A 68,181-nucleotide genomic window follows, 5' to 3' on the forward strand; every position below is an offset into this window, starting at 1 on the left:
ATTATCTGTCTTGTTTCCTTTTCTATTTATTTATTTTTCTTGTTTCCTTTAGTGTCACCATCTTGTGACATCCAGTCTCCCTTTCTTCCCTTTAGTGACAGAGGCTCCCAAGTCATAGCCCGTGGCCCATGCTCTGAGGATCTCCCTGCCTTCCTGGGGGCCGGGCGTTCAGCACCCCAGGGAGGGTGGGCGGCAGAGCCAGCCTGACGGCCGGGGGTCCAGCTGCTGGAGCCTCGAGATGCAGTCAGCTGCTCTCTGCCAAAATGGCAAATGGGGGCCCTCCAGACACCGGCGGCAGGCCCCTCCTGCCTCTCCCGCCAAGGTGCTGGCAGGCGGGCTCTGAGGAGCAGGGTGGGGAGCGGTTTGTGGACGGTGGCAGTCTCCAGTGCTCGAGGGTTCTGTCTCTGCTAGCCCACCTGCTCGTGAGGCCCCGCTTGTCTGCGCCGTCGGCCCTGGGGAGCCCTCGAGGGCACCTGGGATGGACGTGCGCAGAGCCACGGGAGAGGTCGCCCCCGCCCCCCACCCCCAGAAGAGCCGTCTTCCCGCCCCCGCGGGGTGCGTCTCCGCTCTCCTGCTTCAGGGGTGACTTTGCGGCTCTTGTGGCCCCGGCCGAGAGCTCGTCACACCCAGTGATCTGTGCGCAGGAGGCCGACCGGCCCCATGGGGGACCCAGTGTGCCGGGTGGGCTCCGTCCTGGCCGCGCGATGGTGCTGCCTACAGGGTCAGTGCGGCGGAGCCAGTGACAGTGCCCTCGCGAAGCTGTCTTTAAACAGAAACTCACGTGAAGCAAGGTTTCGTGTCGACCCATCAGCGAGAACACAGGGCCAGAGGCCGCAAGAGCAGCCCTGCATTTCCTAGGGAGTGGTGGGTACAGTGAGTCCAAGCTCATGGGGCAATAACAGAGAAGGGACGCTTAGGCTTGGGTGTGGCCTCTGCGTGTGTCCCTCCCTCCACGAGGCCGTGTGGCTGCACCCCCCACCCATTCTGGAGCGTCTTCCACCCCCTCACCCTTCCCCTGGTGGCAGGCACTTGGCCACCCTGACCTGACTGCTCCCAGGATGAGACTGCCCTGGGGCAGAGCCCCCTCCCTGGCTGTGTGGGCCTGGGGTCTGCACGGGTTCCAAAACCTGCTGGCCAGTCTCTGCTGGCATCAGCTCTGAGCTGACCTTGGAGCCCACTGCTCTGCAGGGCACGAGGGTGTCCGAATCTGCATTTATCTGATTCCTGGTGGGTCGACCTCCTCTGAATGGGTTAGCCTATCGGCTCTCCCCTCCGTGATTTGCCTGCTCATTTCTTCTGTTGACTTCTCCAACTTTTTTACATCCATTCCCAAAACTTGCTGATATGGCCTCAACCGCTACATCTTTGCATTTGGCCTGAGCTGGGGAGACAGTTCGGTCTTTCTCTGTGTAATAATCCAATCCCCTTTCAAGGCTCGTTTTAAAGAGATTTAACAAAATACAGATAGATGTTAAACTCACCAAACACACTTCCTCATCTGAGACGGTCACGTCATTTTTCTCCCTTTGGCTCCTGATGGAGCTGAGCCATGTTGACCTAGGAAGTGCAAGCTGTCATTAGAACACACTGCTGGGTTCAGTTAGAAGCACTTTATTAAAAATGGAAATGTACTTGTGGTACACACATGTGTGCCTGTGTGTATACACACACCTGGACATAATACCCATATGCACACACACGTGCACACAAATCTGTATATGCACACACGTTTGTACACATGTGCATGCACAGACCTATATACACACATATACCTGTCCAGATGTGTACACACACCTGTATATGCACACACACCTGTACACAGGTGCACACACACACACACAACTGTATATGTACACGCACATGTCTCTACACACACACCTGTATATGTGCACACACCTGTGCACACATGTACACTCCTTTGTGCATATACACAGCACACACATCTGTGTGTGTACATGCCTCTGACCACACACACGTGTACACACACACAGCTGTGTGTATACATACACATGTGTCTCGGCCCTGTTTGATCTCCTCTCTGCCATCTGCGTGTGCTTGTTTTGTTGTCTGGGCAGCGAGGTGGGGCCTGCCCTCTTCCGTTTCTGGAACAGCCTGTGTTGAGCAATGAGAGAGGCCTGGGGGGCGTTCTGGGGCCTTTCGTGGGGGAAGTTGTACTTTTCAAAACCACCCATTTCGATGCATTTTCAGGATGGTGTTTTGAGCACTTTCTCTGGGTGCCGTGGCCATTGTGGGAGCCCAGCGGGGGCAGGTGGCCGTGGGGGTTAGTGGGGTGGGCAGGGGGACCTGGGAGGGCTAGCTTTACGAGAATCAGCCTGGGGGATGGCTAGGTGGGATGCTGGTGAGGGGTGGGGGGCCTGGGGTTGCTGGGTGTGTGCACCTGAGCTCCGCGGGGCTGCCAGCAAGGGCGGAAGGCTCTGAGAATGCGGGATGGGGCGTGGTGCCGGGGAGTGAGGGACCCCCCGTCCAGGCAGGCAGACAGGATGTGCTGCACCACCAGGATGCAGAGGGCAGTGGGAGCGGGCTCTGGAGCGAGCAGGGAGGCTGGGGGTGGCGCGTGTGACCTGGGGGTTGACCGGAGGGATTCCTGCGCTGGCCCCTCTCGGGGAGGTTCCAGCCTCTGGATGAGTGTCTGCAGCTCTTACCCCCCTCTCCCCAGCCTTAGTCTCCCCATCTGACACTCCAGACACTCACCTCACTGGCTGGGGAGGCTTTGGGGGCCCTTCCTTGGGATTCCCTGCTGCTGACGGGCAGCAGAGCCCCTTCCAGCCCAAGTAGTCAGCTGAGGGCTGGGAGTCCTTGAGGCTTGCCCGTGGGTGTGGCTGAAGGCCAGGCACAGATGGCCTGAGAGAGTTTCTGGAAGGGTCAGTCCACGCGAGATGTGCCTGCTGGCCTCAAACCCAGACCAGGGAGGAAGACCGCGTTCATCCTGGGCTCAGCACTGGTGTTGCCTCCCCCAGGAAGCTTTCCTGGATGCCCCGCTGGCGTCTTTAATGACTCAGAGGCTTCTGGTGCCCACCCTGGCTCTTCCTGGAGGACAGGTGGGTGTACAGAGGCCGGAGGCACCTGGGTGTAGGTGCCAGGCGTGGGCGGCAGCCGGGAGTTCAGGACGTGACAGGGAGGCTTCTCTCGGCTCCTGGAATCAGGCCAGTGCGGCAGAGCCCACGGTGCTGAGAAGGCCCCGCGGCACGAGAACAGCCCGGTGTGGCCTGAGGCCCTCGGGTCCTGGGCGAGCCTTGATGTGAGTGCGTGTGTGGTTTCTCGTGTTGGTGGATGTGTGCACGTGTGTTTCCGGCGTGTGTATCGTAGGACAGCATGCGTGCAGGTGGGTGCTCATGCTCACGTGTGTGTGTGTGCAGGAGCGTCGATGGTGACGTGTAGGGGGTGACGTGTGCGCGTGTGACTCTGCTGTGTGTACGAGTGCCACGTGCATGTGCCAGCGTGTGCGTGCTTGTTCGTGTGTGTGCACAAGTAGGCGTGCCTCCCCACCTGCTGTGTTCACCTGCACAAACGTGTGTGCGTGTGGGCCCCTCGAGCAAGCTCAGGTGCCCGAGCCCGTGTGCACTGTGTACACTTTCTCATGTGCCCGCGGGCACGTGTGAGGGGCCGCGCTGTGGGCACTGGCGGGCGGCCAGGCTGGACTTCGCCTCCCTCCCTCCCTGTGCAGGACCCAGCCCTGCAGCACGGAGACCTTCACCTTCACAGGCAGCGTTGTCAAGGGCCCTACACGACCCGGTGTAAATACAGCAATCCCCACTTCAGATAAATACAAGATGCATCAAAAGATTTAAGGTACCTGTTGTGTATTTAAAAGAATTATATCTTGTTTATGGTTCAGTATAAAACGCATAGCTGATTTATACAGCGGCTGGTCCCTCGCAGAGGAAATCTCATTTCAATCATAAATGGCAGGATTTGATTTAAGAATTCATTCTTTAATGGGTCTGCAATGTTCAAATTTAAACCCATTCAATTCATCAGCCAAATATTCAATATGGGGCACAGGGAACTCATTTAGGCAAACAGAGACTTTTAATATAAATTTTCCGGGAGATTTCTCCATCGATTCCGCAGTTTAGTGCAAAATGATTTGTGCGATACATTCTTGAGGATCAATGCTGCCGGTCAATGGCTCCTATAAAGCGCCTCCCCCGCCCCCGGGGGTCAAGGAACTTTGGTTCTCAGGGAGCTGCCCCGACACCGGGCAGCCAATCCGCCTCTGCACTCGCCCGCCGCATTTGCCCGCTGGACCGCCTTCCCGATGTGCCGATCCGGGCAGGCACGGCCCTCACGGCTCCACACCGGCCTGCTGTCTGCCGCGCTGATGAGACCCAGGGCCCCAGTGAGACCCAGGGCTCTGATGAGGCCCAGGGCTCCGTGCCCAGGCCTCCTCACTGGACCTGGTCCGTATGGCGTAGCCACTGCAGCTTGGGCCTCAGTGCCCGGCCGTCTCAGCAAGCGAGAGTGCGTTTGGCCAGGGAGCCATCTGCCCTCTCAGACCCAGGGCACCCCTGCTGGCGGGCCTGGGGGCCACCACCCCGGGAGCTGCCTCCCGTGGCCGGTGTCTGGGTCTGAGGGTCGGTCTCCAGGACAGACGGTGGCGGCAGACAGCCTGTGGGCTGCTAGGCCTCAGGCTGGGGTGCCCCGACTGGAGTCTTCCAGCAAGAGGGCCTCAGGGGCACAGGGCCGGACCCCGCGTTCCCCACACCCAGGCCCCATCTGAGCAAGTGAACAGGTTCCTCTTCTGCACACTGGAGTGGTCTGGGTACCGGACTGCTCGTGGGGCGACTCACCTGTGCCCCCACTTTCCAGGTGAGGTGCTCGGCCTCGAATACACCCAGGGTCACAGATAGGGGTCAAAGTCACGCTGCTGGCACCAGCGGGCAAGGCTGGGCCATGCTTGGCAGCATCAGGAGGGGCAACAGGGTCGGCCACAGAGATGGGGACCCGCAGCTTCCCTGGTGCCCTGGGGCGGGCCGGGGCTCTGAGAGCTGCCTGCTGGACACTGCAGCCGCTGTGGAGGGATTGGCTCCCAGGAGGCCAGGGGCAGCTCTCGGGCCAGGTGCTGGGCAAGACGGGCAGGGGCCGTGGGGCCGGCAGTTAGGAGGCTGGTCTGGGCAGGACTCTGGGGTGGCTGTGGGTGGGCGGGCCGGCGGAGCGGCCGGCTCACGGCACCAACTCTGAGCTGAGCGTGCGTTCTGAGCCCTGCGAGCAGCTCCTCAGGCCTGGCCCCCGTCCCCCGACCTGCGCGACCCCACAGCATGCTGCCTGTGGTCCTCCAGGCCTCTCCCCCGCCTGGTGCTGTAGGGTCCCTTGCTGCTCTGGCCCCCAGGCCGGGGCTCCCCTGGTTCCCCAGGTCACGGTCTCTGTGGACCCCTGGCGGCCCTCGTGCCCTTCCTGAGCAGGCCGTCAGTCCGTCTGTCTCTTCTCCACTTCGCTTGCTCACTCGCCCCTCACGCGTACCTGCTCTCCTCTGCCCTGGGGCTTCCCTCGGGCAGCTCTGGGTCTGGAGGCTGGAGCCGCAGGACTAGCCCATCCGTTCCCAGGCAGAGAGGACAGCTGGCAGGCTGAGGGCAGCCGGGGCTTCCGGGGCGCAGATGGGCGTGGCTGCCCCTGGGCTCGGTGTACTGGGGTGGGTAATGGGCCGGCCCTGAGGGTCCTGGGGAAGGATGAGCCCCTGCGCCCTGCAGCCAGAAAGGGTGCCAGGGGGCTGAGGGTGGACGGGCCGCCGGGGGCTGAGGGGGATGGGCTGCCGGGGCGCTGAGAATGGATGGGCCACCGGAGGGCTGAGGGTGGACGGGCTGCTGGGGGCTGAGGGGGACAGTCTGGGGGTCATGGGTGATCGAGAGCTCAGGGAAGCCACGGGGGGTGTGGCTGAGCCTCCACCAAAGCCCAGGCTTCGAGGGAGGTGGGGTAGGTGCAGACCTGGCCTCCCTGTGAGAGTGAGAGACGCAGGGAGAGGGGCCTGCGTCCTGGTTTGGGGGGTGCTGTCTCTGCAAGGACCCCAAGGTGAAGGAGCAACGGCTGTCCTCCACTGAGCCTAGGCGTTTGCAGCCTGACGGTGCTCCTGCTGCCCCAGAAAATTCCAGGAAAGTGAGTGTAAAAGTCCGGCCAGCAGATCGGCAGCACCCCCGCCCGAGCCCCGCCGCCCTCAGCCGCCTCGGTGGTGTCCTGGGCACAGGGCACTCCAGGAATGAAAAGCAGGGCCTGTATTGATTTCATTTCCAAATTATTAATCAACTTCACAGCTCAACAGAAATATTGTATTGTTCAGCTTGGGCAGATCCGAATGGCTCTCCCTCGGGCGAGGAGCAGGGGCCGGTGAAGGACGCGGTGATAAACGTTCCAACTGCTGCGGAGGCCTTGGCGCCCACCAGGAGGCAGGTGGGCAGTGGGAGGGGCTGGGGTTCAGAGGTGCGCACACGGCAGAGCCACACCCTGGCTTGGGCCCCGCCAGGGGCTTCTGCTGGCTCCGGGGAACTGGCGGTGGGCAAGGCCCTGCTCAGTGCCCACACCTGGAACCTGGCCGGCTGCCCTGGTGTGCCCGCCACCCCCCGTGTCCCGCCAGGCCCCTGTGCCCAGCTTGGGGTCCTCTGTCTGCGGTCTGACTGCACCTCTTGTCCCGGCCTGGGATTCTCGGAGGGTCATGGTGCCGCTGCTGCGTGTCATCTCAGACCCCTGCCCCTGGGCTGGGCTCACTGTCTGCCCATCAATCCCCCTCCCCAGGAACCAGGCCCCCCACCCCCTGCTTGGAGCAGACAGGGGCGGTGGGTGCAGCTGCACCAGCAATTCAGGGTGTGACGGGCTGGGGCGAGGGGTGGAGAGGGCAGTGGAATTCTGTCATGGGGGTGTGGGGGTGCAGGGGTGGCAGCGGGGGCTTGAGGTGACTTGATTTCCCCGCGACCTATGAATCAGAAGATGCGTCGACGGCGACGGAGGCCTCACCTAGGCTTGATGTGAACAAACCAGGTACCGGGAAAACACCAGTCTGCCTGTTGTGGGTTAGCGGTGGCCATTTTTAGGGATTTTGTTTTGTTGAAAGTCTCCTCATCCTTTAGAAATACACGCTGAAGCACATCCGGCTGAAAGGGTTTGTGAAGAACTTATTCTCAGATTACCTGGGGGTGGGGGTAGAGACGAAACCAGATTCCTGAACTGTTGAAGGGCAGTGGGTACTTGGGTCCTTTGTACGGATCATCTCACTACTTTTCTGTGTGTGTTAACATCTGCAAAATGATGTAAATAGACGCAAGTCAAAACCACTCTGAGATACCACCTCACACCCATGACGATGGCCATGAGCAAAGACAAAAACAGGAAATCCCCCTAAACAGGAAACAACCGTGCTGGTGAGGATGTGGAGAAACTGACAGCCTCGGGCACCGTTGGCGGCCGTGTAAAAAGGCGCAGCCACTGCGGAAAAGAGGATGGCGGGTCCTCAAAAAATTAAACACAGAGCCATCCTACGGTCCCGCAAGCCCACGCTTGAATTTATATGCCAAAGAATTGAAATTGAAGAGGTATTTGTGCACCCATTTCAAAGCAGCATTAGGCACAACAGCTAAGACAAGGAAGCCACCCAAGTGTCCGGGGAATATTATTTGGGCTTAAAAAGGAAGGAGATTCCGACACCTGCTACAACACAGATAAACCTGAGCACCTTCTGCTCTGGTATCCAGGGGAGTCAATTCACAGAGACGGAAAGTAGGTGGTTGGTGCCAGGAGCTGACAGAGGGGCTAGTTGAAGTTTATTAGGTAGAGTTTCTAACGAGATGGTGAAGAAGTTCCGTGGACGGAAGGTGGAGACGGCTGAACAACCACGTGAATGTATTTCGGGCCCCTGGATTGTGCGCCTAAAACTGGTTCCGACGGCAGGTGTTCCCTAAAGTAAATAATGTAATGTGCCAAGCCCCTGGATTACGCAGGTGGACTGCACGGTGTGAGTGACAACCACAAAGCTCTTTTAGAACAGCGCCTGCAGTGTGGGTATGTTAACTCAGGCCCCGACTTCCGGGTCAGGGCCTGAGCCCTGCGGAGCCACTGCTCCAGGGCCATCCTGGCCCAGGCGTGGCACAGGCCGCGCAAGAAATGCAGGTCTGGGTGCCCCCACCCCTGGTGGGCAAATAGATGCTCAATAAAGCTGCTCCACAGGGAGCACTTGGAGTCTGGACGAAAGAGGTGGGGAGGACCCGGGGGCTTCAGCGGCTGCATTTTAGAGAAACAGAGAAGACCAGAGGGCTGACCGGGCCTAGAACCCCGCGGACTCTCGGGTTTGGAGGGGCGTGTCCCGCCTGGGCCCAGTGAGTGGGCTGCTCCCCCACTTTGGGGGCATGTGGGGCGTGTCACCTCTGTCGTGCTGTGCGAGCAGGCCGAGGGCACAGGGAGGACGCAGGGGCTGCCCGAGAGGCCGCCCGAGGAGCCTCACCCCCGCCTGGACCCGGACTGGATGGACCGCAGGCCAGGCTGGCCCTGCTGCTGAAAGAGATGAGGCGCTGGGTCTGGGGCGGGGCATGTGTCTGGTGTGCGGGGCGTGTGTCCGGTGTGCGGGGCGTCTGCCTGGTGGGCGGGGCGTCTGCCTGGTGGGCGGGGCATCTGTCTTGAGGGGCGGGGTGTCTGGTGGGCGGGGTGTGTGTCTGGTGGGGCGGGGCTCTGGTGGGGGCGGAGCTCTGTCTGGTGGGCGGGGCTCTGTCTGGGGGTGGGGCGCCTGTCTAGTGGGCAGGGCGTTTGTTTGGTGGGGGTCGGGTGTCTGCCCAGTGGGGTGGGACGTCCGTCTGGGGGGCGGGGCGTCTGGTGGGGCGGGGCGTCACAGAAAACGAGTCAATCTAATCACACTAGGACCACAGCCTAGTCTAACTCAATGAAACTAAGCCATGCCCATGGGGCAACCCAAGACGGGCGGGGTCATGGTGGAGAGATTTGACAGAATGTGGTCCACTGGAGAAGGGAATGGCAAACCACTTCAGTGTTCTTGCCTTGAGAACCCCATGAACAGTACGAAAAGGCAAAATGATAGGATACTGAAAGAGGAACTCCCCAGGTCAGTAGGTGCCCAATATGCTACTGGAGATCAGTGGAGAAATAACTCCAGAAAGAATGAAGGGATGGAGCCAAAGCAAAAACAATACCCAGTTGTGGATGTGACTCGTGATAGAAGCAAGGTCCGATGCTGTAAACAGCAATATTGCATAGGAACCTGGAATGTCAGGTCCATGAATCAAGGCAAATTGGAAGTGGTCAAACAAGAAATGGCAAGAGTGAATGTCGACATTCTAGGAATCAGCGAACTGAAATGGACTGGAATGGGTGAATTTAACTCAGATGACCATTATATCTACTACTGCGGAAGGAATCCCTCAGAAGAAATGGAGTGGCCATCATGGTCAACAAAAGAGTCTGAAATGCAGTACTTGGATGCAATCTCAAAAACGACAGAATGATCTCTGTTCGTTTCCAAGGCAAACCATTCAATATCACAGTAATCCAAGCCTATGCCCCAACCAGTAATGCTGAAGATGCTGAAGTTGAACGGTCCTATGAAGACCTACAAGACCTTTTAGAACTAACACCCCAAAAAGCTGTCCTTTTCATTATAGGGGACTGGAATGCAAAAGTAGGAAGTCAAGAAACACCTGGAGTAACAGGCAAATTTGGCCTTGGAATACGGAATGAAGCAGGGCAAACACTAATAGAGTTTTGCCAAGAAAATGCACTGATCATAGCAAACACCCTCTTCCAACAACACAAGAGAAGACTCTACACGTGGACATCACCAGATGGTCAACACCGAAATCAGATTGATTATATCCTTTGCAGCCAAAGATGGAGAAGCTCTATACAGTCAGCAAAAACAAGACCGGGAGCTGACTGTGGCTCAGACCATGAACTCCTTATTGCCAAATTCAGACTTAAATTGAAGAAAGTAGGGAAAACCACTAGACCATTCAGGTATGACCTAAATCAAATCCCTTGATTATACAGTGGAAGTGAGAAATAGATTTAAGGGACTAGATCTGATAGATAGAGTGCCTGATGAACTAGGGAATGAGGTTCGTGACATTGTACAGGAGACAGGGATCAAGACCATCCCCATGGAAAAGAAATGCAAAAAAGCAAAATGGCTGTCTGGGGAGGCCTTAAAATAGCTGTGAAAAGAAGAGAAGCGAAAAGCAAAGGAGAAAAGGAAAGATATAAACATCTGAATGCAGAGTTCCAAAGAATAGCAAAAAGAGATAAGAAAGCCTTCCTCAGCAATCAATGCAAAGAAATAGAGGAAAACAACAGAATGGGAAAGACTAGGGATCTCTTCAAGAAAATCAGAGATACCAAAGGAATATTTCATACAAAGATGAGCTCGATAAAGGACAGAAATGGTATGGACCTAACAGAAGCAGAAGATATTAAGAAGAGATGGCAAGAATACACAGAAGAACTGTACAAAAAAGATCTTCACGAACCAGATAATCACGATGGTGTGATCACTGACCTAGAGCCAGACATCCTGGAATGTGAAGTCAAGTGGGCCTTAGAAAGCATCACTATGAACAAAGCTGAGCTATTCCAAATCCTGAAAGATGATGCTGTGAAAGTGCTGCACTCAATATGCCAGCAAATTTGGAAAACTCAGCAGTGGCCACAGGACTGGAAAAGGTCAGTTTTCACTCCAATCCCAAAGAAAGGCAATGCCAAAGAATGCTCAAACTACTGCACAATTGCACTCATCTCACACGCTAGTCAAGTAATGCTCAAAATTCTCCAAGCCAGGCTTCAGCAGTATGTGAACCGTGAACTTCCTGATGTTCAAGCTGGTTTTAGAAAAGGCAGAGGAACCAGAGATCAAATTGCCAACATCTCCTGGATCATGGAAAAAGCAAGAGAGTTCCAGAAAAACATCTATTTCTGCTTTATTGCCTATGCCAAAGCCTATGACTGTGTGGATCACAATAAACTGTGGAAAATTCTGAAAGAGATGGGAATATCAGACCACCTGATCTGCCTCTTGAGAAATTTGTATGCAGGTCAGGAAGCAACAGTTAGAACTGGACATGGAACAACAGACTGGTTCCAAATAGGAAAAGGTGTTCGTCAAGGTTGTATATTGTCACCCTGTTTATTTAACTTATATGCAGAGTACATCATGAGAAACGGTGGACTGGAAGAACCACAAGCTGGAATCAAGATTGCTGGGAGAAATATCAATAACCTCAGATATGCAGATGACACCACCCTTATGGCAGAAAGTGAAGAAGAACTAAAGAGCCCGTTGATGAAAGTGAAAGAGGAAAGTGAAAAAGCTGGCTTAAAGCTCAACATTCAGAAAATGAAGATCATGGCATCCGGTCCCACCACTTCATGGGAAATAGATGGGGAAATAGTGGAAACAGTGTCAGACTTTATTTTTCTGGGCTCCAAAATCACTGCAGATGGTGACTGCAGCCATGAAATTAAAAGACGCTTACTCCTTGGAAGGAAAGTTATGACCAACCTAGATAGCATATTCAAAAGCAGAGACATTACTTTGCCAACAAAGGTTCCTCTAGTCAAGGCTATGGTTTTTCCTGTGGTCATGTATGGATGTGAGAGTTGGACTGTGAAGAAGGCTGAGCACTGAAGAATTGATGCTTTTGAACTGTGGTGTTGGAGAAGACTCTTGAGAGTCCCTTGGACTGCAAGGAGATCCAACCGGTCCATTCTGAAGGAGATCAGCCCTGGGATTTCTTTGGAAGGAATGATGCTGAAGCTGAAACTCCAGTACTTTGGCCACCTCATGCGAAGAGTTGACTCATTGGAAAAGACTCTGATGCTGGGAGGGATTGGGGGCAGGAGGAGAAGGGGACGACAGAGGATGCGATGGCTGGATGGCATCACTGACTTGATGGACATGAGTCTCAGTGAACTCCGGGAGTTGGTGATGGACAGGGAGGCCTGGCGTGCCACAATTCATAGGGTCGCAAAGAGTCGGACACGACTGAGCGACTGATCTGATCTGATCTGATCTGTCTGGTGGGCGGAGTGTGTGTCTGGTGGGTGGGGCCTTTGTTTGGTGGGGGTCGGGTGTCTGCCTGGTGGGGTGGGGTGTCTGCCTGGTGAGGCGGGGCATCTGTCTGGTGGGGCGGGGCTCTGGTGGGGGCAGGGCGTCTGTTTGGTGGGACTGGGACTGTGCAGGTCACCTGTCACGTAGCCACAAGAGGCTGTCTGTGGGCGTGGACACTGTCCCTGTCCCCAGGAGGCAGGACATGTTACTACCCCTGGAAGCAGGTGGATTGACTCAGGGGCCCTCCCAGGTCCTCCAAAGTGAGACCACCCAATCTGGTCCTCCTGGGACACTGTCCCCCAGCACTCGGAGGGGCCATGTTGGGGGTTCTGGCTGGAGGTCCTGGAGGTCTCTGACTCAGCCAGTGTCAAGCTCTGATGTGGGATGACCCAGCGGGGCCGGCCCACCCTGAGTTTCTCCAGTGAGGCTGGTCTCGGTGCTACAGGGGCAGCGACTGCTGGTCTCGTCCAAGATGCCCGCCGGAGCCTCTGCCGCAAGTGAGCTGCAGGGAGTGGGAGGTGACCCTGCAGTGGACAAGGGACACCACAGATGAGGTGGGGACAAGAGAAGGGGTGGTGGGATCGGGGGGATGTCTGCACACCAGGAGGAGGGGTGATGAGATGGGGAGGTAGTAGGAACCAGACTCTCCCCAGGAGCCCGAGAGCAGGTTCAGACAGAGGGAGGCAGTCTCACATGGGGCTAGAGGGGGTCAGGGGTCAGGCATGGGTCAGGGGTCAGGGCGGTGTTTGGGGTTGGGGTGTGTGGTGGGCTGTGGGGTGTGGAGTGGAGTGTGGTCTGGTTGGGTTCGGGGGGTGGTGGGGTGCAGGATATGATGTGGGGTGTGGAGTGTGGGGTGTGGGGTGCAGCGGGGGCAGTGGGGTGCTGGGTGCTACGTAAGGGGAGCCTGGGTGCAGGGCTCAGTCTTGTGGCTTTAGGTGAATATTCTAGAGCACGCCTTGTGCTTCCTGGGGTCTTCCTGGGGTCTGGCAGGGAGGTGCTTGCCATGGGGGGCTGCTTTCTTGCGGGCGGCCTCACCCTCCTGAGATGAGCCTCCCTGCCGGTTGCTCGGCAGCAGGCCCCACCCCTCCTGCCTGCAGTGACAACCTCGTCCTCGTTCATGTGAATTTGGGGCTGCGGCTCCCCTAACTCCAGAGGCCCTTTCCAGGAGAGACCCTCTGCTGTTGGAGGCCCCGGCCTGGCCTTGCCCACCCCGGCAGCAGGGTGGGGTCTTCCTGGAGGAGGTGGAGGCCAGGATGGTGCTGGACGCTGGGCAGTCCAGGGCGTGTGGTGGGGACACACCTGCTGGGCGTTGCAGCTGTGCCCAGACCCCAGGGAGCTGGGCTCCCTGGTCCCACGGGGACTTCTGGGCCGTGAGAGCCCACCTGGGTGGTGGCGGAGCATTCTGGAGGCTGAGGGCTGGAGCGGTGGGAGGCCTGCCCCGGCCAGTGCTGGCCTGCAGTCGGGTGAGCCTGGGCGCAGTCCCCGGGCACGTGAGTTGGAAGGTGCCCCTCCCCTGGGCCTCCCTGGAGCCCCGGGGAGGGGCAGAGCCGGGGGCTGTGAGCCGCACGGCATCGTTCCCTCCCCCACCCCCGCCCCGTGGTGAAGCCAGTCAATTTTTTCAAACCACATTTGCTGTCTTATTGTTTATTTTCGGGCAGCAGCAGCAATTTTCGATACCCACCTCAGATATGGCTCGGGTCACCTGTCATTCCAGAAAGGTCAGCGATTCATTTAAAGTTCCATCACTCTTCACATAAGCAGGCAAACACCATTTCATCTGCCGCAGCCTTTGTGTGGGCTGGGGACCGGCCTGTCAGCTCCTTCCAGGCCCAGGAATGGACACCCCTGCCCCGAGGGGGGTCGCACCCACGCCCCCCCCAAACACATTCACTTAAAGGCAGTTCCGGGCCGGGCCCCAGCCTGGACCTTGCGCCCCAGCTCTTAAGATGAAATCACCCAGTTGTGAATGGTGGGCCCCCACCCCAAGGCAGGGCCCGCAGGGAGCCGGTCCTAGGAGGACCAGCCCTCCATCCTCAGGCCAGGATGTGACGGGAGGCTGACGCAGGTGGGACTGGGGTCCGGAGCTCTGAGGGGCCGTGGGCAGCCCCCTGCTGCCCGAGGTGCCCAGTGGGGGCCGGGCGTCATGGTGGCGTCCGAGGCAGGACTGGCTGACGGCCCACAGCAGGACAAGCACGGGAGGGGTCTCGGGTCCTGGAGGACAGGCAGCCCTGAGCCCCCAGTGCCCTAGTTTGGCTGCTCCCAGGTATGGCACTGGGGGTCTCTGGGGGTCTTTGGGCTCTCCTACTGCTGTGGGCCCCCAAGGGCAGGGTGAGGCCCCGGGGTCCGTGGTGTCCAGGGGTCCACACAGATCTCTGCCCATCTGTCATGTTTCCACCCGCCCGCTCCAGCAGGACAGCGCCAGGCAGGGAGATGCGAGGACAGTGGTGGGTGTGGGCTGGGCGGGGGAGGAGGTGGCTGCAGGGCGGGGACAGCACAGCTGGAAAGCCGGCCCGGGGCCTCCCTGATGCCGGGACAGCCCGCCTGGGGCTTCTCGCCGTCCTGGCAGGTGACAGCCTGGTCTCCAGGGCTGCCCGGTCCCGAGGCCCGGAGGCCGGGGTGACCGTGGGCGGGGCCCGCTCCCCACGTCCTTTGCGGAGGTCATCCTGCAGAGAGAGCCAAGGGGTCCTCTCCGGCCCTTCTGTCTGCACAGGTGGTTTTTTTGGGCTCCTTCTGGCTTGGGGGTCTGCCATGCCCACCTGTTCCCACGGGGGTCCACCTCCATGGGCTCCTGGGAGGGCGGGCTGCACACACAGCCCCTGCCTGCCCCCCTGACTCCACCCCTTCTGGGGTGCTGCTCCCACCCCGTCCCTCCTCCGCGTCCCAGCTCTTGGCTCCCTGACACCCCAGCAGGGGGCACAGCACCCCCAGCTGGGAACCGGCCTGTGCCCCTCACCCATGGGGTCATGCTTCACCCCCAGGCGTCCTCAGCTGGGGTCCCCCCAACCCACCCAGCCCTGGCTTCTCACTGCCGCAGGGACTCCATGAAGCTTCTCCTTCTGGGGGAAACAGTGGGAAACCCGGGGTCCCAAATAGCTGAGGGCGGGATGGACATGTGCTGTCTGGAGGTGGGGCACGTGGGTGCGGGGGGAGCCTGGGTTTCCTGAGACAGAGGCCTGGTCCTGTGTGTGTGGGAACGGAGCAGGGCCCCGCACGGGAAGGTGTGTGAGCCCGGCGTGTGCCTGGCGTGTGCATATGCGGAGCTGGCCGGTGTCACGCGAGGTGTCTCCCGTGTTATGCAGACACACACCAAGACCCCAGAGCCGGGCTGCAGGACTTTCCCACATCCCACCAGAGCTGGATCTGTGCTGGCTGAGGCGGTGGGCTCCCTGCTGCCCTCGGGGTGGGGTCCCCGGGGCCTCTTCTCTGCATCCGTGAAACAGGCGTGAGTGCCCGTCAGCACCCCTCTGCAGCCAGGTGACCACTGGGGTAGAGTCCCAGCTGGCCGGCCCATCCCCCGGGGGTGGAGCTTCCAGAAGATTCTAGGTACTGACCTCCGCCCCTCGACTGACCCTGCCCCCACCCTCATCTCTGCCGTGTGGCCCCTCCTGGCCCCTCCTGGCCCCTTCCCCACAAAGGCCGACCAGAGCCTCTGGATGCCGTTGGCGGCCCCAGCGGGTCCCGCCAGGCTCCCTAGTCCTGGAGCTCAAGCGTCTACTTCCTAGGGGCTCCTCAGACCACAGCGGGTGCAGGGCTGCTGTGAGGCAAGGCAACTCCCAGAAGAGGGGCCCAGGTGAGACCCAAGAGGAAGGGGGCACCCTTGGGGGGATGGGCCCAGCCCGGGGAGGAGTCACGCCTGGTCTGAATCAAGGCCCCCCCACCACACGGTGGCTCCCACGCCTGCTGCTCCAGGTGATCCTCCATCTTCAGGGGTCCACACGCCCTCCAGCCACCCACCCACCCAGAGGTCAGCCCCACCCTCCTACTCATCCATCCATCAGTGGGTGCACCGGCACGCACAGGACACACGGGGGCCACGGGCTGGGCGCTGGGCCCCGAGGACGGTGCAGGCTGCTGGCTGACCTCACCTGCACAGACGGGCGACAAGGGGGTGGAGGGCAGGCAGGGGCCCCGTCTGAGCGCCTTAATTCCGCGCAGGGTGCCTCCCCGAGGCCCACGTCCCTGCCTGGGCCGCCCCCAGAGCAGGGCAGGCAAAGCCCACCACCCCCCCGCCTTGTTGGCCAGGCCAGTCACCCGCCTGAAGGACACCCCCTGGAGGTTAGGTGGCCACCTCTGCCCCCAGCCCTCCAGACCCTCTGGTCCTGGGGACGAAGGGCTGCAGAGTGAGGGGGTGGGGACATGGCAGGGGAGCGGCCCGCGCCCGCACAGAGGAGGAGAAAGATAAGTGATGGGCCGTATTTTAAGGCATATTAACCCAATTACAAGTATATTTTTACAATCGTGGCTCCAACATTTATCACGCGGTGTTATTAGCCCCAGAGCTGGGCTGTGTCAGATGAAGGCTATGAAACAGGAGCGTTTCATTACGTTCTGCCGCGCCGGGCTGCAGCCCGCGACTCTTAAACCGCGTGATTTTATCAAAATCTTCGGAAATTGAAGCAATCACTAAAAGGTGTCGGGGAATTAAAATGTTCTGTCTCGGTGAAAGAGATACACTTCTTGTAACATATATCAGGGGTCTTTTTTTAAAAGACACATTACTATGCAGAGAACAGGCATCTGAGCGGGAGGGGCGTTCCAGAAGCGTCCTGCGACAGCGATTCTTCACGCTTAAAAATGGTCTCTGAGGGACGCGCCGCTGGAGCCTCGTGGGGCCTCTCTCCCTGGGCATTCTCTGCTCTTGTTAGTCACCCTCGTGAGACAGCTGGGGCTCGCGCCAACCCCCATGGGCCTCAGGGCTGAAGACTGTACCCTCCAGCTGGCGGCACCCGGCGGCGGTCCAGCCCTGTCTGCGCCCTCCGGGCAGGGGAGGCCGGGGTTTGGAATGTGCCCCCGGATTTGTCAGACACTCGGCTGCCCTTCTGGGCCGAAGTCCGTGGGCAGAGCGGTGACTGGGGTGCACAGCCGGGCTGCCCCCCTGCCCACGTTCCTGAGCTTATTAAGGGGGGCACAGCAGGGACCACCCCAGGGCCTGGAGGGCCCCAGAGCCGAGGAGCAGCCTTGCTGGGCGCCACCCTGGAGCCAGAGGGTGTGCAGGGTGTGGGGGGCCCCGCAGAAGCCAGACCCACGGGGGAGGGACAGCCGCTTGCTCCACACCACCCCCCAAGGTTCTGGGCTGAGGAGCTACGGGCAGATGTCTGCACGGGGCCTGGTGGCCGGTCTCCGAGGAGGAGCCCAGTGCTGGGGTGGCTGGAGGAGCCCCCTGACTTCACGGACATCAGGGGGTGGTGGTCTGTGGCAGAGGTTGACCTGGGCAGTGCAGGGAGAGGCCTGTGGCTGGGCTTGGTGGGGGACGGGGACAGGAGGCGCCTGGAGGGCCCTGGCTGCAGCCCCTCGGGGGCCTTCGGCGCATGCGCCTCTCCAGGCCTCACGGTTGACCGGGGGCTGCTGGACCTCACGGCCCCAGGGGGTGGCCGGGACGCGCACCCGGCAGCGGGCGCGTGGGCGCCCACAAGGAGCCCCTCTGAGCCTTGTGATGGCGGTGGACACGGGCTTGAGACCCCAGGGCTCCTGGACCAGGCTTCCCAGCTCACTGACCAGGCTTCTGTGTCTGTCTCTCCTTTTAAAAGCAGGGCTGTTGGAGAAGCAGCGCAGTTGAAAAGCTGGGCGTGGCTGACGTCCTCCAGGGGCTAAAGGGCCCCACACGGTGGGGAGGGGTTATGCTGGGAGCCCCCAGGAGCGGGCAGAGCCGCTGGTCCACCTTCTCCGGCACTGGGGGGCGGGGTGACTGGGGGGGGGCCGCCAGGTGGGCGTGCTGAGCCGAGGGGGAGTCCTGGCTGGGATCCGCTGCTTTGGGGCGGAGGGAATGTGGGGTCTCTGAACAGCTTCTGGCCTATGTGACTCTGTAACTTTCTCAAAATAAAAGTTTGAGTAAAAACAAGTAGTTTCACAACAGTTCTGAGAAGAAATTCCAGCATGGGAGGACGCAGAGGGAGCACCAGCCCCTCCTCCACCCCCGGGGGGAGACCTCCTCCCACCCCTGGGCTCTCCCCTACTACCCACACCCAGCTCGGGCCAGGCCTGACCTGCCTGTGCTGCCCGGAGCCTGGCGTCGGACTGCTGGGAACGCTCTACCAGGCAGTCCTCTGCTGCGGGCGCTCTGCCGGGGGGCGCTCTGTTGGGGGTGCTCTGCGGGTGGCCGAGCCCTCTGGGTCTGACGGGGACTCTGGGCTCCTCCCACCCCTCCCCCGCTCCTGTGCTGGGCGCCTGGACCTGTTTCCTGGAGGCCCTGCGGGAAGCCCAGAGGGGCGGTGGTCAAAGTCAGCGCGACCCCGGCTGGGGGAGCGGCGGGCCTGTGGGCACGTGCGGTGGGAAGGGCCCAGCGCGGAGCCCTCCCGTGAGGGGCGGACTCTCCGCCTCATGCCTGGGTTGCCCCGGGGCCCGCCGATGGACAGGAGAGACGAGCCCTCGGGGGCGGGACAGGTCAGCTGGAGGAGCGGGTGGGGCGGGGCGCGGCTGCCCGGTGGGCGGGGCCTCGGCCCCAACCAGCGCCCAAGTGTGTCACTCCCAGGACGCTTCTGCAGGCTGGCCTGGGGGTGGCCCTGAGCCGCCGGGTGTCCTGCCTCCTCTCGCCCCTCTGTCCCCAAGTGCCCCTGGAGCCTGGCTCAGGAGCAGGGCCCCAGGCCACAGGGACAGTGCAGGCAGGCGAGGACAGCCGCCCTCTCCTGTCCCTGGTTGAGCTTGGCCTGGCCTATCTGGCAGTGACCCGGAGGCACAACCCGTCCTGGGTGGGTCCCCTGGGGCGGCTGGGTGGCCCTGGGGTGGGGCTCTCCTTTGCAGGTCAAGGGAGAGGAGGAGACAAAGGGCCTGAATGGACCACGCAGGGGCCCAGCCGTGGCCTCTTAGCTCCTTCCTGGTCTGGCTGGGCTGGGTGGGGTCCGAGCTGGTTCCTGAGGGCTGCGCACCACCCACCGAGGCGCAAGCTGAACTGCAGGGGTGCTGGGCAGGCCAGGAGGGTCGGGCCGGCCCGGGTCTGCTCCGGTGCTGTGAGCTTATACCAGGGACCGTTTCCCGGGGCCCCGCCCGCCCATCCTGGCCCACCAGCCTCTTGGAACACCTACTAGTTTGGTGGTACGGCAGTGACTCTGGACGCCTGGTGGGGGCGGCTGTGGGGGGCAGCCTGTGGACAGAGCTCTGGGGCAGCTGACCACCCGCAGCCCTGTCCTCGGCCTCCAGCACCACCATCCTCGTCTCTGCCACCTGAGGTCCCCCACGTGCCTGCCCTGCCCTCTGACCCCACGTGTGCGGGGTTGTGTGCCCTCACCCCCCACCACCACGCAGAAAGGAGGGGCGTTGCCTGGCCAGTGAGGCCATGGCCCCTGCGTGGACACTAGGGAAGGAGGCGAGAACCTTCCGGACTTCACACCACCCACAGTGTGGAGTCGTGCCCGCGGTCCGGGGAGTGTGGGGAGGGGAAGAGGGACCCTCGTGATAACGGTCACAGTCACAGCCCTGCAGCCCCTGGGGCCCTGGGATCCTGGGGCCTGGCTGCAGTCCGCCTTTTGCTCACGACCAAAACGAGCTGAGTCGTTGGCTCCGAGACCAGAGCCCCCAGGGACCCAAGGTCCCTTCCCTTCCTTTCCTCACCCCTCCCCTACCCCATCCGTCTGTGCCTCCAGGCTGGCACCTCCGCCTCCAGGAAGGCTTCCAGACTGTGCCGTGAGTTGTAACTTCCTGCGTTTGTCTGCCTACCCTGCCTGCGGAGTCTTGTATAGAGAGCCCCTGGAGGCAGGGCCACCCATGGGTTCCCAGCCGTCCTGCCCCTTAACCAGGACCTGCGGGAATGAGGGACACGCCCTGGAGGGCAGCCTGGAGGTGGTGTTCACCAAGCTGCAGTCCTGGCTCTGCTGGGCTGCGGGGGCCTGGAGGCTCCGAGGAGTCCCTGCCTCTCAGGCCCCAAGGGGCGGCAGTGACGGGCGGCCGCCAGCTGGGCTCTCTCCGGCCTGTAAATTTCCAGCGGACGGCAGTCCTCCGGAGACTGTATCTCCTGCTTGTTGGTGTCAGAGACTTTGCCACACTGGGGTCAAGAGTTATCCTGCCCGTCTTTTGTGTTCTAAATTTAATTGTTGCAGTCCTTTTCTCCCTTAAAAAGATCAGTAAAAACTGTTAATTTGATCAATACTTAATTTTTTCACCCGAAGCGCGTTTCTTCTGCTGGCCCGTGATAAGCAGGCGGCGGGGCAGAGGGACAAGTAAATTGTCAGGAATTTCTCCACTCTCCCGCGGCCGCTCCACCACTTAGAGCCGTGTAATTTATACCCCGGCAGTCGCTCTGCAATTACCCTGTCTATTGCTGTCGACAGTATCGCACTATCTTTTAAATAGATCCGGCTTGGCTGGTCCGGACGAGCCAACAGGACAAATGACGCCATCCCTCATCCCACGAGCCCTAAAGAGATAAGTCCCTTAAAGAGGGGCCCATTTATCAGCTGATACAAGCTGGGTACTTACAAGCCCACTCCTTTGTTTGGGCTCTTTTCAGATTTCCAAAGCTATTGATCTACCGAGGGGGCCAGGCTGGGGCGTGAGGCGGGGTGCCGCAGGGCAGCCCCGGGCCCAGCTGACCCACAACTCTGAGAACCCCGGGAGGGGCAGGGTGTCTCCCCGGCTGCCTCGTGGGCCGCTTCCCCGCCCCCCCCCAACCGCCCCCGCCCCCGGCCAGGCCCACTGTGGGCGCCTCCCTCGGCCAGGAGGACGAGCTTCCTCTCTTGGGCAGGCGAGCAGGCGTATGGGCACCCTCTGACCCTCAGGCTTGTAGGCCAAGCCAGCCCCTAGGCACTCCCTGGCCCCTACAAGGCCTGTGCTGGGGGCTGGGAGGGGCTGGCCCCGGCGGGAGCCCCCAACCCAGGCCTGCTCCCACCTGGAAGGACACCTCTATCTGCTCAGCATCCAGGGTGCGCCTTCTCGGGGCTCGGACATGGGCACACGGCTCCCATGGGGTCTGCATCCCGCGACTGTCGGGACTTGGCATGAGGAAGTGGGGTGACAGGCCAGTGCTGGGGGCTGCATCAAAGGGCGGGTGGTGAATGGCTCTGATTCTCGGAAGGGGCTCCTAGGCTCATCGGCCCCCTGGGGCCCAGGTCCAGGCGGTCCCCCAGCTGGTGGGGCTGGTCCTGTGAGGCCCAGCTAACTGCCCCCAGGGTCATGACCGCGGCCCGTGTGCGGGGCCGGGACGGGATGGGGTGTCTGTGCTCTCTGCGTCGGGCGGGCCCGGGCCTCCATTGGGCCCCTGTGCTCACCTGGCTCTGCCAGGACCTCGGGGAGGGGGCAGCAGGTGGACTGTCCTGGGCCCCCTGGAACCAACCCAAGAGCGGCGGCAGCTGTGGGGTGATGAACGGCCCTGGCAGAGCCTGTCCACTCACTCCCGGCCGGACTGGAAGGAAGAAGGGACTCCTAAAGGCTCCCCGACAGCTGTTTCCACGAGACCTGGGGGTGGTGAGGGCCCGAGGGGCCCAAGAGGCAGGGCCTGACCCTTGGAGCAGGGTAGCGGGGCAGCCTCCCCCAGCCCTGGTCATCCTCTCTGCCTGCCCCCTGCTCCCTCCCCTGGTGTGTATCCATCATGTGCCCCAGAGGGGCGCAGGGGGACGCTGCTGGTGGGGACGGGGAGGTGACCTCTCCTGGAGGCCAGGGCCTGGGTGCCGCCCCACGATGACGCTGGTCCTGGGTTCCAGCCAGAATCGGGGGGTGGCTCCTACCTGTAGAGCTAGCCCTGCTCAGCAGAGTGAGGAACGGTGTCCAACAGCAGGCCCAGGCGCCTCGAGGAGGAAGGCAATGGCCCCGGGGCTCGCGTGGCCCCTGGGAGCAGAGACCAAGCCAAGGGCCGGCCTCACACAGGGTCACCGACCTGCCTACATCCTGTCTGACCCCTCAGGCTACCCCTGGGCATGCGGGCCCTCCCTAAGCCCTGCCCCCACAGGCTGTGGGCTGACCACTCGGGGGCAGCCCTGACCTCAGACCCGGACTTGGGCGGGAGGTGGGCTGTCCCTGGGCCCCCAGCCTCAGGCATCCCTCCAAAGCCAGATCTCTCTTCCCTCTGGGCCCCCCGACCCCCTGGCCTCCAGTCTGAGGATCCTAGGGCCAGGCCTGGTCTGGTGAGAGGGAGCTGGGGCGGGCTGACAGGATGGGCGGCGGGAGGGGCAAGGCTGTGCAGGGCAGGGGCCGGGATGTCGGGTGTGGGGGGCACGCTGCAGCTTGCTTCTAAGTGACCTCCACGACCTCCAAGCACCCCCCTTCCAATCAAGTGAGGGTCCTGGGGGAACCAAGGTCCTGGGAAGGGGTAAACTGTGGCTGGTCGGGACCCTGCAGGCCCCTCCCTCTGGTAGGCTTGGCGGCGATCTGTGCATCGCCTCCGCCTGGACGCGCCCCGGCCATGTGGGCGACAGGCCGCCGGGCTGCAAGGTTGCGCCATAGAGCCATCACTGTCCGTGGAGACGGATGGGAGCGCCGTGTCGGACGTGGCTGATGGGGGCGATACACCGAGGGTCATCTGTTTGGTCTTAATTTAGAAAAGCTTCACGAGATTATTACGTGGCGTTTTTTCCCCTGCGGTGCTCGATGCTATCGGGTGGGTTCAGGGCTCAGCTTTCCCGTTTATCTTCCTCAGAGAGCGGCCCAGACGAAACCCCCAGAAACAAATAGAAATGAGCTCTGCCGCGTCTCTCTTTAAAAATAGCACCCATTTATCAAGCAGCTGCGGGTGCCGGGCTCACACCCGTGGCTGGGACGACTGACGGCCCTGGGCTTCAGTATCTGCTCTCCCACTTAGCTCTCCTTCTAGCCAGGCTTCCTGTCCTGCCACGAGCTGCAGAAGGAGGCTCTGGACATTGGCACTGGCTGCCAGGCAGGATGGTCCTGGGACCAGGGGCTGCCGGCCAAGCACCCCCACATGTGAGCAAGGGGAGCCCCAGAGCAGCGCCAGGGTGCCCCCCGCTGAGGCTCTCATCTGGGGATTCTGTTTCCTCTCTCTGCTGAGACCCCTCTGGAGGGGCTCACATCCTCCCCTCCAGGGATTCCCAGACCCCTGCATGGACCCTGAACCCACACCTGGAAGGAGCCACGGGCAGGTGGACGGAGCTGGTCACGAGGACTTTCTGGTGTGTTCACTCAAGTAATACACGCCTTCGGTGGGCAGGCAGGCGCGGCGCTGTGGGTGCTGTGGGAAGCGAGGCTGACCGCCGCTCTGTCCTCACTAGGTCACCATGTGCTGGCTCGCACCTGTTCAGGAAGGCCGTCCTGGGGCCTGTTTTCCCTCTCAGCTCCACTCCTGGCAAATGCAAGGGCAGCTGGCTTTTCAAGGTGGATCAAAGATCCTGGAGGGCAGAGGCTACCGTGTGTTCAGAGAGGGACCTGCCTCCATGGAGGTTGGGGAGAGGCAGGGCCTTCGCAAGCCTGGAAAAGGAGAAAAGAAAAAATTAAAACAAGCACAGAAATTGGAAAGCACACAAGACGGCATTAGGCGACTCGTGTAAAATCAGGGCTTCCCGGTGGCTCAGTAGTAAAGAATCCACCTGCCAAGGCAGGAGATGCAAGAGACGTGGGTTCAGTCCCTGGGTTGGAAGATCCCCTGGAGAAGGAAATGGCAACCCGCTCCAGGATTCTTGCCTGGAAAATCCTATGGACAGGGGAACCTGGCGGGCTGCAGTCCGTGGGGCTCACCAAGGACTTGGGCACAACTTAGTGACTAAAACAACAATAAATATAAACGAGTTAGACTCAGTGACCTGAAAGCAGAGACTCACAGGTTGGATGAGAAACACATGCTGCAGTGCGTTGCTAGAGAAGGAATGTTTTAAAGGAGGAGGCACAGAAAAGTTGAAAATCAAGGAAGGAACAAGCACAACAATAGCAATAGCACTCCCCGAGTGACGAGAGCCGGGGCCAGGCCTGCCTGTATGTGTCTGAGGGTCTCCTGCAGAGGCGTGGGTCTGCAAGGGCCCGCCGTGGGGACGGGGACACTGGCAGCAGCAGTTCTGGGAGGCAGCGGTTGGCCTGTCCTCTTGGAGTTTGACTTTAGACCTCCCTTAGACTCCAGGGATGAGCTGCCTCAGGCAAATAACTGACAGGAAGGGAGCACAGCCCCAGCCCTCAGGAGAAAATCGGATTAAAGGTTCACAAGCACATCCCCGTCCACCAGAGCAAGACCCAGTTTCCCCCACAGCCAATCCCTCCCATCAGGAAGCATGACATGCCCCTTATCCTCATCCATCAGAGGGCAGACAGAAGAAGCAAGAACTACAATCCCACAGCCTCCAGAATGAAAACCACAGTCACAGAAAGCTCACCAAAATGATCCCATGGACCACAGCCTCGTGTAACTCAGTGAAGCTATGAGCCACGCTGGTTAGGGCCACCCAAGATGAACGGGCCATGGTGGAGAGTTCTGACAAATGTGGTCCACTGCAGAAGGGATTGGCAAACCACTTCAGTATTCCTGCCTTGAGAACGCCATAGACAGCAAGCATGAAACACCGAAAGATGATCCACCCAGGTCAGGAGGTGTCCAATATACTACTAGAGAAGAGCAGAGAGAGAGCTCCAGTAAGAAGGGAAGGCTCTTGGCCAAAGCAGATACGATGCTCAGCTCTGGATATGTATGGTGGTGAATGTTAAGTCCGACGCTGTAAAGAATAATATTGCGTCGGGACCTGGAATGTTAGGTCCATGAAGTGAAGTGAGGTGAAGTCACTCACTCGTGTCCACTCTTTGCGACCCCATGGACTGTAGCCTACCAGGCTCCTCCGTCCATGGGGTTTTCCAGGCAAGAGTGTGAGTCAACGTAAATTGGAAGTGGTCAAACAGGAGACGGCAGGAGTGAACCAGCATCAAATGATACAATCTTAAGATAAATGTGAAACTCCATGTGAGAATGTTACCAGGAGGAATATATGATAAGCTATGGGAGTAGGAACTTTGAACAAACTCATAAAATGATAGATTAAATACATTAAAAAACTCAGTACAGATTGTAAAGTCTGAATGGTAAATTGCCGTGTTACATCTATTATTTCCCTATCAATTTACATGTCCCATGGAGAATATGGGTTCTTTTGTGCATAATTTATTATTCACAGAAATAGGCTACGTGCTAGGCCACGGTGATGGTTACCTTCAGAGGCCGTCAGACCTCACTGCAAATTTGGTTCAAATAACTGAGACAGAAGAAGAGACACACACCGCCCCCGCCAGAGGGGTGTGAAAAAGTCTGGATTACCCGCATAATCGACGCTTCTGAGAGCAGTGCAGCCTCCTGAGTGTGCTTGTGCTAAGTCTCTTCAGTCGTGTCCGCCTCTCTGCGACCCATGGACTGTAGCCCGCCAGGCTCCTCTGCCCGTGGGATTCTCCAGACAAGAAACTGGAGTGGGTTGCCGCGCCCTCCTCTGCGGGATCTTCCCGGCCCAGGGACTGAACCCGTCTGTCTGGCAGGCGGGTTCTGTGCCACTAGGGCCACCTGGGAAGACCAGGCCTCTTGAGCAAGTCAGGAATGACTGGGGAGCTTTTTTACTGTGGTTCGGGGCGGGGGCGGGGGGGGAACGCTCCCGTGTGTGGGCCTGGGTCGCCTACATCTCGACCAGCGTGGGGGGGGGGGCACACCAGGCCCTCCCGTCATTCTGTGCAGCTCTGAGACCCAACGGGAGGAGCGAGGAGCAAGGCTTAGACACCGCCAGCAGCCAGACACCAAACACTGGGGGCGGACGCCCACAGAGCCGTAGGAGGAAACGTGACAGATGCCAAAGAACCGACATAGCGCCGCCTACATTCTCCGAGAGTGATGCAAAGAAAGAGACAGCCAAAGAACAGTGAGGGCCTTCCTGGTGGTCCGAGGGCTGAGACTCCTTGCTCCCTTCACAACGGGCCGGGGTTTGACCCCTGGTCAGGGAACCAGACCCCCATGCTGCAATCAAAGACCCCGCATGCCTTGGGTTAAGACAAAAGCACACGATAACTTGAAAAATTTTAAAGCACTGCAAGTTAGGAGTTGTGGTACATTCCTGAAGCAACAACAAAATTAAAAGATTATGGTTTTAAATACATTTATCAGAAAAGAAAGAATGAAAATAAGTGAGGTAAGTATCCAGTTGGCTATAAAAAGCTGAAGAAGCTAAAGATAAGATCTAAAAAGAAGATGGAAATAAAGATAAGAGGAGAAATCAATGAAGTAGAGAACATTTTTAACATTAAAAGGCTAAAAAAGATTTACAAAGCTAAAAATGGTTCAGTCCTTATCCACATAACAAACAGACTTCGGGCCAGATTGAGAAGCAGTGCAAAGAAGCAGATAAACACAGGATGAAAAATGGAAATAACTGAAAAAATAATACAGGCAAATTATGAGTGACTAGAGTTCCAGAAAAGCATCTATTTCTGCTTTAGTGACTATGCCAAAGCCTTTGTGTGGATCCCAATAAACTGTGGGAAATTCTGAAAGAGATGGGCGCACCAGACCACCTGACCTGCCTCTTGAGAAACCTGTATGCGGGTCAGGAAGCAACAGTTAGAACTGGACATGGAACAACAGACTGATTTCAAATAGGAAAAGGAGTATGTCAAGGCTGTATATTGTCACCCTGCTTATTTAACTTATATGCAGAGTACATCATGAGAAACGCTGGGCTGGAAGAAGCACAAGCTGGAATCAAGATTGCCCAGAGAAATATCAATAACCTCAGATATGCAGATGACACCACCCTTATGGCAGAAAGTGAAGAGGAACTAAAGAGCCTCTTGATGAAGGTGAAAGAGGAGAGTGAAAAAGTTGGCTTAAAGGTCAACATTCAGAAAACTAAAATCATGGCATCTGGTCCCATCACTTCATGGGAAATAGATGGGGAAACAGTGGAAACAGTGTCAGACTTTATTTTTCTGGGCTCCAAAATCACTGCAGATGGTGAGTGCAGCCATGAAATTAAAAGACACTTACTCCTTGGAAGAAAAGTTATGACCAACCTAGACAGCATATTCAAAAGCAGAGACATTACTTTGCCAACAAAGGTCCGTCTAATTAAGGCTATGGTTTTTCCTGTGGTCATGTATGGATGTGAGAATTGGACTGTGAAGAAGGCTGAGCACTGAAGAATTGATGCTTTTGAACTGTGGTGTTAGAGAAGACTCTTGAGAGTCCCTTGGACTGCAAGGAGATCCAACCAGTCCATTCTGAAGGAGATCAGCCCTGGGATTTCTTTGGAAGGGATGATGCTAAAGCTGAAACTCCAGTACTTTGGCCACCTCATGCGAAGAGTTGACTCATTGGAAAAGACTGATGCTGGGAGGGATTGGGGGCAGGAGGAGAAGGTGACGACAGAGGATGCGATGGCTGGATGGCATCACTGACTCGATGGACGTGAGTCTGAGTGAACTCCGGGAGTTGGTGATGGACAGGGAGGCCTGGCGTGCTGTGATTCATGGGGTTGCAAGGAGTCGGACATGACTGAGTGACTGCACTGAACTGAACACATACATACTCATGCAGATAAAACAGATAAAATTCTAAAAATATCTAAAATGCCAAAATTGACGACCAAAGAGAAAACTTATATAGACCAAAATCCATTAATTGAGAAACAAATAATTCCTCATTAAAAACTTTCAAGAAAGATAAATTATTTCTTATGAAGACTCTTCTAGAGAACAGAAAATAAGAAAAAGCCTCTCACCTCATTTTATGAGTTAGTAATACAGTTATTCCAGAATCAGAACAGAAAAGAGAATATAAGCTTTTCTTTTTTGGCCACTCCAGGCTGCAGGTGGGATCTGAGTTCCCTACTCAGGGATTGAACTCATGCCCTCTGCAGGAGAAGCATGAGGTCTTAACCACTTGACTACCAGGGAATTCCAAAGCATTTTCAACAAAAAATCATAAATAAAATATAATCAACTCTAAGTGTACACTAAATTTTTTTTATTTAAAAAACTATCAAATGGGTTTATTCCAGGAATGCAAAGACAGTTCAACATCAGAAAATCTTTCAATGTGACTGACTTCATGAATAGACTAAAGAAGAAGAATCATGTTATAATCTGAATAGATGCCCACGCCTACCTGCTACCCAAAAGAGGATTTGACCATTGTTGTCGTTCAGTCGCTAAGTCGTATCCGACTCTTCACAACCCCACGGACTGCAGCCTGCCAGGCTCCCCGTCCTTCACCAACTCCCAGAGCTCGCTCAGACTCATGTCCATTGTATCCATCATGCCATCCAGCCACTTCACCCTGTATCACTCCCTTCTCCTCCTGCCCTCAATCTTTCCTGGGGTCAGAGTCCTTTCCAATGAGTCGGCTCTTTGCATACTGTGGCCAAAGTGTTGGAGCTTCTGCTTCAGCTTCAGCATCAGTCCTTCCAATGAGTATTCAGGGTTGATTTCCTTTAGGATGGACTGGTTGGATCTCCGTGCTGTCCAAGGAACTCTCAGGAGTCTTCTACAGCACCACAGTTTGAAAGCATTGATTCTTTGGCCCTCAGCCTTCTTTATGGTCCAGCTCTCACACCTGCACACGACTACTGGAAAACCCATAGATTTGACTATATGGACCTTTGTCAGCAAAGCGATGTCTCTGCTTTTTAGTACACCATCTAGGTTTGCCTTAGCTTTTCTTCCAAGGAGCAAGAATCTTTTAATTTCATCGCTGCAGTCACCATCTGCAGTGATTTTGGAGCCCAAGGGAATGTGACCATTATGATGGTTAATTTTACGACAACTTGACTAGGCCATGGGGTGCACAGACACTCGGTCAAATGTGATCCTGGGATGTGTGTGAGGGTGTTTCTAGATGAGATTAGAAGCTGGACTGGTGGACTGAGTGAAGCAATGTGGGTGGGGCTCACCCAGTCAACCCAAGGCCTGAACAGAACAGAAACAGTGAGTAACTGGGAATGCGTCCTGCCTGGTGGTTTAAGCTGGGACGTCAGTCTTTCCTGCTTTCAGACTTGAACGGAAAAATTGGCTGATCTTGGTTCTTGAGGCAGCTCTTGGATGGGAGGTTTCACCACTGGCCCTCCCGGTTCTCAGGCCTTCAGACTTGAGCTGGATGACACGTCGTCTCTCCTGGGTCTCCAGCTTGCTGACGGCAGATCTTGGGACTTGTCAGCCCCCATAATTGCATGACTCAATTCCCTACAATAAATCTCTTATTACACATGTACACATGATAAGGACACGCCATTTCTTTTTGACTTTATTTTTTAGAATTTGTTTCTTTTTTGCTGTGCTGGGTCTTCACTGCGCTTGGACTTGCTCTGGCTGTGGGGAGCGGGGACGACTTCTGAGCTGCGGTGCCCCGTCCTCTTGCGGTGGCTTCTCTGGTGGCAGGGCTCAGGCTCCAGGGCCGTGGCTCAGTAGTCACGTGGCTCGCGGGCTCTAGATCTCTGGCTCAATAGTTGCGGCACATGGGCTTAGCTGCCCCTTGGCACGTAGGATCCTCCTGGACCAGTGATGGAACCCGCGTCCCCTGCACTGGCAGGTAGACCTTTTACCACTGAACCACCAGGGAAGCCCAGGGTATATTATTTCTATTGCTCAGACCAAGAAGAATGGAATAAGATAATAAAAAGTAAATAAGAGGTTATTGGATTGGAAAGAGAGACAAATTCATTTTATAAAGTTGATGTGATTACCTACATAGAAAACCCAACAAAGCCAATGGGTAGATCATTAGAATTGATAAGAGAATTTAGCAAAACTGACAGATACAAGATCATTGTGTAAGTTGTCAATTGCTGTGAAACAAATTACCACAAAAGTCAGCAGCTTAAAGCAACAGACCCTGATTATCTCCTAGCTTTTGTGGGTCAGGAGTCCGGGAGCTGTGTAGCTGGGTGCTTTGGGCCCCATCTCTCATGAAGTGGAGACTAGACGCCGGCTGGGGCTGCATCATCAGAAGGCTTGACTGGGGCTGGAGCATCCGCCTCCAAGATGCTGGGCCCCCGGCTGTCGGAGGAGGACCTCAGCTTCCTGCTGGCACTGGTGGGAGGCTTGATTTCCTGACCTTGTGGACTTTCCACGTGGCTACTTCAATGTCTAATCGCCAAGGCAGCCGGCCCCCCCACCCCCAGGGGAGTGACCAGAGAGGGAGAGCGGTGGAGGGGGGATGCCCTCCACAGTCCACTCTCAGAGGTCACACGGCCACTGCCTCCACATGCTGGTCATAAGGGCTCGCTCAGCACCGCCTGCCCTGGAAGGAAAGGCAGTTAAGCTCCTCCTCCTTAAGGGAAGGGTGTCAAAGTGTCTGTGGACAGATGTGTAAAATATCACAGTTATCTTCCAAAAACCATTTGGGTTCCCCCAAACTGGTAATGACCTGCCTCCTGAGAAATTTGTATGCAGGTCAGGAAGCAACAGTTAGAACTGGACATGGAACAACAGACTGGTTCCAAATAGGAAAAGGTGTTCATCAAGGTTGATTATTGTCACCCTGTTTATTTAACTTATATGCAGAGTACATCATGAGAAACGCTGGATGGACTGGAAGAACCACAAGCTGGAATCAAGATTGCCCAGAGAAATATCAATAACCTCAGATATGCAGATGACACCACCCTTATGGCAGAAAGTGAAGAAGAACTAAAGAGCCTGTTGAAGAAAGAGAAAGAGGAGAGTGAAAAAGTTGGCTTAAAGGTCAACATTCAGAAAACGAAGATCATGGCATCCGGTCCCACCACTTCATGGGAAATAGATGGGGAAACAGTGTCAGACTTTATTTTTCTGGGCTCCAAAATCACTGCAGATGGTGAGTGCAGCCATGAAATTAAAAGACGCTTACTCCTTGGAAGGAAAGTTATGACCAACCTAGATAGCATATTCAGAAGCAGAGACATTACTTTGCCAACAAAGGTCCGTCTAGTCAAGGCTATGGTTTTTCCTGTGGTCATGTATGGATGTGAGAGTTGGACTGTGAAGAAGGCTGAGCGCCGACGAATTGATGCTTTTGAACTGTGGTGTTGGAGAAGACTCTTGAGAGTCCCTTGGACTGCAAGGAGATCCAACCAGTCCATTCTGAAGGAGATCAGCCCTGGGATTTCTTTGGAAGGCATGATGCTGTAGCTGAAACTCCAGTACTTTGGCCTCCTCATGCGAAGAGTTGACTCACTGGAAAAGACTCTGATGTTGGGAGGCATTGGAGGCAGGAGGAGAAGGGGACGACAGAGGATGAGATGGCTGGATGGCATCACCGACTCAATGGATGTGAGTTTGAGTGAACTCCGGGAGATGGTGATGGACAGGGAGGCCTGGTATGCTGCGATTCATGGGGTCGAAAAGAGTCGGACACGACTGAGCGACTGAACTGAAGTGAACTGAGCGACTAAACAACAGCAAAGACAGGAAGAAAACAGCATGGCAGAGTCACTGGACCAGACGAATGAACCCTTCAAGCCCCAAATACCGACTCCCCCAAACGAATCCATGCATTTGTGGCAACTTGATCTATGACAGAGGTGATACCTGACATCTCAGGAAATGGGAGATTTTTTTTTTTTTTTTAAGAATATGTTTAAAAAAAAAAAAACGGTTCTGCAAATCCCTTGACACTCTCCCACTGAGAGGTAGGAGGGTCTCTGTCTCCTGCCTCGAACCTGGACTGGTCTCGGTGACCTGCTTGTGACCAACAGAATGCAGACAGATAAGACCATAGAGCGTTTACTGCTGGATCGGAGGCGGTCATGCCTCTGCCTGTTCTCTTGGGATGCTGGTTCTGGGTGTGGCCAGGCACAAGGTGCAGAGTCTTCTCCCCAGAGACCACCGCGCTGGACAGGCCTCGGGTAGAAGCCCCGGAGATCCCAGGAGACGGGCAGCAGCAACACCCAACCACACGGGGACTGACTCAGCCGTGCACCCCAGCCAGCCTCTGACTGCAGCTCACCACGAGTCACTTCCAGGTTCCAGGAGCTCAGACATGATCAAAACAAGACGTGTGCCTTATGCCCCGAAGTGTTGGGATAATTTTTTACACAGCAACAGAAATTGGAACAAACAATATTGAGAAAACTGGGTCACTTTACTGAAAATGGAGTGTAGGGTCCCTACCTCATGCCAAATACAGCGGGGATCCCCACCTCCCGCCACGCACAGAGGGGAACCTTCTGTAAGAAGCTAGAGACCGAACCGTGAATTATAAAACTGCAGGGGCCAACGCTGGAGAGTGTCTTCGTGACCTTGAACAGGGAAGGCTTTCTTCATTTCTCCAGAAGAACAAAGCATACGGCGAAAAAATGGATGGATCTGGTTGTATCAGAAGGAAGGATTCCGCAGACCACGTTGACAAGTGGGCACCAGGCCAACGGTGGAGAGAACATACAGGAGACCACCCTGCGTCCCCTTGAGAAAGATGAAGCCTCAGGAACGAGGCCGGGCCGAGGACAAGAGCCCAGGAGGGACCCGAGTGAGTGAGGCCTGCCCCGGGCTCCTGCCTTTCTGAACAGACGGCGCTCGATGGCTCTCGAGGGCGCTGGCTGGCGCGGCAGCAGCTCCAGGCTCTGGCAGAAGGCGTTCCGGCTTTCCCGCACAGAGCAGGGGAGTGGAGGTGCCCTCTGCGTGGGGAGGTCAGTCTGGTTGCTTCAAAGCCAGCTGTGTGGGAAGCGCTCAGGCTCTCGTGGGGCCTCCTGTACTCCCCACGGCTGTCCCAGTGCTCCCCAGGGTGCTTGGTAATTACCCCTGGCCGAAAACTCATTGCAGGGTCTGCTGAGGCCCAGAAGTTTGTGTCCCCCCATTCAAATGTGGCAGCCCTGGCCCCCCAAGGTGACGGTGTGGGGAGGTGGGGTCTTTGGGAGGTAATCAGGGTAAGATGAGGCCAGGAGGGTGGGGCCGTGATGGGGTTAGCACGCTGAGAGGAAGGGGTGAGCCTGCCACCCCCTGCCAGGACTCAGGGACAAAGAAGCTGCATCTGCGGGCCGGACGTGGCCCTCACAGGGGACCACCCTGCTCCAGGGCTTCCGGCCTCCAGGACTGCGAGAGACAAAGTCCTGTCTCACAAGGCCCCCAGTGGTGTCTGGCGGGGGCACAAGCAGACCAAGACTGGGTCGGTGACGGTCACGCTCACCCGTCCACTTGCCTAGGCTGAGGCCCTAGTTGTTTGGTCAAACTCCAGCCACGATGTCGCTCCAAGGGCTTTTAAAAAGTATTTATTGACTTTTGGCTGCTGGGTCTTCGTTGTTGCCAAGGGCTTTCTCTAGTTGCGGAGCGCAGGGCCTCCTCTCTGCTGTGGTGCATGGGCTTCTCGTGGCTTCTCTCGTCGTGGGCCACGGGCTCCGGGGTGCAGGCTCAGGGCGGGGCACACGGGAGTGGTTGCTCTGCGGTGTGTGGGACCTTCCCAGACCAGGCGGAGAGCCTGTGCCACAGGACCGCCAGGGAAGTCCCTGTGAGTGTGCTTTTTAGGTGAGTTTTTGTTCAGTCACTCGGTCGTGTCCGACTCTTGCGACCCCATGGGCTGACCCCATGGACGGTAGCCCGCCAGGCTCCTCTGTCCATGGAATTCTCCAGGCAAGAATACTGGAGTGGGTTGTCATTTCCTTGTCCAGGGGATCTTCCTGATGCAGGGATTGAACCCAGGTCTCCTGCATTGCGGGCAGATGATTCACCAACTGAACTACGAGGGAAGTTCAATAATTACCTATAATCAGATGTATAGGTGCAGACATACACAGGTAAATACCAGGCAAGTATTACATGTAGAGTGTGTGTGTGTGTCTGTGCGTGTGTGAGCATGGTACACACAGAGAGAAAAAGAGATATGTTAAAGAACTGGCTCTTGCAACTGTGGGGCTGGTGAATCTGAATTTTGCAGGCTGGGGACCCAGGGAAGAGCTGAAGTTGTAGCTCGAGTCCAAAGACCATCTGGAGGCAGAATTCCTTCTTCCTCAGAGGAGGTTGCTTTGCTTTATTTCTTTTAAGGTCTGCTTGGATGTGGCCCACCCAGAGTGGAGAGCAGTCTGCTTTACTCAAAGTCTGCTGATTTAAACCCTAATCTCACTTAAAATTGATGCTTTTGAACTGTGTTGTTGGAGAAGACTCTTGAGAGTCGCTTGGACTGTAAGGAGATCCAACCAGTCCATCCTAAAGGAGACCAACCCTGAATACTCATTGGAGGACTGATGCTGAAGCTCCACTACTTTGGCCACCTGATGTGAAGACCTGACTCAGTGGAAAAGACCCTGATGCTGGGAAAGATTGAAGGTGGAGGAGAAGGGGACGACAGAGGATGAGATGCTTGGATGGCATCAGCGACTGAATGGACATGAGCTTGAGCGACCTCCAGGAGATGGTGAAGGACACGGGGTCACACGAGTCAGATACGACTGAGCTACTAAACCACCGCCATCATACGTCTCACTGGTTCTTTTTCTCTGGAGAACCCTGACTAATTCAGGGTCTGCCACAGTCACCCAATGTTCCCATCTGCTCTGTTCTTGGTCATTTCGTTACTGTCAATGCCTGTTCAGAGGGCTGGATGACGGTCAGCCTCCAGTTGTGTGGCCACCTGATGTGAAGAATCGACTCACTGGAAAAACCCCTGATGCTGGGACAGAATGAGGGCAGGAGGAGAAGGGGACAACAGAGGACGAGACGCTTGGATGGCATCAGCGACTGAATGGACATGAGCTTGAGCGAGCTCCAGGAGATGGTGAAGGACACAGGGTCGCAAGAGTGGGACACGACTGAGCGACTGACCACAGCAAGCCAGGCTGCTCTCCGAGAACATCGCCCACCTGGAGGGCGCCCTGATGTCAGGGGTGCTCTTTCCATCAAATAAACCCTCAATGCTACAATGCCCAGTGAGCACACTGCTGCTTGCTGCTCTGAGGCTCATTTCTGTGGTTACGGGAAAGGCCAGCTTTCCCCCACATGTTATTTCTCAGGCGGTGAGGTGGCTCCCTCCCCTACCTAGAAATGCTGGCCGCCCTCCCACCTGGGTTTCCAGTAAGGGTTACAAATGCAGCAGGACCATAGGAAAGGAGAATCAGATGGCACACGTAATGACCAAGTTCGGAGAAGATGAACGTGCAGACTGGATTTTGCTTCTTTTTTCCTTTTTATCAGATTCTGTTGGTTCTGGGCCCCGCCCCCAGCACAGCGCAGGCAAGGGGGCCTGCCTGGAGGAGGGGGCTGCCCGCCTGGCCCAGGAACGCTGCCGTGGGTTCTGGTTCAGGCTGCCCTGTCAGCTCCAGGAGCCCTTTTCTGCCTCACGGTGGCCAGTGGGGTTCTGCACATGTCTGCCTGATGCCCGTGTTGGCGGGCGGCGGGGTGGGGGGGGAGGTTGCTGAGGGCGGGGCCCCAGAGGAGGGACAGGAGGGCTCTTCACAGCTGTGGCCAGAGGCCTGTCCCTTGAGCCAGGCCAGCCAGGGCGACCAGGTGAGCGGCTGCCGCCTGGCCCGGTGCCTGGCCTCCTGCAGATTCGGTTTGGCTCAGGCTGGGCAGCCGCTCCGGGGCTGGCGGCCGCGGGAGCCCAACTCACACTCCATCATCAACGGATGACAGCGGGAACGGTGGGAGTTCATTACAGGGACCATGAATTGTTGGAGGTAATTTAGATTACAATTTAAAGTTTAATTTAAAAATCTATCAACAAATGTGAAAGTACTGGAGGAACATTTTAAAATGCACTTTAATCTCAGCAGCACAAATAGCTTTTCGGGGCTCTAAACATCATCACCTGGAAAAACAGTAAAACTTTACTGCATCTTTAATTAAATTACAAACACAAAGGATAATTAACTTTTTTATTTTTATTTTATTCGTGCCATTGTTTCTCCTCCGAGTCAATATCTTGCAGCCGCAGGAGCGGCTGTTACGAGGAAGTTTACAGCCGGGCCTGATGTGTGCGGCTGCCTGAGGGATGAATGTCCCCCTGGCAGCTGAGACGCTGCCTGGCCCGGTGGGGTGGGCACAGGGTCAGCCCCCAGCTCCCCCGGCTCTGCCCCCAGCGTGGCATCCCTTCCCCACAGGCCCGGCTGGCCCCTGCGCCCCCAGCCAGGTGGGTGTGGGGACATGCATGGTTCATGCGTGCCAGGCTGTGCTCTGGGCATTCTCTTCTGACCGTGAACTCACTCAACCCTCTCAGTGGCTCTTTCACAGGTGTGGAAACTGAGGCACTGGGTTGGCAGGCAGCAGGTAAGTCGCTGTGGACGGGAGCGGAAGTCCTCAGGTGCAGCCCCAGCCAGGACCCTGGCCTTGGGCACCGAGGCTGGGGGTCTGGCGCCTAAGCGGGGACGTACTGATCCCCCTGCCTCGGGGGTTATGTCCTGCGGGCCCCTGAGACGCGGGGGTGAGGAGGGGGCCCTGAGCGGCTCCCAGCTGGCCCCCTGGGGGCTCCCTGGACGTGGTGGGTGGGTTCCTGGGGGCAAGGGTTTTCAAGGTTCCGGGAGCGGGGGGAGGGCAGTCGTGGGCAAGGCTGCCAGGCAGGCAGGGGCATGTGGGGGCTCGGGCCAGGAACCTGGACCCCGGGGAGCATCATGGGGGTGGTTCCCTCCTGAGCCCGGAGGAGCCGTGGGGGTGCCGGGGACCGTCCTCCCAGTCTGCGGGTGGGGGCGGGGGTGGGAGGGCTGGAGGCGCCTCACCCCCTCCCCCCTTCCCCTCCCCTCCCTCCTCCCTTCCCCTCCCCTCCCCCTCCTCCCTTCCCCTCCCAGGCTTCTTCCTCCCTGGTGTCTGGAGGGGCATGTGGTTTAGCACCTTCCTTTCCGGTCCCTCCCACCCGACATGACGGGGGAGGGAGTGCAGGTTGGGCACCTGGGCGGGTCTCTCCCCTGGGACACGGGGCACCTGGGCCCGCCAGTGGACGTTCAGCTTGGGCCCCTGCCCTTCCACGGTTCCTGAGCCAGTAAAGCGGGGCGATGGCCTTCCACAGTGCCCCCTTCTCCCCAGCGTCTTCCTAGCCCCCAGCCCCGGGCCTGGCGGCAGGTGGAAGCGTCCTGGCCCACAATGGGCCCAAGCTACACTCATACTCACACCCACTCATGCACAAGCCTTCACACACATGCACACACACACGTGGACAGCCCCTCACCTGCTGACACACTTGGGCACGTGCACACAGGTGCTGCACACTCACCCCTGCACACAGACACACCCACGCCTGCCCCTGCCCCCCGCGTGCACACACCTGCACCTTCCCCACCGCCAGCCCAGTGCCCTGCCAGGCGAGGGTTCAGCCCGCAGGGTCCAGGCTGCAGCCGGTGGTCAAGGGCAGTGAGGCTGGGAGAGGGCTTCAGAGCTTGGTCCAGCACGCCCCCCCCCCCCGCCCACCCCCCCACCCCAGGTCCCAGGGCTGTGTCCCTGCCTCCGCCTTCGGGGCTGGCCTGCGGGGCTGACGGGCCCACCCCTGGTGTAGGGAGATGGGCTGGGAGAGGGCTTCGGAGCTTGGTCCAGCCCCGCGGGTCCCAGGACCAGGACCGTGTCCCCACCTCCCCCTGTGGGACTGATGGGCCACCCCTGGTGCAGAGAGGCGGGGTGGGGGGCGATGCGGCTTGCGGGCATTCAGTTTTAGTGCAGTGGCTGCTTAATTATTGGTTAATCTAGCAATTTCGCATGCTTCATTTAATTCTAATTAGGAGAATTAATGGGCAGGGAATGAGGATTCCAACAGAGTGGCACAAAACAACCCTGAGCCTGGACAGTCCAGCGGGGCGGGGCGGCCTGCGGAGGGGGCCGGCCCGGAGAGTGGACCCCGGAGGCAGCCGAAGGTCGGGCTGGGGGCTCCGGGGGCGGGAGGAATCACTCCGTGGCCTCTGGGCCCCTCAGCCTCCGAGGGCGGAGGGGACCTGGGGCAGCCTGGCCGGCCCCCCACCGAGGCCCCCCAGCAACCCCCCCCCCCCGCCCCCCACCCCCCGCTGCCTCCCAGGCCCGGCGGCGCCTGCGTGTTTCTCTGCTCATCAGGCCGGCTCCCTGACAAGGCCCAACGTTGGACAAGACTGTTCCTCTAATTAAGGTGCTAATTGAATTAAATGGCTGCGGTAATGAGCAGATGAGCAGCATAAAAAGTAAAGAGTCAGATAGGCCAATTAACAAGCGCGCAGAGCATAATTATAACATTGCAAACACACGCGGCTGGCCTCCAGCGTTGTTAATTGTTACCAGGGGATTTATGGTAATTGGCCCCTCCACAGGCAGCAGCCAAACCTGCCCAGGGCCGGTAATTAAAAAAATGATATTCTACACAAATGCCGGATGGGCTAATTAGGCCTTGATTTACATAAAGGCCTGCGAGGAGGCCTGCCCGCCTCCCTGCCCGGGGGCGTGGTGGGCAGGGCAGGAGCCTCTGTGGGCCACGCGGTGGCAGCGTGCCGTCCTGATCGCCCGCAGCTGGCGGGGGGTCACCCCGGAGCCCTCAGGCACCACACAGGCACTGAGCTGAGTCCACAGGGCCCAGCTGCTCCGGGCCCAGACAGGCCTGCTGGCCAGCGCTCCCTCCCCACCACAGGCCCCGCCAGCATATGGGGAGTGAGGTGGCTTCAGGTCCCGTCCTCAGTGCCCCCAGCCTGGGTGTGCCCTCCCCTGGGACTCACGGCCTGGCGAGGGCCAGCTCTGCCCACCCTCCTGCCTCCCTGCACCCAGCCCTGCTGACCCTGCTCAGGGTCACCGGGGAGGGCGGCTGGACTGGGAGGGGGCTTAGGACGCAGCCCCCGTGGCTGGTCACACTGATCCGGGCCCCCGAGTTGGGCTGTGCCTCCTCCTCCACGCCGTCTCCTCTGAGGGGGCCCCGGTCCCCCTCACTGGGCTAGGGTGTGCCCCCTACTCTGCTCGGTCCGAGAGGACCAGAGCGGACAGGCAGACAGGCCGCAGGGAGGTGGCAGGAGACAGGCTGTGCCCCCTGGGCAGAGCAGGGTATGGCACCCCCTGCAGGGCAGAGGGGAAGTCAGGACAGGTTCTGCCCCTGGCCCTGCCACAAGGAGGCCGCTGGCACCCCACTTTAGAGGTGGGAAGCGGGGTTACAGACCAGCGCAGGGCCATCACGGGCACACCGGCTCCTTGAGCTTCCCGAGCCGTGCCTCCCTGGAGCCGTCCCTCGGGGCCGCACGGGCCTCTCCCCAAACCAGACCCCCGCTCCCCGCATAGGCAGCGTCCCGGCCGCCCCCGCCGCGCCCGACGACGACGACTTCTCAGGCAGATTTACTGTGACGTTCACACTCTGAACAGAAAACTCTGCCTCATTTACAAATGTAATTTCAATTGAGGGTAGTTTTCCAATCTCCTTTCATTTGAGTCCCAATTGAGCCCCTTCTCGCAGAGCTGATGGCATGATTAGACAGCGGGCACGCCGCGGCAGGTTGGTCAAGCGCGGCCCCGTAAATTGGGAAGGATGTTTTATCAGGACACGTCACCGCCGCCACTGGCAGCCGTGGGGTGCTCCGGGCTGTCCCCTCAAATCACGGTTATGGAATAATTTAGCCGCGATTCCCTGCGATTACTGCGGCCACTGATCATGCTGTCACATTGCCAGTGAGCACTCCATCCTGCGTTTATTCATGCCAGATCTGTTTTGCTTTCGTAATGAGCACATATTACCCCGGCACAAAGAGGGTGAAGACGTCCGCGGTGATAGATAGGCGCGAGATTAAATGAGATCTTTACGACTCCTGCAGCCATCAGTTCTGACTGTGTGATAAGACCAGTCGACTCGGGTCCTGATTTGCTCTTTATTGGAGCCGGTATTAGCATGCGCTCACCGGCGCTCGGGCTGATCAAACCCATTTAAGGTGGAATCTCGGAAGCAGGAGCCGGGAACCACCCCGGCATGGACGTGGCCACCACCAGGGCCAGGAGGGAGGCCGAGCTCAGGCCCCCAGAACCGAGCTACCAGAGGGCGACCCCCTCCCCAAGGGCAGCTGCAGGTGGGCTGGGTCCCTCCTGCCTGGGGTTGCAGGTGGCCAGCTGCACTTTCACCCACTGCAGGACAGCACCCCCCCACCAGCCCACCCTCGGGGCCCAGCTCCCACTAACGCATCCTGGCTGCAAGGAGGATGGTTCAGTTGGAGCCCAAGGGTGCCAAGCCACGCCTGGGTGGGGACAGGAGACTGCCCCAGCATCGGACCACCTCCCACCCAGTTGGAGGGGGACACTGTCTGGGCTCCCAGCCTCCAGCCTCCCCACCAGCTGCTCCCACAGCTGTTCATGGGACACCTCACCCGCTGGACATCACTTGTCCCACCTCTCCTGGGCTGTGGCCATGGCAGAGGCCCCCCAGTGAGTGTCGCTGGCCCAGATGTAGCCCGGGAGCCCACGCCACACCCAGTCCTGCCACTCTCCTGAGAGGGGAGGCCAGCTCGGCCAGGTGACCACCGGGACCCTGTTCCCTGGCAGGGAGGGGCAGGGCAGGGCAGGGCGGGCAGCAGCCGCTCCCTTGCTGGGGCAGACGGGCTCTTCACCATGAGGTCTGACTATTCTCACTTGCCTTGAGAAAAGCAGAATCGTTTCAGAGCCTCCCGAGGTCACACTGTGAGCCAGCCTGGAATCTGTCCACATTTGTCCCTATCAGATGTCTTTAACCTCTTAGGTCACCTCTGTTGAGGCCACGGAGTTGGGAGGCGGGAGGAGGAAGAAAGAGTCTCCCTGTGGCCAAAAGCCCCATGGCCCGAGCCTGTTAGTGTCCACTTCCTGGCCCAGCCCGGCGCTCTGGGCCCTGAGCTGGCGTGTACAGGCCCATCCAGCTGCTCTGAGCCTTCATCTTCCTGACCACCATCTGTCCACCCGCCTGCCCGGGTCCTCCCAACTCACCACCCCTCCCCCCTCCCCCACCTTTGCCCACCGGCTTCCCGTCGCTGGAGGGGCTGTGGTGAGTCGGAGGCGGCTTTGCACACGGCTGGCACACTCGTGCACACACTAAGGAACAGTAGGGTCCTCCCTATTGTGGCCCTTGGTGGCCCTGACCCGGAAGTGTGTCCAGTGTGAGGAGACGGCCCCCGACCCTTCACAAGGGCCTTCACAGTGCGAGAGCAGATGGGACTGTGGTGGGGGTGGGGTCTGCAGAGGCGGGGGCAGGGGGGCGGGGTGGCACTGAGGACTCAGGGCCGCAAGGCGTGGGAGGGGGCCTGGTGGGTTCTCTCTGAAATGTACTGGACCTCCTCTCGGAGGGGGAGCTTAACCCGCCTTGATGGGGGCTGCACTTAGTGACCCGTCTGGGCTCAGGGCCCAGAGGGCAGAGTGGTCACCACCCCCTGGGGGACCCAGCAGAGCGGCTGCCCCTGGGAAAAGTGACAAGGGGACACACCACCCCCCGGCCTTCTCCACCAGGGTCAGACCAGATGTCCCGTGGGTCACAGGGCCCATCCTCTAGCCCTGCAGGCCTGACCTGGAGGAGAAAGGAGGGCCAGTGAGGCAGCGTGGGTGCGGGAGGGGTCCTGAACGACCAAAGGGACGTCACGGGGGTAAATTCAAGGAATGCGGTGGGGTGGCTGAGGGGTCTCAGCTGTGACAAACGTGACCCCTAAGGAAGGAGAGGGGACAGAGGGCGGGTGTGTTGGAACTCTGTACTGTCTGTGACTTTAACTCCAGATTGTTCCAAAAATCCTTCTGGCTCCAGTAAGGAGTGGCTGCTGGGGAGGAGGGGCATCATGGGGGCTCACGCGGGTGTCAGAGGCTGCGGGCCCTCCAGCTGGGAGTCACACACTTGTGAGTTACCAGTGTCGTGATTCCGTGAGGAGCCCTCTCAGGTCCACTGACCACCACCTTCCTCTGGCCACCTGCCCTGCAGGGCCTGGTGAGGTGCTGAGGGTGGCGCTTGGGGCCCCTACTAGTGAGGGAGCTCTGATTGCTCCGTGCCGGGACCCCCCACCACCCGCTCTGTGCTGGGAGCACCCCCCCCACACCCGGACTCTCACCCTCCTGCAGCTTCAAGCCCCTCAGGCAGGTCCCCCTCCCACACCCAGCTGAACTGCAGGCATCGAGTCTGTCTGGTCTGTGGGGTGGCTGGGATGGGGGCTCAGGCTCCCGAGGGCCGCCCACCCCTCTCCCTTATCTGGGCTCCCGGAGCCCCGGCCTAGGACTCAGCCATCTCCTCCTGCGACTCCCCCACCCGCCACCCTTAATAGAAACCCATAAATATCTCTACTTGCTAATTTAAAAAGGGAGCGGGGCTGTTTATGAGCACCCCGAGAATGACATTTACGAGGCTGAAAGTAAGTGATTATTGACAGTAGACAATGGGACCGCGCGCAGGGAAGGCGAACGGCTGGGAGGACTCTCTGCGATAAGGAAGAGGCTTCCCTTTTCTCATGCTAATTCAGGCCAACTCGCGGTGAGGCAGGCACTGTCCTCGCCTTTCAACTTAAATGTCACTGCGGTGTTGGGCGCTCCTGGACGGAAGGTGCCGGGACACACGCCTGCCCTTCGCTAGACGGACAGAGGGCTGGGAGGTGCGGGGGTCCCAGGGACCTTCGCAGGGGCTGCTCCGGGCGCGGGGCGGGGCCTCTGGGGGCGGGGCCTTGGGCAGGGGTGCGGAGGGCGCGGAGCGGGGCGGGGCCTCGGGCTGAGGCTGCTGAGGGCGAGGGGCGGGGCCTTGGCGGGGCGGGGCCTCGGGCAGGGGTTGCTGAGGGCGCGAGGCGGGGCCTCTAGGGGCGAGGCCTCTGGGGGCGGGGCCTCGGGCAGCGGCGGCTGAGGGCGCCGGGCGAGGCCTCTGGGGCTGGGCCGCGGCGGTGCGGGTCCTCCTGGGAGAGCTGACCCGGGGAGCGGGCCTGGACCACCTGGGCCACCTCTGGCCGCTTTATGGGGCCTGTCCTCACCTGCCCGGCTCCGAGGACAGCTCAGAGGGACATGGGAGCAGGTCCACGAGGCATCGGACTACGGGGCGGGCCCTTCCTCCTCTCCCAGCTGGAAACAGGCCTCCGAAGGTGTGGAACACGGGGCTCTCAGGGTACAGCCTGGAGGGACCGGCATCGGGTTCCCGCAGACGAGGCCACGGGGGCCCCAGAGAAGCTCCCCTTCAGCCCCCACGCCTGCAAGGCGATGAGGCCTCTGGGCCGGAGTCTGCGGGGTCTCCGTAAGGACCCTCCCCGTTACCTGTCCGCGACGTCGGGCAGCCTCCGCCTCCCCTCCGCTGCGCACGCGGACCCACGCCCGATCGGAAGCCTCCCAGCTCGGGTCCCCGCGGCCTCTCCGATGGGCCCGCCCTTCGCTCGGCCACTCCCAGTCCCCTCCCGCCTCGGCGCGGCCCGCCCCTCCCCCAGCTGGAGTGCCCTCCCGTCTCCGATTTCCACCCCGGCCGGTGGCCGCGTTACGCAGTCTCCCGATCTCAGGCCGCGCGCACGTCTCAAGCTGGTCCTCCTGCGCAGTTTGCTCTGTCCGCTCTGCAAGACCTGAGGTCCGGGTGAGAGAGGGGGTCGGCGTGCCTTGGACCCGCGGGCCAGACGGCAGCGTTCAGGAGAGGCGAGCCCTGCCGCCCTTGCCGGCGCTCAGTCCTCATGGCCGACCTGACCAGCTCCCCCCTCTCCGCCCGGCCTGGGCCGTACCTGCCGGGCGCGCGGCCCACCTGGGCAGGCCCGCTGCATTCCTCCCCACCCCAGAAGCCGCTGCCAGGGATCTCGGTGTTTGCTGAGTGACTGCGGGATCCGCCCTGTGGGGTATGGGAGGCAGGCTCCCCCCATACCCACCCCTGCAGTGTCCGTGGGGTCAGCTCTCTCCTACTGAGCGCTGGCCAGCCACCGGGCAGGCTTGTGTACCTAGGGCAGGTCCCACAAACAGCCGGAGGGATCAGGGTGCACCCAGGAGTTCCCTTTGCAGTGAGCCCCCCCTCCCCGGCCTCTGTTGGGGGAGACACCCCCATAGTGTGCAGGGAAAGGGCCTGGGAGGGCCGGCAGCTCAGGGCTTGCCTCTGGGCCCTGAGTCCTGGTCCCTCCATTCCCTGTGGGGTGCTTCCCATGTTCGAGGTTCTGCCCCATCTCAGGACCCAAAAGCCTCCCGGGGAAGTGTGTCCCGACACCATCGCACTGTTAGGCATTGCCCCCAAAGCTGAGGGGGGTCTGGGGGTCTGGAGGGCGAGACTCCCCTCTCTGCTCGGTCCACCCACTGCCCTGCCCTTCCAGCCAGGGCATGGAGGGGGCCGTGAATGTGAGGAGTGACTGCTACTCTGGCCACTCAGCGCCTCCCCAAGAGAGCTGCTCCCCTGGGGAGGGGGCGGCACTGTCCACCCCCAGCTGGGATTGCACAGCGGCTAGGGTGGCAACTGCCACCCGGACCCTGGGCCCAGCCACCCTTCCTCCTGGGTTTCAGGGGGGCTGTGGGAGTTGCAAGGCCTTCCAGGTTGGCCTTTCTCAGCAGGAATGCTGGTGGTTGCAGCTCCTCGTGAGGCTGTCCAGTGAAGGAGCCCGTTAATGACTGCCCCCCTCCTTTGCTCCTCTGAGCACCTGATGGGGCCCAGGGCTCTGCAGACCTGAGTGAGACCTGAGTTCAGTCCACATGCTCCACCTGCAGCCAAGGCCTGAGGGGCACATTGGCCTTGAGCGCAACTCTGGCCTGAGACCCACAGGCCTCAGGGCCTGTGCTGTTTGGCTGCTCCTGCCCAGGGCCTGGCCAGCAGAGCCTCCCAGACCGACCGAGTGGCCCTGGCCAGCCGCACAGCAGCCAGGCCCTGAGCCTGGAAGCTCCGTGCCCTCCTGAGCCCTCAGCGAAGGTCTCAGGGCCTCGTGGGAGCGAGCGGCTGCAGCCACAGAACTGGAGTTCCCCGTCCGATGCCCATCCAAGCTTGGGGCTCAGGGCGGTGAGCGTTGGCAGGCAGCCAGAAAATTGAAGGACACGCCTGGGGCTCCCCTGTGAAGTGCGGTGGCCCCTCACTCTCTTTCCGCCTGTTTCCTCTCAAACAACTTCCCAGGAAACGGCTGGGGATGCGCCAACAGCCAGATGACCGATGGCGGCGGCACACACGGGCTGCTTGTGCTGCAGGGGCCGGGGGAGCCCCGGGCTCCGGAGGAGCAGGGGGGCTGTGGCGAGGAGAGCGGGGGTCTGCGGGCTCCTTGGGCAGAGGTGGGGCTGGAGGAGGGGTCTGTAGGATGGGCAGTGCAGCCCTGGGTGACGGCCATGAGTACCAGGGCCGCTGTGAGGGTCCAGGCCACCCCAGGTGCACGTGGAGAGCCAGCGGGGCATGCCCGGTCCGGGCGCCGGTGGCCGTCTGGGCGCAGCGGGAAGGGGGCATGAAGACCTGGCCCCCCAACAGCCTGTCTGGCTGGACTCCTGCCCCCTCTCCTGCTGGAGGCCCTGGGGCTCGCTCCGTTCTTCGGCCTGTGCCTTGGTTTCCCCGTCTATCCGTGGGCTGTGCTGGCCCTGCCCCTGCGTGAGCTGTGCCTGGTGCCCGAGGCTCCCTCGCCCGGGTGCCGGGGCTGAGGGGTGGGCTAGCCCTTGCCTCCACCTTAAGGTGTGGATCGCGGGCCCCCCTCCGTCCCCGCTGCCCTGGTGACAAATACTAATGTCTGAATCAGCCGCCCGCCCGGCTGGCCCGCACCGCTCATGTTCTTTGCTGAAATGTCACCTGTTCCTATCTAACGATTTGCATAATGCAAAGCTTCTCACTCGTAAAATACAGATTAAGAGGGGAAGGGAGTCATTCTGGAACCAGGGAGCCATTTCAAGGGAAAGGGGAGGGAGGCCGGGAGGCCCGCTCTTAACCCCGTCCCTGCCGGCTGCGGTCTGCCCCGCCTGGATGGGCACCCTGTGGCCACCAGCCTTTGCCCCCAACTGCCAGGAGGGCCAAGGCCGCCTGGGCGCTACCCAGCCCTCCTTGCAGCCTCCACTCTCCCAGGAGCCTGTGCCTTTGGGGGGACGCCTGCACCCGTCCAAGAGGGATGGGTGGAGAGGGGCTGAGGGCTGGGATCTGTTTAGGTCGAGTCTCTGTGGTTGTGGTGACCCTCACCTCCTGTCCTCAGACATTTCAAAGGAGTGCCTGGGGCCTGGGGAGGGGCCAAGCCCACCTTGTTATCAGGAGCTCTGGTCTGCAGTCTCAGCAGAGCTGGAGTTGGGTCCTGCTGCCGCCGGGAAGGTGGGCTCACTTGGCACCTCCTCAGCCTGAGCCAGGGGGTGGGGCCACAGAGCCAGGGCCTGGGCCAGCCACCAGGAAGGACACCCGCTCATCCCTCTGAGAAGGGGGCTGGCTCAGAGGGCTTGTGAAGAGGGACACGCAGAGGCATGGCCCGGGCCTCATGGCCAGGAGTGGGCGGTGATCTCCCACCCTTGCCGGCTGCCCCGAGACTGCCCAGCCCGCACCCCTGAGCATATCAGGTCGGCCTTCTGCCCACCACGGTCCCAGCCCCGGGGTCTCCTTCCTTCTCCAGAACTCTTCTCCGCAGGGAGAGGCCTCACATGCCAGCTGGCCTGTCCTGATGGGGGTGCTCTGCAGCCGAAGACTGGGAGTCAGCGTGAAGGCGGGGCTGGTGGGGCCCAAAGAACAGGGCTCCCCAGGACCAGGGAGGAAGCCGGCTCCTGAGCTGGGCGTGTGTGGACCCACACGGAGGCACTGGACGTGGCCAGGGACCCTTGCTGAGCTCCCTGCTCCAGGAGGTTACCCTGACTTCACATCACAAGGGAGGGGCTGAATTACTGGCAGGGAGAAGAGAGCCCTGGGTCATCCCTCCCAGCCTGGTGCCCCACAGGGAGCCTCGTCCTCTGCCCTGAGGCCTCTCAGGCTGCAGGTTCTCTGCAGTTGCAGCCGTGGGCAGCTGGAATTACCTGCTCATACGCCTCCAACCCCAGACTCACCCATCCTGCCTCTCACTTCTGTCCAGGGGAGTAACTGAGCTGGGCAGCCCCACCCTGATGCCTCCTCACCACCAATATCACCACCATCACCGAGAACCGTCACCACCACCACCACCACCATCACAGTCACCACCACCGCATCACCACCACCACCACCATCACAGTCACCACCGCATCATCACCATCACCACCTCCATCACCACCACCACCGTTATCATTGTTGTCGTCGTCACCACTGCCATCACTGCCTCAGCACCATCATCAAGTCACTACAGGCAGCACCAGCAGCGTCAGCAGCTCTCACATTACTTAGCTTTACCCTGTGCCATGCGTGGCGCTTATGCTAATTTTATATTATCGTATGTAATCCTCATAGCCTGAGTTTTGTGCTTTCACCAGCTTCTCTCTACAGTCAGAGAAATCAAGGCAAAAAAGGTTCCCTGTGCTTTGCCTTAAAGTCTCCCAGGGTAGGTATGAAGGCACTCACAAGATATTCAGGAACTGTGCCCCTGCAATGAGCTCATACCAACCCTCAAGCCAAATTGTCCCCATTCCTGTCCCTTGTCTGGGGATGGTCAGAGAGAGTCACTGACCCAGCAGCAGCAGGGTTACTCAGCTTCTCTCAGCCTCTAGGAGAAATTCAATACCCTCTTCTGGAGATGCCCCTCCTGTGCAGATACTCCTCCTCTACAGGTACTGTGGAGGGGCAGTGTCTGCAAGGACGAGTATCTGCAGAGGGGGAGTATCTGCATCTACCCTTCTGTAGATGCTCCTCTTCTGCAGATACTCCTCCTCTGCAGAGATGCCCCTCCTGTGCAGATACTCCTCCTCTGCAGATACTGTGGAAGGGCAGTGTCTGCAAGGACGAATATCTGCAGAGGGGGCATATCTGCAGAGGAAGAGTATCTGCATCTACTTTTCTGCAGATACCCCTCCTCTGCAGATACTCCCCATCTGCAGATGCCCCTCCTCTGGAGATGCCCCTCCTCTGCAGATACTCTCCCTCTGCAGATATACCTCATCTGAAGATACTCCCCTCTGCAGATACTCCCTCTCTGCAGATGCCCCTCCTCTGGAGATGCCCCTCCTCTGAAGATACTCCCCCTCTGCAGATACTCCCCCCTCTGCAGATGCCCGTCCCCTGAAGATGCCCCTCCTCTGCAGACACTCCCCTCTGCAGATACTCCCCCTCTGCAGATATGCCCCCTCTGGAGATGCCCCTCCTCTGGAGATGCCCCTCCTCTGCAGACACTCCCCCTCTGTGAATTCTTCTCCTCTGTGTGTCCCCTCCTCTGTCTCCTTCATCTCCCACCTGGGGGACTGCAGAGTTATTTTCCTGGATCTGAAGTCCTTCCCAGCACTGCGGGACTGAGGCTCTCGGGGGCCTCTGGTGTGCTCCCCAGCACTGAGCTGATGGGCGTGGGGCAGGTGATTTGACTCACACTCTCTGGATGCAGAAAGCCCAGCTCTGCCTTCCCTACCTGATTCTCCCATACATAAAATGCAGGGCTTCTGGTCCCTGGGGAGAACACTTGGGACAAAATACAGCCCTGCCCAGGTCTGTGGGCAGTCTGAAGTCTTCACAGTGGACACCGAGAACAACATCCCCACACCTGGTTTTTGTTCCACGTGTGGCCAAGGGGTCATTAGGTGAGTCACCACTAATCCAGTTACTAGGTGCTGACTGGCGGCTGAGAGACCATGCAGCCCCTGTAGGACCTGCAGCCCAGAACGACAGGAGCCCAGGTCCAGGGCTGGAACCTCACCCACCCAGAGACTTCTGCCCCATCCTCTGCTGAGACCATTGACGGTGTGCAACGGTCTTATCTGGCCTTAATCCAGTTGTTTGTGAGCAACTGAGAAGTGAGCTGCCAGCTCTGGAGGCCCTAAGGGACAAGGACTTACAACCACCCACCTTTGCCCAACGTCACACAGGTGGGAGGGGGAGGAGGGGTGGGGCAGCCCCGAGGTCAGCCTGGAGGAGGTGGCTGGGCCGGGCGGTGCGGGAGGCAGTGATTCCTCTCAGCTGCAGATAAAGTCGGCTAATGGCTTTTCGCTAATGAGTAAAGCCGGGCTGATTATGACAAATCGCCGGGAGCAGCAGGCTAAGCGGTGACACGCGCGCCACTAGCTGCCAGGAGGGGCCAGCCCCACCCACCTGCCTCGGGCTCTGGGTGCCCCAAACTCCGTCCTGCCCAAGTGGACCTAGGTGCGGGAGGGGGTGTGGCAGGGGCTGAGGGGAGGGGCGACGGCAGGAGGTGGGGCCTGGAGGTGGGAGGGCGTGGGGGGAGGGAGGAGCTCCCCAGAACCCTCACCCCAGCCCCCCACCGCTCCCCACCTCGTCCCCCACCCCCGTCTGGCCCCCAGCTCCTTGCATCCTTGCCCCTCAGCCCCCTGCCCCCCTTAGGCTTCCCTGCTTCCCTCTTGTGTGTTTGTGTGCGTGTGGTCTGTCGTAAGGCGGAGTGGGGGCACCCTGGAATGCCTGCAGCTGCTGCCCGCCCAGGCCTGGGGGCTTCTTGGGCTTACAGCAGGAGGGCTGGGTTGGCTTGAGGTGGGGCTGGGGGTGCAGAGCTGGGAGTGCAGACAGTGAGGGCGGCCCAGCCTGCAAGGGGGACAGGCCCACGGTGCGGCCCCCGGAGCCCTGGTGGAGATGACCGCAGGGCTGTGGCTGCGGACAGGGCGAGGGGCGAGAGAGCTGCCTCTGCCCTCGGTTTCCTCCCGCCCCGCCACAGAGGGTCTGGCCGGGGAGACACTCAGGCTGTCCTGAATCTGGGGCCCTGGCCTCCCTCGTCTCTGTGTGGGGGTGGCGTGGGGTCGGTGGGACATGCAGCGAACAGCATGGCCAGCCCTCTGCAGCTTTTTGTATGAAAACTTCCAGCTGCGGCAGACTGCCTTCCACCCACCCATCCATGTCCGTCTGCCCCTCTGTCCGTCCGGCTCTACTGGACGACAGAAGACGAGATGGCTGGATGGCATCACCGACGTGATGGACGTGAGTCTGAGTAAACTCCGGGAGTTGGTGATGGACAGGGAGGCCTGGTGCGCTGCAATCCATGGGGTTGCAATGAGTCAGACACGACTGAGCGACTGAACTGAACCAGACACCAAGCTCTGTCCAAGCTCTGGGCGACCCCGACTTCCCGCCCGTTCATGCACCTGCCCACTCACAGGCGGCCTCCCTGGCCAGCTGCCCCTCTCTCTGCCCTGTCCCTCCGTCCACTGTGTCGGCTGGCTTGCCACCTCCACGGTGCCCCTCCCAGGTCCTGACCCTGGGCCCACCTGCCTCACCTTGCTGCAGCCAGCTATAGCTCTGTCCCTCAGTGCTCTCTTCTAGAAGGTCCAACTTCTGGAACCTTCTCTCTGGGTTCCCTGCCTTCTTCCAGGCTCCTCTGGGCCCCTGGGTGCTCTCGCAGGGCTGGGCCCTTCCCCAGATGAGCAGACTGGGCTTTCTGAGGGGCCAGGCCTGTGGGCAGCTGGGATCTGGGGAGACATGAGGTGTTATTAAAAGGGGGACTCCGGGTAGCTCTGCGGGGGGCGCAAGAAGAGGCAAGAAGGCATAATGGGATTTTCCATGTGGAACGACCGTCTTATCTGGGCCGAGCGTGTCATCCATTACCGCTAATTACCCGGCCGGCCGCGCCTCGAGCCCCAGCCGCTCCGGCCAGGCGGGCACTCCGTCCTCATTGTCCTCTCCGGCACCGCCCCTCGAGGCAGGGTAGGAAGGGCCCGGGGTCTCCCTATCGTCCCGGAGCAGCAGCCAAATGTCGTGGGCGCCCTCGTGATAGATGAAGCATGGAAATTAGTTCCAGAGTTTAACTGATAACCGCGGAGCACGGCTACATTCGGTTATGGCAGCCCTAATTGATGAGCTCATTAAGTCCATTATTAGAGAAATTGATTTCAAATAGGCACTTAGAGCGGGTTGCAGGAGGCAGGTGGGGTGGGAGCTTGGAAGGCAGAGGAAGTCGCAAAAATACATAATGAGGCAAGTAATTTTATAGGTTTGTTTAATGAAAAGCCTCAACAGCGTACTCGTGGCCATGTGGGTTTTAAACACTCGTTTTATGTACTGATAAAGCTCCCGGTGCTGGGATCCATCCCACCCAGCCCATGGTCCTCCGCGGCCGCCCCTAATTAATTAATTAACCCCGGCGAGGCGATCAATGAGTCAGTCACGCAGAATCGACACTGCTTCGCATCAGCAGAGGTGCTGGGCCAGGCTCACTTCCGTCCTCGTCCACGGGCAGCTCAGCCCCCAGCCCTGATCAGCCCAGAGCCCCGGCCCTGGGGCACCCGCAGCCCAATGGCCATGGCGGCGGGAGGGCCCGGGGTCACCCTTGACTGCAGCCCATTCGCTCCAGTCTGCGCTCTGAGGGCGGCTCCAGTGGCCCTACCCTGACCTGACAAGGTCCCACCCGGGGGTGGGGGACGCTCAGGGCTCTGCCTGGCTCAGGCCGGCTCAGCCTGGGTCGTCCTGGGACCCTGACCCCAGCCTCCACCCCCTGCTGCCTCCCAGACCCACGGGCACACAAATGGATGCAGATACACATGGGCACACGCAATGGGCAATTGCAGATAGGTCACCCAGATACGTGGGATCCCACGGGAGACCACAGGGACACACACGTGAGTGCAGACGTGTACATGTATGGACACACGGAGATACTGACATGAACATGCATGGAGTCCCACACTCAGATGCCCATGCAAACACTCATGCATGGGCACAGGAGGACACGTGGACACCCACCCACAGGTGGTCAGGAGCGCACACGGACCTTCCTTCTGAGGCCATTTCTCTTGTCCCTTCCCGGGCCCCAGGCAGCTGCGTCTTGTGGCTCCTCCGTATCTCCACTGGGTGAAAACCCACCCGGAAACCCACTCTGCCCCCCAGGGCTGCCCCCTGGGTCAGTGCCAGTGCTGCCCAGTCCTCCAGAGCGTGCTCTGCGGGGGCTGCCAGGGCCAGCCTCCTGTCCACGGCCAGGGCTGCAAGAGCCGCTTCCCAGCCCTCGGCTCCCTGCGCTGCCCCGCCTACCCAAGCCCACCTCCCGCCCTCCATGGGGAGAAGCCGGTGCAGGCCAGGCCTGGGGCCTCTCTGACCCCGAGGTCTGGGCTCTGCCCTCTCTGGTCGCGCCTGCCTCACCGCATCCCAGAACCCGCTTGGGGCCTCCCCGCTGTCCCCGCACCCAGGGCCCCCTGCCCTTTGCTCTCCTCCCCCAACTGGCCTCTCTCCGGGGCTCACCTTTGCCCAGGAGGTGCGGGTGAATGAGGAGCCTGGCGGGATGGGGGCGCCTTGGTCGGCTCTCACCTGATTCCCGCATTCCTAGAACAGTGCCTGGTGTGTGCAAGGTCCGCTGGTGAGCCGGGACGGGTTTTCAGTGCACACACACTACACGCGGGGGTCTATGCGCCGGAAATCCACATGCCGGGGGTCTACGCGCCGGGGGTCTACGCGCCGGGGGTCTACAGCGCCGGAAATCTACATGCTGGGGATCTACACGCCGGGGGTCTATGCGCCGGGGGTCTATGCGCTGGTCAGAAAATACGGCCAGTGAGACATGGCAACAAACTAACGCTTGATCCGTCAATAAGATCGTTAGAGCAGCCTGGGCCGGCTTGGGAGGAGCAGCAGGGAGAGGACGGTGGGAGTTCTCAGCCTGGGACCTGGGTGCTCACCTGCGAGGTTGAACACGGAGGATTCAGGAAAGAACGGATGAGGTGAGGGTTTCCACGAAGGGTCTGGGGTTGGAGAAGTGGCTCCTTGGTGCTGGAGGCCGGGAAGGCTGAGGCGGCCAGAAGCCACCTCCAGAGTCCGGCGGGGGCAAATGTAGGGCAAGCAGGGCTGGGGCTGGTCCTGCAGGAGCCGAGGGCTCTGCTCCCCACGCCCCCCACCCTGAACCTGAGGCTGCCTCTCAGCAGCTGAACCCCCACAGGAGCCTGCGGGTGGGGCGCTGGGAGCAGGGCCTGAGGGTGCCTGCTTGGAGCGAGCAGCCGGTGTCCCTGCCTTTAACTTCCAGGCAACAGAAACCTCGTGTTGCTGCCGATGGGGGCCCCTCCCACCGTGCGTGCACACGGGGGCCCTGCCCTGGCCCAGGCAGGGGACCCCGGCCCTGCGAGGGGTTCCCACGGGTGCTGACACCCTGGGGTGTTCTGTCACCTGAAGCCGAGACATCAAGCATCACGAGGTGAAGGCTTGGGAGGAGGGGGAGGCGGCAGTGCCCAGCACGCTGAGGGCCGCCCGCTGCCTGTGCCGGGCTCCCTGCCCTCAGGGGGCACCCCGGGAGCCGCCCCTCCCTCCACAGGTGCCAGCAGGAGGGGGTTGGGGGGCTGAGAAGTCGGAGCCACTTCCAGCTGCATCGTGCAGGGGAGACTGAGTCCCAGCTCCCCGAGTGGGCGGGACGCACGCCGTGTCCACACCTCTAACCCTGCGCAGCGTGCGGCGCTGCTCCCTGGGCTGTGTCGGGGAGGACAGGACAGTTCAGCCCCGGTTCTAGTGACGGGCCAGGGGCAGAGAAGTGCATGGGGCAGCCTGACGTGCAGGGACTGCTTCCCCAGCCAGGGCTCCCGGGGGTCTCTGGTCAGATGTTCCCGGTGTCCAGCTGAGCCCTCCCCACGATGGCCCCAACCCAGCCCGGGGTCCCTGCCTCCAGCCAGGCCGGAGTGTAGTCACAGGGCTGTAGGGCCGGACAGGCAGTCTGACACCCACACCCGCTCCCAGGTCCGGTCTGCAGCTGCGAGCGAGTGGCCACGTCCAGATGCAGCCGTGGCTCCCGGCTCTGACCACGCCCCAGCTTTTGCATGAAGTCTGTTCACACTCGGTGTGTTTTAACCCACGCAAACACTGTCGCAATAAAACAGACAAACTCAGTTAATGAAGAGAGCGTTCGTGGCTGACTCAGCGGGCCGGATGGGGGTCACTCCCAGGTGTGCCGGCGAGGCTGAGACTGGGGCTGCCGGCGGCCTCTGAGGGGAGGTGGGGCCTAGCGTAGGAGGTAGGGGGTCGGGGGTGGGCATCTCCAGGCCCTCAGGGCCCCTGGGAAAGATCCTTTTTGGCCCCTCTGGCCACCCCCACCCTCCAGACCAGCGGATCCAGAGCTGCTGGAGTGGTCCCACCCACCCAGCCCGGCAGGGCTGCAAGAGGGAGATGGAGAGCTGGGGGCCCCGGGGTGAGGACCGCCCTCGTCTCAGGCCTCCGGGGTCAGCAGCCCAATCGGAGAAAGACCATTAAGCCTAGTCCTTCGTAAAACATGCCCTCCAAGTCTCCCTCAGTTTTGTGGGTCCTCAGAGCCTGTTCACACAAGTTTGTGGGTGCAAACAGGGCCATTCTCCCAGTGTCAGCCTGCGAGGTGACAAGGGTCACCCAGGGGGTGAAGGCTGCCTGGGGCCGCAGGGCCAGCCACCCGGCCAGCGGCAGAATGCCCGCTCATTCCTCCACTCCCGGGACCCGCAGGAGACGAGACAGATGACAGAAAAGCGATTTACAATTTGGCCCATTCTGTTTCCAATTAAAGCATGGACATTCGTTAATATGCAGGGCTGGGACTCTCAGGCGGAGATAATGTGTAGATAGGTCCATAAAACTCCACCAGGAACAAATAATTTTTGCACAAATTTGCAAACAGTACGTTTTTTGTAAATAACCATAATCTTTCTACCAGCCCGGCTGCCGATTATGCATTTTTTTTCTTCATGATAATTTAATGACGACCTAATTTACCTATTGTTGCTGGGCCTTTGGTGCAGCCAATGTGATTGTCCAATTTAGTCCAGAATCCATCCTGATGGTGTTAACTCATATTGACCAAGTGTTTACAAATGGAACGTTTTCCCCATTGTGCCTGATGGTGAGCTTGCTAACAAGCCTGCCCAGCTGACTGGGCATCCAGCCTGTCCGCCCCCAGCCTCCTCGTCGGATCTGGGGGTCGGGTGCCAGGGCTGGACAGGATGCCAGGCCAGGGGCTGCGAGGTGGTCTGGGGAGGCCGTAGAGGGGCGTCCTGCTCTGGCCAGGCCGCCTGAACAGAGGCTGACTGGGGGAGGGAAGAAGGAAGGAAGTGGGGGACCACTGCCACCTCCCGTGCGGTGGGCCCAGGCCCTGCCCAGGGACTGGTGAGGGTGAAGAGGCGTTGTCTCGGGGGCCAGCCTCCCACGGGGCTGCCGGTGGGTGAGTGAGCCTGTTTGTCCTTCTGCTTGCTCCTTGTATCCTGTCGGTCTCCTGGAGCTTCTGCCGCAGGTGTGCTGGGTGGGGTCTGCTGTGCCCCAAGGCCCGCCTGGGCTGGGCCAAGGCAGGCGGCCCGTCAGCCCTTGCTGGGGCCCGGCTGTCTTTGGCCCCACTGCTCTGCTGCCTCAGACACCCCGCGCCCCGGGAGGTGCTTAGAAGCGCCTGGCCAGTGCTCTCAAGGGTCGCTTTGATCATTGCTAATTCTCTCTCCCCCTCTGATCCTCACAACTTCACCAAGGGTCCGCCACGTGGATGGAGGGGAGGGAATGCTCGAGGGGGGACCGTCCCCACGACGGCTGCAGAGCCTGCCCTGAGGATGCAGGCTTGCTGCTATTCAGCTGCCCAGCACCGCGGAATCTGCGGACGGATGATCGAAGGGAGAGGGACGTGAGGTGATGCCAGCCAACTGGCCGGGGGCGGGGGGGGCGGTTTCCTGGCCGGAGGGGTTGCTGGGCAGGTAGGCGGCTGGAGGGTGGCTCTTTGAATGGACATTTGGGTGTGTGTCTGGGTGGGTGGCCCGACGGGCTGGTGGTTGGGTCCGTGGACGACTGAGGGGTGAGTGGATGGCTGGCCAGCAGGTGGGATTTTTGGGTGGGTGGTATGTGGGTGGCTGGGTGGGCATGAGAGGGTGCGTGGATATCTGGGGGACGGTGGGCAGGTGGATGGGTTTGTGAATCGGTGGGTGGGTGGCTGAGGTGGGTGGTGACTGTGGGTGATGGGTGGTTGGTTTGATGAGTGAGTCAGTGCATGGCTGGTGGACAAGCGGGTGAGTGGGGACAGAGGAGGGGTGGGTGGGGGCTGGCCAGAGGCCGGCCAGTGCAGGGAAGCAGCCATGGACGGCCGGCAGATGGCTCGGGGCCGGGTGGGCACCAAGGCGGTGGTGGGTGGGTTAACAGATGGTGGTCTGCAGGGGCGGCAGGGAGCCCGGGATGCTGTGGGCCTGGGGGGTGGGGGCTTTCCGGGGCCTGTGCCCCACCCCAGCTTGGGGCAGCCTCCTGAGGTCAGACTCTCCTGACCACGGTGGTGACAGCCGCGCTGACTGTGCTCCCGCGTCTCTGGGGCTGCGGGTGCCCCCTCTCCCCGCAGAACCTCCTGGGGGCCCCCTCCCGAGCCCCCTGCCCCTCAACCACTGCCTCCTGCTAAAAAGCCAGATTTTTCTGCTATTTGCGCTGCTTTTAATCCATAGGAAGTCAATTTTCCACTCATATATTAGTTTATTTTATATTTTCAAATTGATTCGACTACACATTGATTTCCTGTTGTGGCATTGTGTCCTGAGCAAGGATTACGCGCTGGGGAAGTGGAGACCAGTGGCTCACGGAGGGTGCTCTGCGCCCGAGAGCTCTTATCTTGAAAAGGGAGAGTCCAATTTTATTGAAACAGCTAAAATCCCGCTTAATTGAATTTTTTTTCCTTTAAGATATACAAGCTTAGAGACTTTTGCTTTCCAATTCAACTCAGGCTCCACGGCGTTTAAATTTCCAGACCCCATAAAGACCTTTATGAAAAAGACCCAGCAAACATTGTATTTCCGAGCAGAGCCGCCCCGGCTGGAGCGCGGCATCAATATTCCGAGGGGACCCTCGGTCCCGCAGCGCGCGCGCCCCGTGACTCCTGCGGGAGGTTCCCCCGGGCACCCCACGGTCCCGGCCCCGGGGCAGGAGCGGCCGCGGGGGCTGAACGCTAGGCCAGGCCCCCCGCCTCCTGCCCCGCTCTCGGGGCTGGGTCTCCCCCACCCACAGACGAGACAGCAAGGGTTCCCGAGGATGACGGCTCGACGCGCACCTCCTCACCTCCGTGAGTCTCAGGCCCCGAACCGGGGGCTGCCTGCCCTCGGCCGGGACCTTCCTGGGGACACAACCCCCACTTCGGCCTGGACCCTCCTGGGGACACAAACCCCCACCTCGGCCTGGACCCTCCTGGGGACACAAACCCCCACCTTGGCCTGGACCCTCCTGGGGTCACGACCCCCACCTCAGCCTGGATCCTCCTGGGGTCACGACCCCCACCTCGGCCTGGATCCTCCTGGGGTCATGACCCCCACCTCGGCCTGGACCCTCCTGGGATCATGACGCCCAGCTTGGCCTGGACCCTCCTGGGGACCCAACTCCCCCACTTCATCCTGGACCCTCCTGGGGTCATGACCCCCACCTCACCTCGGCCTGGACCCTCCTGAGGGATGGGGGAAGCTGGTGGTATGGACAGGGCAGGCCACCACGGGAGTTTAAATTGGGGTTCTCGAGCGGCCTGTTCCATGTGGGCTCCACCCACCCTTCCTTCCTCCTTCAGCAGACGTTTCCTGGGCAGCCTCTGGGGTTCTGAGATGTCCCCAGCCCTGGGGGAGCAGACAAAGGTCACCCAGGACTGGCGGGGCCCAGAGCAGGGGTGGTCAGCTCCGGGGTCACTGCCGAGCCGCAGGCCACTGGGGAGGTGCACGGGCCCTGGAGGGGGTCGCTTCCGCCCTGTGGCCCGGAGCGGCCTCCACCTCCTCCCCAGCAAATGCCGGGCCGTCCCCTCCCTTGTCCCCGAGTCATTTCCCCTCCAGACTCAAGCCTGTCACGCTTGCTCCCCCCACCGGGCACCCTTTCCGCCATCTGGCGCAGGTGGGCCTCTTTTTGCATGGGGAGGTCCTGTCGGGGTCCAGTGCTGGGTCCTCAGGGCGGCCCCAGGAGGACTTCCGCCAGCCCCAGCCGGGGGGCTTGTGGCTGTGGTGGCGGGGCCCAGCCCTGCCCGCTCCCGCCTCCTCCTGTCCCCCAGGCCTCCCTGTACGCGTCTGAACACGAGGAGGGCCCTCTCGGCCAGCGGTCAGAGTGCATTTTAATAGTGGAATGTGATTCCGGGGCAGCAGAAAAATGAAAGTGAGAAGTCTATGAATTATTACAAACGCACTCCATCTCCGCGGCCGTGTGGCGGGCCCTGGGCTGGAAAGCCTTTTTCTCTCGTGTTTAAGTTAGCGTGGAAGATGGAATAGTCACAGAGACGCACTGGCCACTCCAACCTGTTATTGCCGCTCTGAGTCCTTATAAATACTTTTCTGATTTATAGCCTCGCTCTGCTTTATAAATGGAAAAGCAGAAATGCCTCCAAGAGCAACTTTTTGAAGCCTGCGGGGTCCCTGCCCGTCCACATCCGCTGGGGGGTGGCGCCCACTGGGAGCCTGGGGCTGGGCTCTGCCCGGGTTCGAACTGGTTACCAATCGGGCCTGTGTTCCCTGAGACACAACCAGGGGGAGCCATGCACCCCAGCAGTTCATGAGGCGCTTTCTGGTTTGCTCTGGGGAAGATGGGCGTGTACACATGTCGGGTGTCGCAGCCTCTGCAGGCTCGTGTCCCAGAGGGAGGCTTGCGTGCTTGGTGTCCAGGCCCCCCCGGGCCACTTCTCAGCTCCCCAGCACTGCCGAGGGCCAGCAGCCCACCTGGTGCCGTGGAGCTGCCCCTGAAAGATGGGCACAGCGCCCCCGCGCCCGGCCTTGAGCCGGTGAGCGAGGCGACTCGACTCCCCTGTGGTGTCCAGTCTGGCGCCAGGCGCAGAGCAGGCTCAGGGGACGGCAGCCCCAACTCTGGGTATTACGGTCACTCAGAGTGACAGGGAGCCTGAGTCTCCTGGAGGCCCGGTCCCTCGTCCCCAGTCACGCAGGCACCACAGTAGAGCCGGGAGCCGCGGGGCTGCGTCCCCTCCCCCAGACAGCCACGCGGGGTCCACCTGGGGGTTAGCACCCAGAGCCACCCCAGTCCCGGGGCTATTCTTTTTTTTTTTTAATTGGAAGATAATTGCTTTATAGTATCGTGATGGTCTCTGCCACACATCAGCAGGAACCAGCCATAGGTACACACGTGTCCCCTCACTCTCCAGCCTCCATCCCACCGTCCACCCTGCCTCACCCCCGGCTGTGCTTTACGACATCACAGGTTGCGGGAATACTCGTGTGGGGTTAAAGAACTGAAGGCCTTGGGCTTGCTCTGTGAAGCCTGGAGTCATCTGGAGACCATGAGCCTCTTGATGAGAAGCGCGCCTCTGTGTTACGAACCAGAAAGTCACGGCCCATCAGGCCGGGGAGCGGGGCTGAGGCGCCTCTGCGGTCCTGACTGCAGACGCGGCGTTTCCAGAAGACGAGTCAGCGGGGACTGCAGACCCTTTGGTGGCTGCCCGGCTGCTCCCTGCAACCCCCAGCCTGCACCCACTAAGGCTAGTCGCTCAGTCGTGTCTGACTCTTTCCGACCCCACGGCCTGCAACCTGCCAGGCTCCTCTGCCCATGGAGTTCTCCAGGCCAGAACACTGGAGTGGGTAGTTTCTCCCTTCTGCAGGGGATCTTCCCCACCCAGGGATGGAGCTCAGGTCTCCGGCATTGCAGGCAGATTCTTTACTGTCTGAGCCATCAGGGAAGCCCCTAAGGCCGCAAGGGAACACGGGATGAATCTCCTGGGGCCGGATGTGGTTGTTTGGGAAAACAACTTGATCTAAAATGTAGGGTTGACCTTGGCGGAAGGCCTGGGGTGCGGCAATCCCTCTGTCTGCCTGGAGGGGCCGCTCTGCGCTTGAGGCCCCGCTGTTCCCGCCATACACCCTTGGGATGGAGGTGAGATTGCAGCCTCCAGGTCAGACAGAATTCTCAACCACGAGCAGAAGTGCGAGGCCTCGGTGCCCAGTGGGGAAGCAGCCCCAGGGCTGGGGGCAGACCCAGACCTTACTGGGCATAACCCCGTATAGTGAGGCCGCAGCCCCCAGCCACCCCGATGGTGTGAGCCCCAGGTGGCTGGGGTGGCCGGCTGGTGGCCCCGTGCTCCTGGGGGGACAGGCTGTGTAGCCCCAGGGAAGGCATGGTGAATCTGGGGTCCCATGTGCACCCCACCCCATCGCCCAGGCCCGCACCCTCTCCTCCTACTTCTCACCGTCCGAACAAGAAGGAATCGTGTTCTTGGACAGCTGGGGCCAGAGCGGGCGGCCAGCTGGGCGCTGTGGTGTTTCCAGCCTCAGGTAGGGGGAAGACGGGGGCTGTGCTGGGGGACCCAGGCCACTCCAGGCTTTCCTACCCGCCGTCTTCCTCTCAGTAGAGGGGAGACAGGGAGGAAAACGGCCCTGTTCTGCGTGGGCCTGGGGCTGGGGCAGTATTGACTGACCCCAGCCTGGCCAGTGGGCAGGTCTGCACAGTGTCTGAGGGGCAGTGGTTTGGAGACAGAGCCCTCTGCCATGAGGGGCAGCCTCTGGCCGGGCGTCACCAGGGGTGGGAGGGCGGCCACCTCAGCATGGCTCTGGCTCTGGCGGGACACGGGCACCCACAGCCAGCTGCTGCCAGGACACTTTGCTCAGGCCTCAGAGCTGTAGTTTGGCCTCCAAGGACAGGGGTGTCCTGGGGCAGCCGCAGGAGTGGGCAGAGCAAGACTGGACGCCGAGCTGCCAAGCAAGAAGAGAAGGACTGAGACTGCTCACTCTGGAGGAGTTGACCTGAGAAGAAGTGAGAGCTCCCCAGGGCTGTCCATCCACCCACACATCCACCCACCCACCACCCACCCATCCACCCATCCACCCATCCACACACCATCCACCCACCCACCCGTCCGCCCATCAACCCATCCATCCACCCGTCCGCCCATCAACCCATCCATCCACCCGTCCATCCACCCATCCACCCACCCACCCATCCATCCATCCATCCACCCATCCACACACCATCCACCCACACATCCACCCACCCACCACCCACCCATCCACCCATCCATCCACCCACCACCCATCCATCCATCCATCCACCCATCCACACACCATCCACCCACCCACCCACCCAACCCCATCCATTTATTATAAAGGAAATTACACAAAATCTGGGTCTTAAGAGCTGAATTTTGCTAGATGAAAGAAAGCAGCTCAGAGAGAGAAAATAGCAGAGGTGAGCCAGCCTGAAGAATCACAGGCCAGGTGCCAGGTGGTGGTGGGATGGGGTGGGGTGTATAGTCAGTGCTCAAGTACTTCACAGGGCCTGAGCCTCATCCAGGGAGTGTGGGGACAGGACAGCCTTGAGCTCCCATCTGGAAAACTCATGCAGGCTGTTACACAGCTGGATGTGGGGTGGGCTTATAGAGGGAACAGATGACGAAGTGGACAGGTGAGGAGGACGGTGAGGAGGGCGGCGAGGAGGATGGAGAGGAGGACAGTGAGGGGGACAGCGAGGAGGACGGAGAGGAGGATGGAGAGGAGGAGGATAGAGAGGAGGACGGAGAGGAGGACAATGAGGGGGACGGCGAGGAGGATGGCAAGGGGAACAGAGAGGAGGATGGAGAGGAGGACGGAGAGGAGGACAGTGAGGGGGACGGCGAGGAGGACGGAGAGGGGGACAGAGAGGAGGATGGAAAGGAGGACGGAGAGGAGGACTGTGAGGAGGGCGGCGAGGAGGACAGCGAGGGGGACAGAGAGGAGGAAGATAGAGAGGAGGATGGTGAGGAGGACGGCGAGGAGGACGGTGAGGGGACAGAGAGGAGGACGGGGAGGAGGAGGATGGAGAGGAGGACGGTGAGGAGGACGGAAAGGAGGATGGCAAGGGGAACAGAGAGGAGGACGGAGGGGAGGAAGATAGAGAGGAGGACGGCGAGGAGGAGGATGGAGAGGAGGACGGTGAGGAGGATGGCGAGGGGACAGAGAGGAGGACGGAGAGGAGGTGGATGGAGAGGAGGACGGGGAGGAGGACAGAGAGGAGGAATATAGAGAGGAGGACGGAGAGGAGGAGGACGGTGAGGAGGATGGAGAGGAGGACAGTGAGAGGGACGGCGAGGGGGACAGAGAGGAGGACGGAGAGGAGGATGGTGAGGAGGACGGAGAGGAGGACAGAGAGGAGGAGGAGGATGGTGAGGAGGAGGATGGAGAGGAAGATGAGGAGGAGGACGGGGAGGGGGACAGAGAGGAGGACGGTGAGGGGGACAGAGAGGAGGATGGAGAGGAGGATGGAGAGGAGGAGGATGGAGAAGAGGAAGAGGAGAAGGACGGCGAGGAGGATGAGGAGGAGGACGATGAGGATGGTGAGGAGGAGGATGGAGAGGAGGACGGTGAGGAGGACAGAGAGGAGGACGGAGATGAGGAGGATGGAGAGGAGGACGATGATGAGGAGGATGGAGAGGAGGACGGGGAGGAGGATGGAGAGGAGGACGGGGCATAGGACGGTGAGGAGGATGGAGAGGAGGAAGATGGAGAGGAGGATGGAGAGGAGGACAGAGAGGAGGACAGTGAGGAAGACAGTGAGGAGGATGGAGATGAGGAGGATGGAGAGGAGGACGGTGAGGAGGAGGATGGAGAGGAGGATGGAGAGGAGGACGGTGAGGAGGACAGAAAGGAGGACGGTGAGGAGGACAGAGAGGAGGACGGAGATGAGGAGGATGGAGAGGAGGATGGTGAGGAGGAAGATGGAGAGGAGGACAGTGAGGAGGACAGAGAGGAGGACGGAGATGAGGAGGATGGAGAGGAGGACAGGGAGGAGGATGGAGAGGAGGACGGGGGGTAGGACGGTGAGGAGGATGGAGAGGAGGAGGATGGAGAGGAGGATGGAGAGGAGGACAGAGAGGAGGACGGTGAGGAGGAGGATGGAGAGGAGGATGGGGTGGAGGACGGTGAGGAGGATGGAGAGGAGGAGGATGGAGAGGAGGACAGTGAGGAGGACGGAGATGAGGAGGATGGAGAGGAGGACAGAGAGGAGGACGGTAAGGAGGAGGATGGAGAGGAGGACGGGGAGCAGGATGGAGAGGAGGACAGGGCGGAGGACGGTGAAGAGGACGGAGAGGAGGAGGATGGATAGGAGGATGGAAAGGAGGACGGTGAGGAGGATGGCGAGGTGGATGGAGAGGAGGACAGGGAGGAGGACGGTGAGGAGGACGGAGAGGAGAACAGTGAGGAGGATGGCAAGGAGGAGGATGGATAGGAGGACGGCAAGGAGGACGGTGAGGAGGACGGAGAGGAGGACGGTAAGGAGGACGGCGAGGAGGATGGAGAGGAGAACAGTGAGGAGGATGGCAAGGAGGAGGATGGATAGGAGGATGGAGAGGAGGACGGTGAGGAGGAGGATGGAGAGGAGGATGGAGAGGAGGATGGTGAGGAGGATGGAGAGGAGGAGTATGGAGAGGAGGACAGGGAGGAGGATGGCGAGGAGGACGGTGAGGAGAAGGATGAAGAGGAGGATGGTGAGGAGGATGGCAAGGAGGAGGGGGAGGAGGACGAGGAGGAGGAGGGTGAGGAGCACGGAGAGGAGGACGGGGAGGAGGATGGAGAGGAGGATGGTGAGGAGGACGGGGAGGAGGATGGGGAGGAGGAGGGTGAGGAGGAAGGGAGGAGGACGGTGAGGAGGACAGGGAGGAGGACGGAGAGGAGGAGGGTGAGGAGGATGGGGAGGAGGACGGGGAGGAGGATGGGGAGGAGGAGGGTGAGGAGGACAGTCAGGAAGGCGGAGAGGAGGACGGAGAGGGGGATGGAGAGGAGGAGGGTGAGGAGGAGGGTGATGAGGACAGGGAGGAGGATGGAGAGGAGGATTGTGAGGAGGACGGGGAGGAGGATGGGGAGGAGGAGGGTGAGGAGGATGGGGAGGAGGACAGGGAGGAGGATGGGGAGGAGGCTGGGGAGGAGGAGGGTGATAAGGACAGGGAGGAGGATGGGGAGGAGGATGGAGAAGAGGAGGATGAGGAGGACAGGGAGGAGGATGGAGAGGAGGAGGATGAGGAGGACATGGAGGAGGATGGGGAGGAGGAGGGTGAGGAGGACAATCAGGAAGGCGGAGAGGAGAATGGAGAGGAGGACGGAGAGGGGGATGGAGAGGAGGAGGACGGAGAAGAGGACAGTGAGGAGGTCAGGGGAGGAGGCCGTCACAGTGATTCAGTTCGGGGACGGTGATGCTGGCTGAGGGTGGGCAGACAAAGAGGATGAAGTTAGCTCTGGCGCCCCCAGTCCCTGCCCTCCCCTCAACTCACACCTGTCTTGGAGGGGGTGGGCTTTCGTCACATAAGCTGGCGTGAATTTCATGGAAAATTCTGTCCCCGGACAACCAGGTGGCCCTGGGAAGCAGGCCTGGCTGGTCACCTTCCCACCCCACTGTGTGCCTGGTCTCCCATCCAGCCCTCCCAGCCTGCCCCCGTGTTGATGACCACTGGCATCAGGGATTTTGTAAGTCATGCCTGCTCAAGGGCCCAGGATAAATTTACAGCTCAGGTTGGACTGCATGTAACAAATAGAATTCGATTTTTATGGCCATTGTCATTGTGTCCTCTTGTTGGCTAGAAAGACCGAGCCCAACTGCACTGGGCAGAGGGCAAGTGCTGGACCTGGGAAAGCTAGCTGAGTACGGCCTCCTCCCCGCGGTGGGGCCTTCACCATCCCACCCAGGGCTGAGTTCAGATCGTCAAGTTCCAGCTCAGATGCCATGAGAAAACTTTCTTATCTCAGCCATTTCATAAATCATTGGTTCTCACATTTAAGAGCCAGACAAGTCTGCGCCATGGGAAGGGCCCGGTGGAGAGCTCCCTGTGCTTGGGTTAGGCTGCAGGGTCGCCCTGGGGCCCTAGGAACCAGGGTGTCGGGGTCAGCCAGGGAAGAGGGTGCGGTTTGTGCCAGACCCCAGCTCCCTAGGAGCAGCGGTCAGTTGGCGCCACAGGGGTGCCCTCTGCTACTAGCTGGCCCTGGTGTTGCGGGGGTGGGGAGGGACTGTTGATAATTTTGCCGGGTGCCCACCGAGGAGGGCTTCCCAGGTGGCACTAGTGGGAAAGACCCGCCTGCCGATGCAGGAGACGGAAGAGATGCGGGTTCAGTCCCTGGGTCGGAAGAGCTCCTGGAGGAGGAAATGGCAACTCACTCTGGTACTGTTGCCTGGAGAATCCCACGGACGGAGGAGCCTGGCGGGCTGCAGTCCATGGGGTTGCACAGGGTTGGACACGACTGAGCAACTTAGCACACCCCCTGAGGAGGGCCAGGGCGCTGCATACGCACCGGGTCCCCATCTTCATCCCACACAGGAGACGGCTGGGGGCACCGAGCAGTCTGTCTCTGTGGGAATGGTTCTGGGGGGGAAGCCTCCATGCAGGCCGGGGGCTCAGAGCAGCATCTGACAGCGGCCCGGCTCCCAGGGACCAAGGAGTGGGCGCAGCTCAGGTGTCCACCAGCCGACACACGGACAGCGGTGCAGCCTGTCTGTACTGGGAACTGCCCCGCAGGGCAAGGACCCGAGGCGGCGCAGGCCGCAACCACGGGGTGGACCTACAGGACCGCACGCCAAGGGGAGGAGCCAACATGAGGGGCCACCCAGCTGTGACTCTGTCCAGCTTGTAGGGACAGAAGCAGGTTGATTGGGGGGTGACTGGGGTGGGTGCTGATGGGGTGGGGTTTGCTTTGGCAGTGAGTGGGGTGGGTGCTGATGGGGTGGGGTTTTGGAGGTGACTGGGGTGGGTGCTGATGGGGTGGGGTTTTGGGGGTGAGTGGGGTGGGTGCTGATGCGGTGGGGTTTGTTTTGGGTGCCGGATGCAGAGGTGTATGGTGGTGATGGTGCAGAGTATCGGGAATGCACTTAATGCCACTAAATGTACGGCTTGAAACCGTTAAGGTCAGGTTGTGTGAATTTCACTTGAACTAAGAACACAGATAAGGACAATGAGTCCCCTGGGCTGGAGCTGACGAGAGGAAGGAGGGGGAGAGGAGGTGGGGGGGCCGTTCAGAGTCCCTTGGGGGTTGTGAGGGGAGTCTGGGCCCCCATGGACTTGCAGGGTGGGAGGGGCGGGTCTCAGAGCGCTTGGCGGGGAGGCCCAGGCTGTGGCCTTGGGTGGGGCTGTCCTGCACTGCGCCGGGCGCCCCTCCTGTGGCCTGCAGCCCCTTGGGTTAGGTCGGCTGGACTGTAATCGGACCTTCTCCTGGAGGAGAGGGGCAGGGGTCAAATGCAGCCTGTGAAGGAGTCTTTGGGGCCTAGGAAAGAAAACAACAGTCTCAAAGGCTGAATCATCTAACTTCGGAGAGGACCAAACAGAACTTTAGGTTCCGCCCTGATGCTCTAGGCCGGTTGCATCTGTCTGGGACTTATCAGCCCCTGTCCAGAAACCTTCCGCCCTCTACACCTGCCCAGAAGACTTATTACCCCCTGTCCAACTACAAATGCCATCTCAACTAAAGAATACCCAAAACATCCCGCCTGATTAACGTTTCTCTTATGGCTTCCACAAACCTCCCTGTAAATATGGAGCCTCCCTGATCCCTCTCCGCGCTCAGCCTGGTCGTTAGGCTGACTGTCACCCCTCCGTGCCTGAATAAAGGTAACCTACTTCTGTTGAGGTCATCTCTCCTTTTCTGCCTCGGCCCGAACTACACCTTACAGCCTGCACCGCCCTGACTCCAGATCCTCCCAGAGACGGAGCGGGGCTGTGTGCTCAGGCCCGGGGCCTGCAGGCTGGAGCGTGGCCTCACCGGGCTGCCCAGGGTCCAGGGCTTCGGCCCCCACAGTGCGGGACCCTGGGGAACATAGAGGGCCCAGGGCGGCTGTGCCGGGGGAGACCCTCGGAAAGACCCTGGATCAGTCAGGGCCATGGGTGTGGGCTGTGTGCCCTCCTCTGGGTCCTAGGGCTGGGGCATCCGGACATGGGTGTTCTCGGCGGCGGGCACACGGGCCTGTCGGGGGCCTGGGACGGCCCCGGGTCCCCGTCACTGTCAGGCGTGGAGCTGAGGACAGGCTCCCAGCCTGCGTCCTGCCAAGGCGCCTCGGGCCAGGAGGAGGAGGCGGAGACTCAGGGTTGCAGTTGACGGCTAAACGGGGAGCGTGTCAGCCTGTGTGGGGCCAGTGTGTGAGCTTTCATCACCACTGCAGGGCTGGACCCCAGGGCCGCCCGAGGACGGCAGAGAAGGCCCCCCCGGCCACAGGCAGGCAGTAGCACTGCCTCCTCCGGGCCTGCGACGGGGCGGGCGCGGGGGCATAACAGCCGGGAAGGCTGCAGCCTCGCGGGCCGCCCGCCGCGTAATGGAGCTCTGACGGGGATAACTCCGGGCCGAGCTAATCGAAGCTGAAAAGGTGGAATCAGCGTGCGTCCTCTCCTTTCGCCTCCTTCATCAATCCCGCTAACTGGGTTTGAGCTCCGCTCAGCGAGGGGAAATTAATATGTAAGACGTCGAGGCCTGACGAGGCCGCGGGGCCACCAGCGGGCGTGCGGGCTGGGCGGGTGCTGGGCCCACCGACCCGCGCGGCCTGGGGAGGGTACCACCCTCCCCACCCCCCCCCACCCACCCCCACCCGTCATCAATTCAATTACCGCCAGGCTGATGCATATTCAGGGCCCGGCCCAGGGAAGGGGGCGGCCAGACAAAGGCGTCTGCACTTACCCAGTAATAAGTTTCATTTGGAGCAGGTTTGAAAACAATTCCCCGTCACATTTGTCCCTGTCAGATCACATTATTCGCAAATGAAGTTCACAAAGTATCAATTCAATTTCAATGAGGCGCCTCGGCAGGGCTCTGGCTCGGGCCGCGTCCCCACCGGGCTGGGACAGCGCGACAGTCAGAGGTAATCAAAGGCTGGCCCGCGGAACCACTTCCCATTTCACCCCTTTTGTGCACATCTGTTCCTGGATAATCCCATTTTCTACACTTCCAAATCACTGAAGACGGCGGGCAGGGAGGGAGGGAGGGGCCGCCCCCCCACCCCTGAGCCCCCCCTGGTGCTGGCCGCCTCTGCCCGCAGCCGAGGGCCCTGGGTCTAGCAAGCGGCTCCTCCCCAGGCCCTGGGAGCTTGGCCACGCAGGTCAGCCTCTGGCCCCCTCGGCCCCTCCCCATGTACCGCGGCTCAGAGGGTCCTGCAGAGACCCTGCTGAGAGACCACCCGGCGACCCCCTGGGCCTGTCTCCATCCACCGGGGCCCCCTCCCCGCCTACTTGATTGCAGTCCCTTCCGGTCCTGTGTCCTGTCCCCTACCTGGACCCGGAGAGGGGAGGTGGGCTGGAAGAGGGGAGGGATGGTGGGAGGTGGGGCTGGGGGGAGGTGGCAGCTCTCTGACCATGCTCCTGGCCTCCGATGGTAATGGTGGGCCCCCCACAGCACCCAGCAGGGCGCCCCTCCATGGCCAAGACCCGTCCCCTCTGCTC

General features: G+C 60.1%; 4 protein-coding genes across 4 annotated transcripts; 2 read left to right on the forward strand and 2 right to left on the reverse strand.

Moving 5' to 3' along the window:
* Positions 1-2,344: 2,344 nt before the first annotated feature.
* LOC139183504 (uncharacterized) lies at positions 2,345-6,666 on the reverse strand. The gene is made up of 7 exons (XM_070790753.1): positions 6,534-6,666; positions 5,798-5,952; positions 5,482-5,702; positions 4,812-4,984; positions 3,085-3,188; positions 2,713-2,840; positions 2,345-2,582 (listed from the first exon to the last, which is right to left on the reverse strand). The coding sequence occupies exons 1-7, from the start codon at positions 6,664-6,666 to the stop codon at positions 2,345-2,347; spliced, it is 1,152 nt and encodes a 383-aa protein (XP_070646854.1).
* Positions 6,667-15,153: 8,487 nt separating this feature from the next.
* LOC139183505 (collagen alpha-1(I) chain-like) lies at positions 15,154-37,518 on the forward strand. Its single transcript, XM_070790754.1, has 22 exons — positions 15,154-15,174; positions 15,349-15,491; positions 15,685-15,839; positions 15,959-16,046; positions 16,292-16,389; positions 16,986-17,773; positions 18,236-18,378; positions 18,738-18,954; positions 19,866-19,885; positions 19,999-20,206; positions 21,367-21,661; positions 21,797-21,833; positions 22,143-22,317; positions 22,549-22,707; positions 23,004-23,113; positions 23,419-23,521; positions 30,074-30,184; positions 32,638-32,757; positions 32,842-32,953; positions 35,546-35,697; positions 36,136-36,185; positions 37,467-37,518. Exons 1-22 carry the CDS (start codon positions 15,154-15,156, stop codon positions 37,516-37,518), a joined length of 3,357 nt encoding a protein of 1,118 aa, XP_070646855.1.
* Positions 37,519-61,149: 23,631 nt separating this feature from the next.
* LOC139183506 (uncharacterized) lies at positions 61,150-62,104 on the reverse strand (the record flags this gene model as incomplete). The annotated part of the gene is made up of 2 exons (XM_070790755.1): positions 61,150-61,519; positions 61,875-62,104. Coding segments are annotated over 2 exons (600 nt in total), but the record flags the coding sequence as incomplete, so codon positions are not given.
* On the forward strand, positions 62,104-62,882 carry LOC139183507 (high mobility group nucleosome-binding domain-containing protein 5-like). Its single transcript, XM_070790756.1, has 3 exons — positions 62,104-62,112; positions 62,250-62,587; positions 62,648-62,882. Exons 1-3 carry the CDS (start codon positions 62,104-62,106, stop codon positions 62,880-62,882), a joined length of 582 nt encoding a protein of 193 aa, XP_070646857.1.
* Positions 62,883-68,181: the final 5,299 nt, after the last annotated feature.

The sequence above is a fragment of the Bos indicus genome, chromosome 6 (genome assembly GCF_029378745.1).
Source record: "Bos indicus isolate NIAB-ARS_2022 breed Sahiwal x Tharparkar chromosome 6, NIAB-ARS_B.indTharparkar_mat_pri_1.0, whole genome shotgun sequence".
NCBI lineage: Eukaryota > Metazoa > Chordata > Mammalia > Artiodactyla > Bovidae > Bos > Bos indicus.

Excerpts from the sequence above, each read along its gene's own strand:
- LOC139183504 (XM_070790753.1), bottom strand. The coding sequence starts at position 6,666 with ATGACCCTCCGAGAATCCCAGGCCGGGACAAGAGGTGCAGTCAGACCG. Across the intron at positions 5,953-6,533 it reads GGCAGCCGGCCAGGTTCCAG|GGAGGCCAGGTCTGCACCTA; the intron begins GTGTGGGCACTG and ends TCACTCTCACAG. Across the intron at positions 4,985-5,481 it reads CCCAGGGCAGAGGAGAGCAG|GGCACCAGGGAAGCTGCGGG; the intron begins GTACGCGTGAGG and ends GGCCCGCCCCAG.
- LOC139183505 (XM_070790754.1), top strand. The coding sequence starts at position 15,154 with ATGGACATGTGCTGTCTGGAG. Across the intron at positions 18,955-19,865 it reads GGAGGCACAACCCGTCCTGG|GAAGGCTTCCAGACTGTGCC; the intron begins GTGGGTCCCCTG and ends CTCCGCCTCCAG. Across the intron at positions 32,758-32,841 it reads GGTGCCCTCTGCGTGGGGAG|TGCTCCCCAGGGTGCTTGGT; the intron begins GTCAGTCTGGTT and ends CGGCTGTCCCAG.
- LOC139183507 (XM_070790756.1), top strand. Across the intron at positions 62,588-62,647 it reads GATGGAGAGGAGGACGGGGG|AGAGGAGGACGGTGAGGAGG; the intron begins GTAGGACGGTGA and ends AGAGGAGGACAG.